A 72,089-nucleotide genomic window follows, 5' to 3' on the forward strand; every position below is an offset into this window, starting at 1 on the left:
CATTTTGATATATCTTATGTATAAGATTTGTTGACCGAAAACTTCAAGGTTAATTAATAACAAATTTTGTAAAATGCATTTGATTGATATATAAATAATGTTTTTTTTAAGTACGGGTTCCATATGATATTAGTCTTTGTCCGGACGAACTAACTATCGGGTATTGCTTTGTCGGGTTGAAAATCCTAGAGTTATATCCGATAGGAGCGTTGGTGTTCTTTGGTTGTTGGTCTAAGGCGATCGGAAGTATTCTGAGAACCTCAGATCGACAATCGAGGAACATCAACCGTGTCATTTCCGGTTATCTACGATCGGGGGTGTCACAGGGGTTACCTATAAACAAGGATTCTTATGGTTCAAAATTAAACTATCTGACTTTTTGTGAATTTCGTATAGATTTCCCAATTTATTTGGAAGACATGCACCGAGTTCTTTATTCTCTCAAAACACATTCTTATAAACATATGAGACTGGTTTCGCATTTCAAAATGAACTATGGGGCCTTATTTTCAGAGATGAATTACATCACTCAGACAAGTGTCATCAAATAAACAAAAATAGCCCCAAATCAGTTGAAGTGAGAACAGTTAACTTGATGTCGGCATAAGTTTGGACCGAATTAAGGGAGAAATTGGAAAGATGACTTGTATATAAGGAGATGGCTGAATACCGAGAAGATCATTCACAAATACAGACACTTATCGGCACATAATTAAGGTTTATATCATTCTTTTTTTTTCTTGCTGATTAAACCTAAATCTCATAAAGTGTTACTGTTCTCTTGTGATAGTCTTCTTGATCATTAATAAACGTCTTTCAAACAATCCACCATCAAATTCGTGCATACTTCTTGTACATGCCGAATTCAAATTAAACAATCAATAACAACATCAAATTCATCGTCTATGAAATCCCATTCCATATATATTGGTTTCCCTCGATATTAAACCTAAAATTTGGTAATCAATTATGGCAATTTGGACTATATGTACCTTCGAGTTTGAGATTTTTTTTGGTCAAGAGTTCGAGATCCTATAAAGTTTTTCTCTGTTTTTAATTATTTAACAAAATTAATTTTAATGGGAATGTTGTAATAATTTTTTTGGTGTAAAATGATGTAATAATTGTTAACTATGAAGGTTATTTAGTTTTTTTCCCACTCATTTTACAATTTATAGATGACACAAAGTCAGTGTAGTAATCAATTAAAAAATAATAGTCAATCTAAATAATTTCTTTTACGACAAACTTATAATTTTATTAACTTGAAAGTTGTAAGTCAGAATACAATGATAGTGTTAACCATATAGGAAGATGCATACAATCATTATAAAATAATCCATTAGGTGGACCATATTTAGCTAATACATGTGCTACATTATTAAACATGCGACGAACAAAGTTGAAAGTACAGTCAGTAAAGTTGTTTGACCAGAACTGGATATCATTAATTAGATGCTGAGGAAATATGTCAGAGTGAAGATCCTGAAGTATATAAACCAAGGACTGAGGAACACTATCAAAAATAACATATTTATATCCTAAACTCCAACACAATTGAGTTACACAAAGAAGAGCTTTTCCTTCTGCCTCCAAGCTTGTGGAAGAAAGTGACAAGACCGCTGCTCCCCAATATTTTGCATTACCTTGATCATCACATATAATCCATCCCGCCTTTCTTTCTTGTGTTTGCATATTAAAAGCTGCATCAAAATTACATTTAACACAAGCCAAGGGGGATCGAGTTCAATGTTTTGCTTCCAATTGTTTTCGTAGATCTGGAATGGTTCAAGAGACGTTCGGTGTAAATGAAGTATTTGATAACCATTTTTGTGTTTCTGCGCTTGCCAAAGTAACCAAAGAAGCCGCAAGTGTATTCTTTCGTCGAAAAAATAATTTATTGCGAAAAGTCTAGATGTTCCAAAGGATCCCAAATGGTAAAAGTTTTTGAAAGATATCTCCACCAGATAGACGTAAAGCTTTAGTTAGTACACGGAAATGCATACCATGATTCTTCTGTCTATCAATAACAGCTTTAAGTGAATTATAATGTTGAATTTCAAGGAGTCGTTGAATATTTAGTTCAAGATCTGAATTCGGATGAGAAAAAAAAGGAAATGGTAAAATTGTTCGATGACAAATTGTTATTGATATCGGGCACTGGTAAAAAAAAATGTTTACTGTTTCATCAGCTAAACCACATCGTTGGCATAAGGGATCAACATTCATACCACGAAAATGGAGTCTGGTCGATGTGGCAATTGCTTTAGAGACTATTCTCCACAGAAAGTGTTTTAATTTTGGCATAATTGGAAGCTTTCATATTTTGTCTTTGAGCACCTTCCCTGGAGGCATTGGTGGTGTTTTCCAAAGTTCTTCCGGAGTTTGTCGATGAAACCAATATCCTGATGAAACCGAGTATTGTCCATTAGGAGGAGTATGGTTCCAGAATATCCTATCTTGAGTAGGAACCCTTCCAAGATAGAGCTTATTTAATAATTCATGATCCTCCGTAGTTAGGGATGTCAAATGGGCATGCTGTCCATGGATAGCCCATGTCCAAACCAATATGGACATGTCCATATTTGACCATAATTTTGTTTTGTGCAAATGGGCGAGGCCCAAATACACCCATATCCAAATGGACAAAACCAAATGGACATGGCGGCCCAAAATTTTAAAATATCTAGGGTTAATGTATTTGAGTAAAAATCATATTTTCCCGCTAAAACCGTGAAATAACGTTTTCTCGCCAAAACCGTAAAATTACATTTTCACGTTAAACCCGTAAAATCTTGTTTTCCGCTAAAACCGTAATATCGAAATTTTCCGCCAAAACTGTAAATTTAGTTTTCCACCAAAACCGTAAAATCGAATTTTCAAGTTTTTTTCGCCAAAACCGTAAATCGAGTTTTCCCGCCAAATCCATAAATCGAGATTTTCCCGCCAAAACCGTAAAATCGAGATTTTCCGCCAAAACCGTAGATCTAGTTTTCTATCAAAACCGTAAAATCAAGTTTTTCCGCCAAAACCGTAAAATCAAGATTTCCCACCGAAACTATAAAATCGAGATTTCCGGCCAAAACCGTAAAATCGAGATTTTTCTCCAAAACCGTAAATCGAGATTTCCCGCCAAAATCGTATCTATGCTTTTGAATTCTACAACACATAATAATATATTAAATATGAATTTTTGTATGTTAACACTGGTTCTTTAATTGGACTCTGCGGAAGGCCCATTTGGAATGGTCCAATTTGGTATGGACAATTTGGACTTGGTATAATTTGGACTTAAAAAAAATAATGTCCAATAAACTGCTTTGTCCATTTGGACATGCCCATTGGACATGGACAGCCCATTTGACATCTCTATCCGTAGTTAATAACTCTTTAGCTCGTTTTAAATCCAAACACCGGTGACCATTTAAAATTTTGAGTAAATCTAAATAACATTTTTTGAACGACTTCTAAATAACTTTCTCTAAATAACAATCTAAATTTATGGAATGAACTATTTACATTGTTTGAGTTCCCGCAAATAGGTGTAACCACCATTCTGTTCACAAAAAAAAAAAATATTAATTCTTAAAAATAACAATTTTTTTGTGTGGAAGCTTCTTTGGTCTTGTTGTTTGAGCAAAGAGTTCATTAATACTTTTACACTAAGAGATCTGAGTTTCAATTTCCAAAAAAAAAACAGAATTACGCAAATTAAAGGAGAATCAACATACAAGAGATCTACAACATGATGCAAGGAGTACCATTGAGCACGGATATCATAGAAGACCAGGTGATGCAGTTAGGCATGAATCTTCTTAGAGCAAATATTTCTCATAGTAATAGCATAATTATCCAATGTTACAAAAATAACAATCTAAATAACTTTCTTATTTTTAATGGTTAAATCTAAGGGCAATTGTCAATAATAGCATCTTTTGAAGTTTATATCTCAAAAATAGCACTAGAAGGAGAAAGTCACAAAAATGACATTCATTAAAGGTTAAAATATCCTTAATACCATTGGTTTAAAATTAAATAAACAAACAAAAATAAATAAAATAAAATAAAAATAAAAAAATAAAAAAATAAAAAAAAAAGTTATTTTTTATAGTTTCAGATTATGTGTTTTCAGATTCGAAATTTTTATAATTTTTTTTTGAAATTTTTTTTTTCGAAATTTTTTTTATTTTTTTTTCAAATTTTCTTTTTATAATTTAAAAATACTTTTTGAAACTGTTTTTAAAATTTTTATTTTTATTTTAGTATTTATTTTTTATAAAATTTTAAACCCTAATTCCAAAACCCCAGCTCTTAACTCTAAATCCTATGGTTTGTATTAATTAACCCAAGGGGTATAAGTGTATATTTACCTCTTTAATGAAACCTATTTTTGTGACTTTGAGCTTTGAGTGGTACTTTGGGAAAAAAAATTTGGTTTGGTGCTATTCTAATAGTTTAATCTAAAGTCTTTTTTCCCGTAACATTTTTAGAAGAGAGACAAATAGAAAAAGACAAAAGAGAACAAAAGAGATCAATTCTGTGTGTCTGAAGAGGCTACTGAGTACTGAATACTAACAAGTAACAATTAGCGAGAGAATCTGAGGAAAATGGGAGGGGGAGAAGATGTGGGTTCGCCAGTCGTAGTCGGTGCTCTGATTCTGGATGTTCACGCAAAGCCTTCTTCAACCGCACCAATCTCCGGAACCACCGTCCCAGGCCAGGTTGGGTTCTCATAACTCTCTCTCTCTCTCTCTTTTGATTCATTTCTCGTGTGCAATCAAATCTCGTCTATACTTGATCCAATCATAAGATTGAATCTAAAGGAAGAAAAACAAATCATAAGTCAATGATCTTGCGAACCTCATGTGTGTGACGTGACTATAGTTGTTTTATATATGCTTCTTATGTTTTGTAAAAGGTGTTGTTTGCACCTGGTGGGGTAGGCAGAAATGTAGCTGAATGCATCTTCAAGCTTGGAATAAGACCCTTCATGATTGGTGCTTTGGGGATCGATGGCCCAGGTCTGTTTCAACACTCTTCTCTTCATTGAACTCTTTCTTCTGAGAGCTTAATATGGCTTCTTTTCACAGCCAGTGTATTGTTGAAAGACTGGAAGCTCTCTACTGAAGGTTAGATTAAATAAGCAAATCGATTGATGCGTGATTTAGTTGAAAAGTCTTTTGAGCTATCCAGGAATCTTGAGACGTGAAGACATCACTACTCCCATTGTATCTCTTGTATATGACATTCACGGAGAAGTTGCTGCTGGCGTTGCCCGTGTGGATGCTGTTGTACGTATCTTCTCATTCTCAGCCAGTTATGACTTTATCGTTCGTTTTACAATGTTTCCTCTGGCAGGAGAAGTTTCTGACACCTGAGTGGATCCAGCGGTTTGAACCAAACATAAGCTCCGCTCCTGTCCTTGTGATTGATGCCAATCTTAGCGCTCTTGCTTTGGAAGCATCTTGCAAATGTACTTCTTAATACTTCCTCCGTTTGATTGTCTCTCTTCCTAACGATGATTTTTTTTTCTTGAAGTGGCTGCAGAGTTCAATGTTCCTGTCTGGTTTGAGCCCGTGTCTGTCACAAAGTCCCAGAGAATCGCCTCAATCGCCAAGTATGTGAGTGTTATGTCTCCACACTCGTCAATGTTTACGTGAAATCAAAAAAGGATTTATGTTTTGTTTTCTGAATAGGTAACTGTAGTATCACCAAACCAACACGAGCTCATAGCAATGGCCAACACTCTCTGCGCAAGGAACATGTTCAAAACCCTTGAACCAGAAGTCAACAAGCTTTTACCACAAGATGTTTTCTGTGCGTTGAAGCCAGCTATTTTGGTTCTTCTTGAAACTGGTATTAAAGTTGTTATTGTAACACTTGGCTCCAATGGAGCTCTCCTATGCTCAAAGGGTAATCCCAATAAGGCTCTCAACATAAACAGAAAGTTTAGTGGAGAGATTTTCAGAAGGGTACAACTTATATGTTCACCGAACCGGTTTTCTGAACCGGGATTGAGTCACGGCTCGAGTCTTTTTGCAATGCATTTCCCAACCGTCCCAGCCAAAGTCAAGAAGCTTACTGGTGCAGGGGATTGCCTAGTAGGCGGTACCGTTGCGTCGCTGAGCGATGGTTTAGATCTGTTCCAGAGTTTAGCGGTTGGCATTGCTTCTGCTAAAGCTGCGGTTGAGTCGGATGATAATGTGCCTCCTGAGTTCAACCTCGATCTTCTTACTGGTATGGACTAACAATTCTTGTCTGAATTATGTTTTGAAGTTTCGGTTTAGCTCACCATATATTTAGGGTTGTGTTGGGTCTGAGCCGGTTTACACTTTTGGATACAGATGATGCGGAGTTGGTTTACAGTGGCGCCAGGATGTTGTTGGCTCATCAGTCAATGCTGTGAAGAATGATCTTGTTTCTTCTTTATTTGGCTTGGTTTTTGTTTATTGTTTGTGTACTATTCCATCTAATAGATAAACTTGGACCATTTGTTTAGTAGGACTGCACCAGGTAATAACAGAGAAACCGCTCTGTTTCTCGTTAGTATATATTATTACTAAAATCAGTTTATATTTTTTCATGTCTTTGTAGTAACACTAACACGTTAAGTAATTCTGTTCTCACATCCAACCATTGATGGTTATAAAAATAGTCATATTAGAAAACGGGTGTTAAATAAAAACCAGAATGATGTTAAAAAAAAAAAAAAGACCAGAATTTAAACGGTTTTGAATATGGTATATTTAACCTAGTACAGTTTTAATATCAAAGTGGCACATCGGAAGAAACAGTTTTTTACGTCATTGTTGGACCCAAATCCATTACAAAGGAGTTGGGAATATTTATCGGCCTAAGTCACGGATATCTGGAACGCGAGGAGGAAGAGCATAAGATGACCGTGGGACCTCGGCTTCAGAGAAGACCGATGTTTATGCGCCGGCACTGGTCATTCTTCTATTATGACAGACAGACTTTTGTTTTTGCTCTGCTTATTAGTCTCTCCGTTTCAGAAAGATATATATATATATGTTTTAGGTTTTTCACACTTATTAAAAAAAATATCAAATTTTAGTTTCCAATACAATATTTTACATTATCAACTATTTCCCACAACTTTTGATCAATAAAATATTTATAAACATTATTATGTTTTTTTTGAAATTTACAATTTTCAATTAATTTATGTATTGAAAATATAAAACATATATCTTTTTGAAACAATTTTTTTTCTCTAAAATATAGATCTTTGTGAAACGGATGAAATACTAAACATAGTTAAATTATGAAGGTCTCATAGTCTCACTCTTTAATGGTTGTTTTGTAAAGAGAAGTCAATCTCTTCTCTCATCAAACTGTCATTTGTAGTGTTTTGAAAACCGGACCGACCCGATGGTTACAAATGTGGAGAAAGTAATGGCAAGCCGGAGCTCGTGAGAGCTTAAACCGAAAAAGTACAAATAGCAGAGAGATGATTGTACGGACAATAAACCCTAATCTCGCCGCTAAGTTTGTGTAGCTAAGTGTCGATGCCTTTCTCCTTTGCTTTCCTCTCCTTTTATAGTCTATTCGTGATCGACTTAACCTAATCTTCTTTTAATCGATTGGGCCTTATCGGCCTTTCGGTTCTGGCTGGTAAATGCTCGCCCCGAGCCGCTAAGTCGATCGCGCTCTGTCCGCTCTCTGTTTCGACTAAAAGCAGTCCTTAGCTAAGTCGAAACCCCGAATATCGGCTTCCGAGCCGATGACTATTCGGCTTATCGGATTGGGCCTTTTGTTCGATGGGCTTTGTGGATGGGTTCAATCCATCCCCAACAGGATTCACATTTTTGAGCCTTATGGGAATCTTAAATGACCTAAAACATTCTCGAATGCATAATAAATACTCTTAAACATGGTATATATGGCCTAAAAATGGTAAAATCTAGGGTCTATCAATATTTATATCCAACATAACAATTAGAAGAGTAGGTCCACATTTGGACAATGTACAAAGATCAGGAAAACTGTGGGACATAAATACAAATTCAAGGACACAAAACATGTGATGGTCAACTTAAATTGGCAGAATCTGAGTACGCTACTAAGAAGAAGAATGGCAGGTATTATAAATGTGATGAATGTGGTCCAAAACTCAACTTTGCAAGAACAAAGAGTTGAAAGCGTTTCTGGTTCTTACCGAGGGTGATATGGAGTTTGAAGACTAGGAGTTTCATGATTTATTAGAAGATATTAATCATGTGGTAGCAGAAGTGATTAAACTATCCTTATACAGTTTTATGGGATGAGACAACCAAGCTGTGGGATTTGATTGGGAGAACCATGGTGTTGGTAATGATAGACAATATGGGCAACCAACAATTTTATTTCACCATTAGTGGTTCAGAAAGCTCATCACAAACACAACACATAATAAACAATGAAGGTACTGGTGGGTATTGGGGTTACATTTCATAGTCAGGGATTTGTAAGTAAATGTCATTAATATTGCAATCTGCGGTAATTGTGACTGATTTTTTGATACTGAAACCAGGAAGTGTGGGCGTCATTTTGGGAGTGCAGTGGTTAAGAACACTTGGAAGGTGTGAACTTGATTGGGAAAGACACAAATTTCCTTTATGAATAGGCATGAGAAGAAGACATTAAAATGATATTTGTCAATCGAGTGTAAAAAATGTTATCTTGTAAAAAATGATAATTGCAAATGCTGAAGTTATGAGTTCAAGAACTGATGTTATATTGTCTCCTATCAGTTGTATCTTGGAATAATTTGTACATGTTTTTGTATAACCGACTCAGTTACCTCCTAGACGAGGACATGAGCATACTAGTAGACTATTTCCTAACATTGGTATGCATCCATATTGTTATCCTCATTTCCACATGGGTGCAATGGGGAATATGGTGGGTCAGATCATACAGTCTGGTGTTATGCACCATAGTAGGAGTCCCTTTGCGAGTCCAGTTCTATTTGTAAAAAAGAAAGACTCATCTTGGGTATTTCTTTAGGATTATAGGGTGTGAATAAGTAGTAATTACGGACAAGTTCCCTAATCCTGTTATTGATCAGTTGTTGGACAAAATTAGAATTAAGGTGAAAAAGTATTATCTAAACTGTCTTTAAGATCAAGATATCACCAAATCAGGATAGAGAAATCTGATATAGAAAAACGGGTTTCAGAACTCATAGTGTCCAGCATGAGTTCACATGGATGCATTTTGGATTATGCAATGCTCCATCAATGTTTCAATCTCTTTTGAATGAGATTTTTCTACGTCTATTGCTTAAGTTTGTATTAGTATTCTTTGATGATATACTAATATGCTCAAATTATCCTTGAGCAACACTCTAAAATGAGAGATCGTAGGGATCGAATCCACTTTGGTTTTCTAGTTAAGCTAGACAGTAGTGATATAATACAATAAACAAAAATAATAAATAGTTCGGTTGTAAGTGATCAGAATGAGGGGTGCTAGACTTAGGGAAACTCGCATGTACATCAGAAATACAAACTAATGGATTATCAAGGATTATTAAAGAACCGTTCTCAAACTCAAACTCATATAAGAACCATTCAACTCTCGCTACAACGATTATCTAATGTCTTAACTTAGAATCTCAAATCTTGGTGCGAATTCAATTACTTCGGACAAGCATTAAACTCAAGTTTGATATGCTCACTAAACACTTAGATCAACTCTCGCTGTGTATAATAGTTTAGTTCATCTAAGCTTCGTTCAGGTAATTGACCATGCTCTCGCATGTCTCAATTATCCTAAGATCTTGGTCTAAGATTATCAATCCTAAACTAAGTGTTTAGATCAGCCAGATGAAGAACTAATTGATTTTCCTAGAAATTCTATCACTTTAACAATCTATTTGATGACCCTTGAAGGACCCTAAATCTATCAAAATGGATTACTTAGACATATTCATAAAGAACATCATATATATATATATAGATCTGAACTCATTTAGAGAGAAGATTTTTAACTCTCTTGTTACACAATTCTATTTATGCAATTTATTCAGATATATATATATATATACACTACAAGAAAACATCGGGATACTGAGGGAAAAAATCGTCGGTATGTCATCGGAATAACGCTATTCCGAGGACATACCGACGAAAAAAGTCCTCGGAAATATCTCCTCGGAAATTCATACTTTCTCGGAATTCCGTCAGAAATTTCCGACGGAATTCCGAGGAAACAAAATTCCGAGGAAATTCCGAGGACACAAAGTTCGTCGGAAGGTTCCTCGGAATATACCGAGGGAATTCCGATGGTCCAATCCTCGGAAGTTTCGACGAAATATTCCTCGGAATGTTTATCGGAAAATTCCGAGGAACATATGTTCCTCGGAATTTTCCGAGGAACGCCGATCCGTCGGAAAATTCCGAGGGACTACACTCCCTCGGAAAATTCCGACGAACGTTAAGTTCCTCGGAATTTTCCGAGGGAAGAAAGTTCCTCGGAATTTTCCGAGGAACTCCATTCCCTCGGAATTTCGAAAAAAATTATTTTTTAAAAAAATTTATTTTTTTTTAAAAATTAAAATTTTTTAAATTTAAATTCAAAAATTTAAAATTAAAATTGAACAAAACATAAAATAAAACATAGTAGATAATATTCAAAGTTAAATAAAACATTCCGAGTTTTTGGTAAAAAAAAAAAAAAACTACGGGTCTTGAATGTTCGGGAACACCTCGTTCGGGTACATCCTCTTCATCATCTCCATCATCTGCTCGTTCAGCCTCTTCTGGGTCTCATAACCCGCCTGTTGAGCTGCCATCTGGGTCTCCAACGCAGATATCCGATCATCCTTGTCCTTCAGCTGAGCCGTAAGAACTTATGGATCAACATATGGCGGAGGTGCAGAAGAAGGAGCAGCCGACCGGGAGCGACGACCCAAACCGACCAAACGTCCCTTCTTCTTTGGAACCGACTGAAATATAAATAACCAAATTTAGATAATATAAATTGATGATAAAATAAAAATCAAGAAATAAATAAATTGAACTTTAAAAAAAAAAAACTTACCGATTCAACGATTTCGTTGATTCGAACCCGGGACAAGTTGGTCGAAGCCGTCGAATCGTCATCATCGGTTTGAAGCTGAGACACTTCGTCGTACACCTGAGTTTGGACCAGGTTGACCACGTCCCTCACAAGACCATCATCAATCTGACCGGTCTTCTTGTTGGTATACGCCCTTTTCATTAGGGCGAGATCATCAACCGGGTCGCCCTCATTTTCTTCCGCCTTGAAAAAAAAAATAAATTAAACAAACATTAGAAATTTGAAAAAATGCATAAAAAATAAAATTCTGAAACTTAAATATTTGAAGAAAAAGCGGTTGAACATAAAACGTTTTATTACCACAAAAAAATGATTTTAAATATTATATATATGATTTTTAATCACAAAAAAGTTTTATAGATTTTAAAAATCATTAATAAATATATAAATGATTTTAAAATGCAAAAAATAGATCTTATATACAAAAACGTTTTGAATATATATATATAATTACAAATTCGATTTTTATAACCACAAAATCAATAAAAACCAAAAAAAAATCCAAATCAAGTGAAGTACATAATCAAACTCGATTTTACACAATCCTACCATTCAACCTAACAAAAATCTATAAATCTCATTCCAAAATCATCAAATCTACTTAAAAACCATACAAATCTACCCTAAGAGAGTGGGATAGGGTTCTTACATGATTATGGGGGAGGATTAGGGGAGATTCGCCGGAAATCGCGAGAGAGAACGGTGGAGTCGCCGGAAATCGCGAGAGGGAGAGACTGTGCGGCGCGGAGAGAAAGAGAGAAATGGGGAAGAAGATCGGGCTCGCCCTAATATTATGAGGCGTCCGACGGAAACTATCCGTCGGAATTTCCTCGGAAATATTTTATATTTCCGTCGGAATTTCCTCGGAATTCTTTGATTCAATTTTCGCGAAATATTTGGCGGCTTGGTTTACCCGGTTAAATGAAATTATTCCGAGGAACCAGGATTCCTCGGAATACCCTCGGTAATTACCGAGGAAATTCTGAGGAACCAGGGTTTGGGGTTTTAAAACATCGATTATTTTCGCCGTATTTCATTTCTTATACAATTATAATGCATACCATTGAGGATTATTTGTATAGATGATCATAAACCATGAAATAACACAATTTCAAAAATAATTGTAAGTATTCCCTTTACCGTTTATTAAAGTGTATAAGTGTTTCTCTTATGTTGTGTGGTTTTCGTTCATGCAATCGTAAAAGTGTTTTTTTATTGGATAAAACACCAAAGTTCCTAGTTCCAAACATCATAATCTGGTTAAGACACTTAATGAAGGTTATATACGTGTTATTCAATCCGTAAAACGTTGTTTTCGGTTTAAAACCCCAAGTTCCTCGGAATTTCCTCGGAATTTTCCGAGGGAATTCCGAGGAAATCCTTATCTTCGTCGGAATTTCCTCGGAAAATTTCGAGGAAATTCCGAGGAAAAGGAATCTATAATCAAATCCCTAAATCGAGAAGATATATTCCGAGGAAATTCCGAGGAAAACCTATCTGTCCTCGGAATTTCCTCGGTATTTATATTTAAAAAAAAAAAAAAAATGTCGACGCTAGTCTGTTTCCGAGTCGTCATCACCAGATGAATCTGAATCTGGATCTTGGTGAAACTCTCCAATCACTGGTTCATCCTCTACGTGAACGGCGGCTTCCTCTCCGAAGTCGGTTAAATCGACTACAAGGCCAACTCCACCTAAATCTTCTGCTGCACTTAAGTTGTCGGATGTGCTTGGTTGTAGTGGGTCTTCCAGCTCAGAACTTCCCTGAACTCGGCCTCTCGGGTTGAGTCTTGTAACAGTAACCCATGGATCATCTCTGTTCCTTACCCGGGGGTACTTGATATAACAAACCTGATCGGCCTGAGAAGCAAGAATGAAAGGATCATAATATTGCAGCTTTCGTCTTGAATTTACTGATGTAACACCAAATGCATCTGTTCTCACACCTCGATCTGGAGTGTTGTCGTGCCAATCACAATAGAAAACAGTACAGCGCAATCCAACCATGCCCAAATACTTGATTTCCAAAATCTCATTTATGTGTCCGTAGTATACATCATCTCCTGATGCAGAACAAACACCAGCATCGTAAGTCGTACTCGAACGTCTCCTCTTCTGAGTTGTGAATGCATATCCTCGAGTACAAAATCTCGGATATGACTTCACAACAAAGTTTGGTCCAACGACCATCTCGCGTATCCAATCGTCAAATGTTTCACCTCTGGCCAAACCATCACTCACATAAGTAAACATCCATCCACCAAATTCTCTCTGCTTCATTTCTTCTAGTTCGTCCTCTGTGGCGTATCTATATTCGAACCGCTTTTCTGCCATGAAAATACTTTCATATTGAAGAACATCTTCGCAGTTGGTGAGTAAATATGTTTGCAAATGACTGCGCTCCTGATCAGTAAGTCGACGGTCCTTTGGTTTTCCGCTAAGTCGTCCAACGTCTGTGAAAATGTCTGGAACCTTCCAATGATATGTTGCCCGTTCGCCTCTATCATCATGCCGAGCAGGTCTTCTGTTTTTGGTCTGAACTTCTGCTGGAAAGTAGTACTCGGCAAAGTTTAAAGTTTCTTCATTGATCATCTGTGCGACTATAGACCCTTCCACCCTACTTAAATTTTTCACCATCTTCTTCAAATGGAACATATAGGAAAAGGAGCCCTACCACTCTCATCAACATGAAGTTCTGAACGAGCACATATATCGACTAAATCCAGTCTTGACTTCAAATTATCCTTTGTTTTACCTTGAACATTAAGGATCGTGTTCATGAGATTGTCAAAAAAGTTCTTCTCAATATGCATGACATCTAAATTATGCCTTAGTAGATGATCCTCCCAGTATGGCAGATCCCAAAAAATACTTTTTTTGTGCCAGTTATGTAGGTTTCCAACACCATCTACCGGAAAATGCTCATGTCCACCGACGTCTGGCGTCCTTTCTGCACCAAAATCTCTAAGTTGTGTCTTCAAATCTTTCCCACGAATTTCCGGAGGTGGACTGTCAAACACCCTCTTGTTCTTCGTAAACAAATTCGTACTTCTACGATATGGATGATCTGGTGGTAGAAATCTCCTGTGACAGTCAAACCAACACATTTTCCTTCCTTGTTTTAGTTGGAAAGCATCAGTGTTATCTTGACAATATGGACATGATAGCCTTCCATGCGTTGTCCATCCAGATAACATACCATATACTGGAAAATCACTTATTGTCCACATTAGTACTGCCCGCATTTGAAAGTTTTCTTTATACGAAACATCGTATGTTTCAGCACCTTGAGCCCATAGTTGTTGCAACTCATATATTAGTGGCTGAAGAAACACATCAAGTGATCTCTTAGGATGCTCTGGTCCGGGAACGAAAATCGAGAGAAACAAAAACTCTCGTCGCAAGCACAAGTTTGGGGGTAGGTTGTATGGTGTAAGAATGACTGGCCATATAGAATATTGTCTTCCACTCTTGCCAAACGGGCTGAAACCATCAGTACATAATCCAAGGTAGACATTTCTTCTCTCATACGCAAAGTCGGGATACTTTGATTGGAAATACTTCCACGCTTTTGCATCTGAAGGATGTCTGATCTCACCATCTGTTGAGTGCTCCGCATGCCATCTCATTGGTTGCGCTGTGCGTTCAGACAGATACAGCCTCTGCAACCTTTCCGTCAAAGGCAAATACCACATCCTTTTATATGGTACTGGAACTCTTCCACTCGTATCTTTATAACGAGGCTTCCCACAAAATTTGCATGAAACCCGCTGTTCATCCGCCCTCCAATAAATCATGCAGTTGTCTCTGCATACATCTATTACCTGATACGATAAACCAAGACCAGCTACGAGTTTCTGAACCTCGTAGTATGAGCCAGGAGCTACATTATCTTCGGGTAGAATACCTTTTACATAATCAGCAATCGCATCCACACAGTCTTCAGCCAAATTATAATCCGCCTTAATGCCCATCAATCTTGTAGCAGATGATAAAGCTGAATGACCATCTCTGCAACCTTCGTACAATGGTTGCTTTCCAGCATCCAACATATCATAAAATCTCCTAGCTTCGGCATTGGGTAAATCTTCCCCTCTAAAATGATCATTTACCATCTGCTCAGTACCTACACCGTAATCTACATCCGTTCTAATTGGATCTTCTAATCTAACCGCTGGCTGAGGTTCGCTAGTACTACCATAATCATAATCAGTTTTCCCATGATGATACCAAATTTTGTAACTTCGTGTAAACCCACTCAAATATAGATGAGTCCAAACATCCCACTGTTTAATAACTTTTTTTTTTTTACAATTAGAGCAAGGACATCTTAACATACCTGTTTTTGCTTCCGGTTGTCGGTGAACTAACCCCATGAATTCGGTTATACCTTGTTGGTATTCTTCCGTAAGCAATCTCGTGTTCGGATCCAAATGAGGTCGATCGATCCAAGAACGAAAATAATTTGAAGAAGACATGTTTTTTATGAATCAAATTCGTGTGTAAAGAGAGTGAGAGGGAGGATGAAGATATGGAGTGAATGAAGAGGAAGAGGGGTACTTGTATTTATAGTTGAAATCCTGCCGACAGACCGAGGAAATTCCGACGGAATTCCGATGCAAACGGCTAGTTCGTCGGAATTTCCTCGGAATTTTTAAAATCCCCCAACGGCTCTCTAACGTCTATAATATTTCCTCGGAATTCATCGGTTTTTTCCGAGGAATACAATTTTCCTCGGTATTCCGTCGAAATATTCCGACGGAATGAATTTTCCTCGGAATTTCCTCGGAAACTCCTCGGTATATTCCGAGGAATTCATTTTCCGTCGGAACGTCCGTCAGAATACCGCTGTTTTCTTGTAGTGATATATATATATATATATATATATATATATATATATATATCTGAATAAATTGCATAAATAGAATTGTGTAACAAGAGAGTTAAAAATCTTCTCTCTCAATGAGTTCAGATCTCCATCTCCAATCCTAATATCTGCTATCCAAAAATGAAGAGTAGCCTAAACAATGACCGGAAAATAAACTAATATAGGTTAAACACGTCCAAGGCTTTCTTTGAAAATAAGGAGACTTATGGGCAAAAGTGAAATTTCATAAAGTTGGTCAGCTTTCCTAGTTCTCAACAACATCGATCCACACCAAGGTGGCATCATTTGACGCTTACATCAAGTCATGTCTCCACTTTCTGGACAACTATGGCTTGTCATCACTTTAACCTCTAGTTTTCTCCATAATCTCCAAAGTGTTCCAAAATGTACTTAGACCTGAAAGCGATGTAAAAAATATTTGAAATGGATAATAAAGCTCAAAAATGACCTATACCATGGCTTAAAAATGGTAAATTCCATGGTATATTATATAATAATGTGCAATGGTTCACTGAAGAACATGTTATTCACTTAAGACTGGTTATGGAGTTTCTGGTCAAGCTTCAACTGTTCGCTAACAGGAAGATATATTCATTGGGTCAGCAAATGGTTGATTATTTGGGGTATATCATCTCTGCAGAAGGAGTAGAAACAGATTTCGAGAAGAAAAATACTTTATATATTAAAGGAGAAGCACTGTAATAAATGCGTTCACACTAAATTGGACACATGTCACGTATAGAAGCATTGTAATAAATGTGTTCACACTAAAATGGACACATGTCACATGTAGAGAGCTTCTCAGCTAAACTCTACATAAATATGTTCACACTATTTATTTTACTTTTTTAAATATAAAACTCATATGCATGGTTCTTCTTTATGTTATTTTTACTTTTTACGAATAGAGCTGGAAAAATTATTCATAAATTTTGATTCGATTTGTTATCCGTTTTGATTCGAACCAAAAAATCCGGATATTTGTTACTCTACGCAGCAAATCAAATACTAAAATGCAATATCCGTAAAAAAAAAAATCCCAAATATCAATATTTATAGGAACGGATTTCCAATTTGATCTGTTATATGCATATATATACATATATTTTAAAGAATTATATATAAGTTATATATTATAGTTCATATAAATTTTAAAATATTTTTTTGTTTTTAAATAATTTCATTTTAAGAATTTTATTTTTCATGTATTATTTTGAAAAAATGTCATTTAATATTAATTAACAGTATTTTTATATATTTATCAACCATCTTTATATACTTTTACATACACATATATGTGCACATTGACGTGAACACCTTATAACTAAGTATTTACGACAACTGAAATATCTGTTTTTTTTTGAAGTTAAAATATTCTTTTTCTTAATGTTTCTTTCACTATCGACGAAATTATTCGTAAAATGATTTGTCTTAATAATTTTTTTTCTTTTTTTAACTATTATCCATTTAGAAACTATAATATGAAACCATTGGTTAGACATCACGACTATCTAACATTCATAACATGAAAACAAACAAATAATAGTAATTTTTGATTATCACAGAAAAAAAAAAACATCAAACATTTTAACCGAACAAACGAAATAAATATTGATTTAAAATGATAGGTATATTTTAGGAGATTAAAAACCAAAAACAACCTAAAACCAAACCGATATCCAGATTAAACAGATTAATGTCTCATTATTAAAAAAATAACGAAACTAATAATCACATTCCGCGCGGGTTATTACCTAGTGTTATTAGTAATTTGCCAGTTCCAAAAATAGTGAAATTGAAAAAGTGTTTTTGGGCCTCACATATTACTATAGACTATTTATCAAGTCTTATGGGGTAATACAACACAAATGGCTTTTCCAGAATTGAAACAATACATGATCACTTTCTTTGTATTGGACTTGCCAAATTTCACCAAAGAGTTTGTGGTTGAATCAGATGCTCTGGGGGGTACATGTTTGGAGTTTTTTTAACGCAAGACCAATGTCTTATTTCATATTTTAGTCGAGGAATGGCAAACAGAGAACATATCAAACTGGTATATGAATGGGAGATGATGGATATTGTTATGGCTGTGGAGAAGTGGAAACACTATCTGATGGGACACAGATTTACCATTTATACAAATCAAAAAAGTCCAAAAATAATGTTGGATCAGAGAGATGTGTCTATGGATTACTAGAATTGACTCACCAAATTATTGGGATATGACTTCGAGATTCTTTATACGGTTAGAGTGGAGAATAAAGTAGCAGACAGATTGTCAAGAATCATGTCTGATAAGCAGTTTACGTCTGTGGAGCTTTTTAGTGAGTTGACAGTGGCATCTAATATGAAAATGCAAGAGTTTTTTGAGGATATTGATGCAGATGAAAATATCATGAAGACGTTAAAGGAAATGTTTTATAGAAGTTTTGAAAAGGCGGGCTATAAGATGAAGGGTGGTAGGTTGTTTTATAGACATGCTAGTATTTTCACACCCGCTAGTAGTTGACATTAAATGACACGATCGTTGTTTCCCGAAATCAGACCTAAGGTTCTCAGAATACTTTTGATCGCCTTGCACTAGCAACCCGAGAACACCAACGCTCTTATCAGATATCACTCTAGGATTTTCAACCCGACCAAGTAATACCCGATAGTTAGTTCGTCCCGTACAAGGACTAATATCATATGAAAACTCTTCATTTACAAACATTGTTTACACATTATATATTTATTTAAACCATGTTACAAACCGGTTATAATTTTAACCTAAGGCATATTTCCCAACAACGTTTCACCTTAAATAGACAAAAAATCGACTTTGCAAGGATAACAAAATACGACCGCTGGTTTCACTGTTCCTTCAAGCCCAATGAAAAGGTTTCCCGACTAATGGCACACGAATGAATCATGAGTAACAAGTTACTCAGTGAATGTAGAACCACTACCAGTCAATCAATCATACACATGTGCAATCATAACAATGCATAATCATTCTCAAACAAGTACTAGTACCACACATTGATTATACTCCATCCTTATGAAATCACATCTTAAAAATAACTTCCATATTACCCGTCTTTTACAACTCATTCATATATATATTCTAATCCAGAAACCACCAAGGCTAAGATCTTAGTAGGTAAAGAAACATCATCAACACCATCGCCTTTGGATGATCACTTTATAAACATCCTACACTGGGTCATCACCCATTACACATCCCTAGGCTGCAATCCGTAAGTTTGTGTCTTCATACATCTTGGTCCATCACGCGCCACCATGTAATGACCAAGCAACGGTACTTCATTCATATGGGGATACTAATTTAAATTTTATTTTAATTTCTTGATGTTTTAATGTATTTAGAATTTTCATATCTTCTTTTGAGAATATGCAAAAATGCTTTAAGATTAGAGATAAATTGACAAAGAAACAAGTATTAAAATCTACAACCAATTAACAGAGAAATAATTACATTTATTTAATCAATATTATTTGAGATGAATTAAATTATTTATAAAATAAATGCTTTTGTAATTAATATTAAATTTAATATATATATATATAAATTATATTTGCTTATGAAACATAGAGGGTACTTATTTATAGCCATTTTGAGTCTAATTTTTCATCATACGCTATATTTTTAACTCAAACTTTAACAATTTTCTCTTTGTAAATTTATTGAGAATTTTTTTCGAACCTTCTTCGGGAAAATTTAGTGAATATTTCTAAACTCTCTCATTTGTAAATATGTATTTGTTCTCATTTGTAAATATGTATTTTTTCTTTGTAATTATGTTTAAGTAATTTCATTTTAGTTTTTAGGGGTTCAATAGAATTCATCACTTGATATTTATGATTTTTGAGAAAAGGGAAACATCTATTCCTATGTTTTAAATTTTATTGTTGTATCTTGACCTATAGTGTTCAAATTGTTAATGCAAGAAAATATTGATGAACAAATTGTCCTTCGCCAACAAAAACTGATACTAAGATAAATTTGTCAACTTATCAAACTTGGACATAAATGTGTGTTTAGACATCTACAACCAAGCGACAGTTTAGTATCATAGATTGTTAAACATGGTTGTTGGTGCCATGACAATGTGTTAACCAGAAATAAGTGTTTGAGTTTAAAAAATATTGCTTAATGCATTCATGTCTAATTGTCATCTTATCATGCATGTTTCCAGTAAATTACTTTGAATGGCGCCAATAACTCACAGTGTTAAATATTTTTCTGTATATATTACAAAAAAAACAAACAAAAATTTATCTTAGTTTTACTTTAATCTTTCAGATTTATTGTATTTTCTATGCTAATGTGATTTTTCTGTATTGGCACTATCTTATTTAGGATTGCAACAATATTAATATTAGAATAAGATAATTATATTTAACAAATAAAACAAATTTCACTCCATTAATTATTTTTAAATTTTCTTATATTTATTGACTATCAACATCTGTGATTCTTAAAACCGGAAATTTGTTTCCTTAGACACAATTTAACCTATTTTCACACAGAAAAATCTAGTGTCCAGGAAAGTTTTAGAAGCTAAACAAACAGTAAATCAACTTGTAATGTCTAGAAAGCCTAACTAAAACTCTACATTATTATAAGAGGTTTAAGCATCTAAAATTAATTTTATTAAATAATAAAGTATAATATATGGAATGTTATTATTTATAAGTAATAACACATTCATATTATTTTTATTATCATATGGTATTATAAAATAATATATAAATTAACATAATTTTAAAAAATTTATTGTTCAATATTATAATTTTAGTTTGTTTAGAAAAAAATGATTTTCAAGTTTTCATGTGGATGAGATCGGTCGAGTGGTCTCAGTTGGGCGGTGTGATCTTGTTGTAGGGTCACAGCTGCACCTTTAATAACTAAATATTACAGGAAATTTTAATGGTCACAGGTTATCAAATTAAAACATTTCCATATTCTACACTCAAATTATTGATTCCCATCAAACTTTTAAACAACGAATATTCAAAGAGAATATTTATTGATTTCGTTGATGACCCAATAATCCCTCAAAGAAAATACAAAGTTAATGAAATCACCAATATGAGAAAATTACCGAATTATGATATTAAATGTAATGTTATAGATAGATAACAAAATATGCAAGTGAATCCAAGATGAGAAAGTAATATATGAGAAAAGTGTGAGATGTAACATTGTTATTTTTTGTGGTGAAAATATGTTGTTAATGAGATGTAGCATGCTGCATCATTCGATGTACTAACGCTTTGAGACAGACTGAAAAGATGTAACAGCAATGGTGGGAGACCCTGAGTCATGGTCGAGCTATTTGAAAGAGTCGAAGGAGATTTAAGAACTCAAGAGCAGATTTCAAAACTTTGAGATCACCTATATTCCTAGATGACAGAATGGAACTGCAGATCATTTAGCTAGGACAAAATGGAACTGCAGATCATATAGCTAGGACCGCGAGATCCTTTCATGGAGACATTTGTTTTGTTGGTTATTCTATTCCGGTATGGTTACCTATACCACCTCAAGCATGAATATTAGAATGACATTTTGTTGTAAAAAAAAAGACATGTATGACAAAAAATAAAGAGTGTAAAAGACACATGTAAAAAGACTATCGACATATTAGCTTGATAAAAAAGAGTTCGATATCAAACTTTTTCTTAATAAAATGACAATGGTAAACTTGTTCATAACCTCTGTGTTTTAAACATCAAGGCTCGTCTTTTTTTCTGAAGTTATTATCTTTCTGTGTATGTTGTTTTCCTCTAAAGATTCTATTATGATAACTGGGCAAAACATAGATGGAATACAGATGGGAATGAGATCATAAGTAGATGGACAACACTATGTCTTTTGAAACCACAGCAGAAATATTTCGTTCCACTAGAATTCACACTATTAATAGTAAATTATTTTTTGTCTGACTCTGTTAACAAAACAGAAGATTCAGTGTCAATAAAGACTAAATGGGACAGTTGTTTGTTAGTAATACGTGTAAGATTATCTACTTTTATGTTTTAATTCCTAGGAACGTGCGTAGTTACAAAAGTATTGAAACTTTCCTTCATCCGCTGAATTTCTTTTAGGTAGGTTGCAAATGAAGGCTATTTTTATGGTTCTAAAATCATCTTTATCAACTATGAACAATATGTCGCAAACGTCACATGAAATTGTCGGAGATTCTTCTTGCATTCTATCGCCCAAATAATGCTTCGAAATCCACGTGTAGAGTGGATGAGCTACTCTAAGTATTTCTTGCTCCCATTAATCCATTGAAACCTTCTAAAGTACTATACTAGTCATTGCCAAAAAACAAAAATCTCTTTTCCAAGATCAATTTGTAAAATACCATCTTCCTATTCGTCGAGTCAAATTTGAATTTCCACTTCTCCATACTGAATAGATTGTTTCGGAGTTCCATTTTGCAGAAAAGGTACTTGAGCCTCCTTCCATAGTATATATTTTATCTCTGCCGATTTTAGAGTTTAGTGTAATTCTATTAAAAAAATTTATTATTTTGCTTTTTCAAAATATACCATAAAATCTAAGTAAATTGATCATTTTATATATGTCATGAAATCTTCCAGAATAAATAATCCATATTCGCGAACACTGATTGCGTGGAAATTGTAGTTGGACTAGTTGGAATTTATGATAAAGCCATACATGAATAGGCGAAAGACATTCAAATAAAACATGATTTATTGACTCTACTTATATGCCGCATCTTTCACATTACATACCACATTTTATACCTCGACCTTTAATGTTTTTTTCACCAATAAACATTCTGAAAGAGTAAATTGTTATATCGGGTACATATCTAATTGTTCAAGCATTTTGTTGTGAAAACCTAACCTTTTTTTTCTTGTAAAAAAAAAGCAAGTGGTTTCCGAATGTTACCTTAAGGGCAGGTGGAAAAGATCACAACCCACTTAAGGTATGACTGGTGTAAACGCATCGGTTACAGTTGCAGTTGCATTAGTTTGTGGATGCAAATATCTACAGTTTTAAGCGTTTAAATGATTTGTATGACTGGTAAGCACTTATATATTTCTGCATTTACATGATAATAATGACTGGTTGGCTACCAAATGAAGCAACATATAATAATAAATTAACAAAATTAACATTTTATATAAATATTAAAATCATATTCTTATAACTAATGTAAAATTATATTTATAAAATTGTAGTATTAATTTTCATAAATTATTTTTGGGATATATATATATATATATATATTAATGTCTAAAAATTATAGCACATTTTTGTTTTAAAGTTTTATAAAATAAATAAAAATATCATATACATATAAGTATTTATATTATCTCAGTGTAAATTCAAACTAAATTTTTTTGATTATCTATTTATACAGTTTTTCTATAAGAATTATTTTTATTTATTTTTCTGCAATTACCCTCAACTGAAAACGGCAAAAATTGTTACCACTCGCATCCAGTCAAGCCCTTACACAGATTCCAACCTAAATGAAATCGCTACGAGAGATAAAGAAACTGAGAGCAGCTCCAAGCCTCCAATAGCAGGTTTATGGAGAGTTTTTATCTTTTAAAATAAATGAAAAATAGTTAAAATAGGAGAGAGAAGAGCATAAAATTTCTTTACAAATATGTTTTAAGAACCCGTTGATAATGAAAATACACAGATGTCACTCTAGGAATATTTCATTGGTGTAATAAAATCCAAACATAAATAAAATAATTATAATAGCAATATCTTTTTTTTTAAAGAAAGTTGTATGGGTTCAAACCGATAATGGTGCTCTGAGGCAAATATATACCATTTTTTTCTAGGATTTCATTATCATTTAATCATCTGAATGATATTATATTTAAGCTTCAAAATCCAGTAGATTTAATAAACTATAAGAAAATATCTATAACTTTAATTACGTGCATCTGATCTATGGCATTCTATTTGTTCTCTTTAACTAAATTCCCTATAATGGAATTAACTCACGCGCATCTTACTGATTTTAAATTGGAAACAAGTTATTTATTAAAAAAACAGAATTATCCATAAAACAACAAATTTATATAAGAAAAATGAAATACATTGAGACGGTTTTGAAATGAGTTCCATAGAATATAATTACTAACTAATCTTCTTGCGATTCACAAAACAAGTCACATGCATGCTCTCGTTCTTCCCTTCCTTTTCTTCATGTCACTGATGATTCTCTCACAAATCATAACACTTCCAAGAAACCAAATAATCTCCTACGCATGATTAGTAATTAAAGAAACAGCCAAATTACTGATTATAATTATAGAACTCGTTTGGGTCATACGGTAAACTTGGATAAGTCCCCCCAACGCCCGTTACACCATTGCTGGAAGGTAGTTCCGGTTCATTGTTACTCATCACGTTATTCCATTGATGAGAAAGCTGATGTTGTTGTTCATGCTGGAGATGGTTCCCATGGCCAAGATTATAGGGCAAACGAGGCATAGTATACGCCAGTCCGAGATCCTCCGGTATATCGATGCTGGAAGCTTTTTCAGGCTTCTGCTTCTGCAAATAGTGATCATGGTCAAAATCATAAGGCATAGTATTGGTCATGACCTGGTTGTTGTTCACTCCCAAGTAGCCATTTTGATACTGATTATCCTGGACCGGGTAAGTAGCTCGACCATTCATAAGGGTCGATGATGCAGCGTGGTTGTTGTTCACTTCCATGTAGCCATTTTGATACTGATTCTCCTGGACCGGGTAAGAAGCTCCACCATTTATAAGGGACGATGTTGCAGTGTGAACATTGTTCAAACCTAAGAGAGGTGAAGTTGTACATGCACTGGACCAACCAAACTCTTGCATCTGTTGAGTGATTTCTTTTCCCTCAAGACTAAGACGATATTTCTGTACAACAACATAATTAATGTAGAATTTCCGTTACTAATATTCGCAAAACCCTATATTTAATTGTAGAATCGATAAAGTTTTGGCTTTTACCTGAAGATGACTACACACATGTCTTCTAGTGAGCCCTTTGATATTCATGTCTTCCAGCATTTTGAGAAGTGGCTTGGGATTAGCTTCTGTATTTGCATTCAAAATATCATTAGAACCAAATAAAAGAAGGTAATAATAAGAAGATAAATAAATTGATAGAACACAGATTAAGACTAGTTATATTACTTCTTGCACCACCAAGAATATCGACGGCTTTGAGAAATTTCTCTTGAAGATCATTAGTCCACACCACCCGTGTCTTCGGTTGCTTTCTTTCTTCTCCATCCATGTTTTGTTCACTGTTGTATGGGCTTTTGGTCCATGAATCGTTGTTGTCTTGGTCTGAACCGTTATTCTGAACCGAATCTGATTGGATTGGTAGATTTTCTCCAATTTGCGGTTTCTTTTCTGCCTTTTCTCCTATCATATTGATGTTTTGTTCACTATTACCTTGGTCCACGGGCATGGAGTCATCTTTGTTTTCCTTGAAACCATCGTGATTCTGAACCGCATCTAATTGAACCGGTGGAATTAAACCTGATTTAGACATCATCCTCTTGCGTACAATGTGTTGCCATATGGTGGCTATGATCTCCTTTCTAATCGGTTTCATAACATAGTAGCATGCACCATGAACCGTTGCTTGCATCACCGATGTTTTTCGGTCATCATCAGACATAACTACACAAAGACGAAATATATAATTATTTTTTTAATCTAATGAATAGAAATTTGGTTTAATTAATATAATTTGAAAAAAAAATCTTCGATTTACATACTTACGACAGGCAGATCCATCTTTGTACAAATGATTTTGAGAGCTTGGATTCCATTAATTCTAGGCATATGAAAATCCCAGATCACGAGATTAATCCCATGTTCACAGTTTCTCAGAAACGCGAGAGCTGCTTCTGCATCCGCATAAACCGTCACTAGATAACAAAAAAAAGATATCAGTATAAACCCTAACCCTAATAATAACACAATCTATCGATCAAAATGAGAGACGGAGAAATAGAGACCTTGATAGCCGTATTTGATCATGAGGTTTTTCATCTTACGTAAAGTTACAAAATTGGGTTCGACAACAAGAACATTAGCACTCGCCGGAAATTCGTTGAGAAAAGAGCTGATTTGAGAAGTTTCTCGCTGCTTAAACAGAGTTCTATCGCCATCATCGGTTCTACTTGCCTCCGACATTACAAATTTTACTTTTGTAGATTTAGACTGAAAGAGAGAGATTATATTTAATGGCAGAAGATGTCTATATCTTATACAAGAAGTGTGCTTTTTATATTACAAGAAATGTTTTCATCATCATAAATTTTTGACACTTGTCCAATAAATCTTTGAGATATTGGGTTTCTATTCAATAGGTCTACATATAATGGGATAACCATTGACTACAATGTAAGGAAATAGGTTAATTAAAAAGAAAGAATAGGAATAGTAGTCAAGCCTTTGACTTTCATTGAAAGGAAAAAAACAACTATGTTTTGGTTGTTTTGACTGTATTTCTTTTCTTATATAATTTATATAGAAATGTAATAAAATTGTAAGAATGTTCATGAATTTAAGATGATTTTTATTTTGAATACTTAATATGAATTTTGTTATTACCTTATTTGAGTTTCATTCCAATATTCGACTTCCAATTCGGACGTTCTTTGAAAACAATTTCTGACTATTTACGAAAAATATTAGATGTCTATTACATGGACAAATGTTAATATTATTATCATTATAAATATATATACATTAGTTGAGTACTAATCTTGATCTTTTAATTATTTACAATAAACATATCTCTTATATATTAATTGAGAAACATTACAACATTGTTTTGTAGCCACTTGTCACCACGAGGATGAAATTCATAATTCTTTGAAAAATTGGTTGGTCTATCTTAACTTATATTATATTTTTTATTAAACTAACTATTAAATTGACAAATAGTATACAAAAGAATATTCTCGCACTTTCCTTAAATAAAAGCTACGGAATTGTCTAATATAACTAACATATATATGACAATTAATAATTATGAATAATAAATATTTGATAACAATTTTTATATCTTAGCTCTTTTTAATTTTATATTATTAAAAGATATTAAACAACCACATTAACCATATAATAAGAAAATTAATTTTTTTCTTATATGATATATTTTGAATCATTAAAATGACTATAAATTACTAAAATCGTTAAATGTCTCACACTAAAATTTTGTAATCAATGGTTTAAATTTCTTGGTAATAACAAGATACAAATAATCATAAATCATATGAATATGAAATCTCATTTACTAGACATTCATATTATATATTAATACAATTTAAAATTAAACTATATAACATAGGAAAATACTTAAATATGATATTTTCCAAATTTTATTGAAAAAGTATTGTAACCTTAATATTTTAATTTTAAATTTTGCTTTAAAAAATCTCAAATTTGAAATTTTGTGTTTATCATATAAGTATGAATTTTTAATAATAAATATTTATATCAAAATATACTATATATTTATGTTCATGTCATTGAAATTTAGCTATATACCATATAAAATAAATAAAATGATTGTTTTGATTTATTTACCCAAAAAATATCTTTAATAAACAAAATGTGTTGTTTTTTTTTTGTCATCGCAAAAAAAAATGTGTTGTTTAGATATATGTGTTTACTCTACTTTAATTATGTAGATAATACGTAAATAAATACAAATACATAATAATATATAAAAAATATTTATATATATAATATTCATCCTGTGCAATTGTGAGGGTATTAAGCTAGTCTATTAGTAAAAGAATTAGCGCTTAAACTATGTCCTTGTTATGATTATATTAATTATACAATGATAAAGTAATCCTTAAATTCTTGTAGTAATGGTGAAATTAATATGTCAATTGATAACATGTCATGTTGCAGTAACGAGGAATTTAATACGAAGTAATATGAGGTGTGATCGATAACTATTGCCCACGATGTGGAGAACCAGAAGAATCTGTCACTCATGCCATATTTGAATGCCCGCCATCTTTACAAGCATGGTCCCTATCAGCGACTCCAATAAGTTCACATAACTTTCCGGTGCCGAGTATTTACGCTAATATAAACTATCTCTTCTGGAGAAAGAACATCATTGTCGTGCCAGAACTAGACATGGATCCTTATCCTTGGATATTCTGGTATATTTGGAAGGCCCGAAATGAAAAACTCTTTAAGGGATAGACATGGAACCATTGGAATTAGTTCATTATGCAGAGAGTGAATGCCAAGCCTAGTTTAGTGCAAACAAGATGGTGCCACCAATGCTACATGATCACAGTGATAAGGAACCCCAAGTCTTAAGCTTCGTTAATATATGCATGTTAGATGGGTCATGGACATCCACATCACAGTTCAACGGGTGTGGATGGGTTTGGATGGATAGTTTTGGGAAAATTCAACTTATGGGGACACGAAATTACATTCAACGCGAATGTGCCTTGCATTCAGAAGTAGAAGCACTGCGATCAGCAATGGAGAATATGCTTCAACACTCGACATGCCAGACCTTTGGGACAAATTGTAAGGAGCTGATCGCTATGATTAAGGAGCCTCATGCTTGGCCAAGTTTTGCAACATAATTGGAGAGGATAGAGACTCTGGAGATATGCTTCTCGGACTTCAAGATCACTTATATTCCACGATCGCAAAATCAGATTTCTGACTCTTTAGCTAAGACTGCAAGGTATTTCTATAGAGAGGTTTGTTTTATTGGTTGTTCTATTCCGGTCTGGTTACCCAGACCACCTCAAGTTTGAGTAATAGAATAGCCGTTCGTTGTAAAAAAAATCTCTTTATAAACTACGTAAAACTTGTTTCTTTATAAACATATTCATTAGTTATCATCATATGTAAACCAGTATAATTAGTTATCATAATATTTTAACCAGTATGTGATGTTATCCTAGATACATCAACATACAATTAGCCATGTAAAAATACATATTGTAAAAAAAAAATATAATTTTTTTAACATCTATTCCTGACTTTTTCTTCATTTTATTGTAGAAGTAAGGAGTAAAATACTCGAAGTTCAAGCTTGCACCGGAGAGAAGAGAAGTATGCATCCCCGTCCCCACCAATTAATATTATTACAATCACAGAGAGTAGGACTTTCCCAATACGAGATGGAGTAACCAGTCTTTCCATTGAACCCAGAGCAGAAGGGACTCCAATGCACAGTGCCAGCCCTGACCTAAAGCGGGGGAAGCTGTGACTTTTAGGGCCAAATTAGATTAAGTATTTAGGGGCAACAATTTTGCAAAAGGTTGTTTATAGTCTAGCGGTTGTGTTTTACTTTCTTCGGTCACGGGTGATGGGTTGGAGACTTGGAGCCAACAAATATTTATTTTTCTTTAGGCTGTACTTTGTAGTGGGTCGGGCCTGCCTATGCACAATCAAATTAGCTATGCTCCAGTGGATTAGTATACAAAGATGTCAGTAAAGGAACAAAAGTTCGCTCTGGATATACTTGAAGATTGTCGAGAAATCGATTCGAAGAGTCGCTACAACGGGTCATGGGAAAGGGATTTGATTTTGCTGTGGAAACAACATGTAAAACTGAAAGTTCTGAACTCGAATGCTAATGTTATTGATGCTTATACTGAGTCTGAAGAAAACTCTTTTCAGCCTCTTTTGTGTATGTAGATAAGGACAAGCCTGCTCTTAAACTTTTATGGAACCATCTTATTGTGTTGAATGGGAATCATGATGGACTTTGGTTTGTAATACGGGACTTTAACAACCTCATAAAATAATAAAGAAAAAGCAAGGGATCCTACACGCCTAGAAAGATCTTTCTTGGATCTCTGGACCTTCTTCTCGGAGGTTCAACTACAACATTCGGGTGACCCTCTTTCTTGGAAGGGGCAACAAGGTGATCATTTTGTACGCTGCAGACTTGATAGAGCGGTTGCTAATACTTCTGAGCTGATAATTATCCTATGGATCAATTTCACTACATATCTTGTGAAGGGCCTGACCATAAGCTGTTTATCTTGATTTTTGAGCCAAGACAGTGAAAGAGACGCGGTCTATTTCGTTATGACAGATGCTTAAAAGATAATTTGGAGGTGAAAGCGTTGATTAGGTTGATGTGGAAGAATATCCAGTCCAAGTCGGTGAGCTAAAGGATCACCCTAAGTCGCATCACGATTTCAGAATGGACTAAAGTCTAGCAGATAAATATCAAACTCTCAATTGGCCAGAAGAAATCAGACCTTGAGAATGTGCTATCAAGACTTTTGAATGATACTGAGCTGATTCAAAGGATCTCCTCTGAATTAAAGGATGCATACTTGGCTGAGAAAGCCTATTGGAAGCAATGAAGTCATCTCTAATTATGGTTAAAACTGGGAGATATAAACTCATGTTACTTTCATGCCATAGAAAAAAGAGACGCCGGAGAACGAATGCTCGTACAGTGATTAAGGTTGCAGAAGGAGCCACCGTCTTCAAGGAAAACAAAATAGTGAAAGTCATTTTTTCACTCTTTAAAAATTTGTTCACATGAACAGAAGAAAATAGAGAAGAAACTGACAGCTATGCCCTCTCTCCAGCGATCTCAGATGCATAAAATAAAAAGCTGACCCTTGCGGACTGTAATGTTTTTTACATAAAGGCTAATAACGATAGCATCAAGGCTTTAAATGATTTCTACAAAGATATGAAGAAGCCTCCAGGCAGGTAATTATCTATGCAAAGTCTATTGTGAAGGACATTCACCACATTCAAAGATAAGGGGTATAAAAAATCTTGGATTACCAGAACACTTTGGTCATAGAAAGAGGATATCTTCACCTCAATAGTTTACAGAATAAAACAAAAAGTCAGCAGGTAATCTACAAAGATTTTGTATACATCGGAAAAATGTTGATGCTCAAATCATCTTATCCCCTATTATGTCTAATGCTTTGACTTGCTTCAAGTTACCTATCACACTGTGCAATTGCATTCAATCCGCTATTATTCGTTTTTGGTGGAACACAAATTTGGAATACCAAAAATGACATGGCTGTATTGGTCCAAACTCTCCAGATCAAGTTTAAACGGATAACTCGTATTCATGGACTTTCTGTACTTCAATGATGTTTTCCTTGCAAATCATAGTTGGTGGTTACACAATAATCATTCAAGTCTCTTAGGCAAGGTTTTGCTAGAAAAGTACATTCAATAAAATAGCTTTTTCCATGTGGTTGAAAGAGACTGAATCTAACGGTTGGAGGAGAATATTGGTGGGTTAAGACCTGCTACTGAAAAACATGGGATGAGTAGTGGGTAACAAAATATCTATCAAAGCCTGGAAAGATTCTTGGCTTAACTTATCGCAGAAATCATATCCAATGAGATCAGCACCAGAGGATCAATGTGATGATGTTGTGGTGGACCTATTTTTCCAGATTATGTCTTCTTGAACAAGGACAAAGTTCACAAATGTTTCTCAAAGAAGCAAACACAATATTAAACATTAAACCTAGTCAATCTGTGGATCCAAATAGATCTTTTTGGCATGGTACAAAATCAAGAGACTAGACTGCTAAGTATGGCTATATGGTGGCAGTCAATTCTAGCTTTGATCATAACAATAACCAGCAACTCCCATCTTCTTACTGGTCCAAGAGTGTTTGGAATTTTATATGGTGTCCAAAGTTAAACTTTCGTACGATGAAATGATGTCAATCAAAACTGCAAATGCTGTGGTAATCTTGAATTTATAACTCATCTATTTTTTCAATATCTGTTTGCGCAACATGTTTGGGAGGCACCCCTTTTTTGCATGGAGTTGAGACTGGACATTTTTATATTTAAGCTCTATATTGATGAATCTTTATGATAAAAATTGTCTCCCACCTTCTAGGATTGTGTCGGGACAATTGGTTCCATGGATTCTTTGGTTGATTTAGACAGCTCTCAATAGCGTGGTGTTTAATGTGAAAATAAGTGGAGTAGAGGAGGTATTGTTCAAAAACGTTTGAGCAGCAAGAGAGTGGTTGGGAGGAAAACTGATGGAAACTCATTTGACTAGAATAATAGAAATCTTGAGACAATTGTGCCTAGATACTACCACGATCAAATCAGATGCCGCCTGGCACAGAGATTCACAACTTGCATGTTTAGATGGACTTTGAAAAAGCATAGTTCTCAGCTCAAGTTCTCAACAAGCTTCCCATATTTCGTACGCCGTTAGTCACAGAGGGATTGGCACTTTGTGAGGTGGTGGACAAGGCCAAGGAGCTGGGTCAACAACTTTCAATGAGAATCAGACTCTCAATAAATAATCAGTTCGATTAACACAAATAGTGTATCCTTGAAATTGTATGATATTGTGGTGGACATTATACCATTTTTTTAGTTGTTTCGAATCAATCTCGTTTAATTGGATCCCCCAAGAAAACAATAGAGTGGCCTACTTTTTTGAAAAGTAGGTCTTATCCTTGCTTCAGCTACATTACATGTGTAACTGTTTTTAGATTTTACAAGTTCTGTTTTTAAAAGAACTACTTAAATGTATAAATGCATGTGGATTACAAAAATCTTACAAGAAGAAAATGTTGTATATCTAAGTCAAATGAAATTGTCAAAAGGATAATGTGATAATTGCACATATAAATTGACATAAACTTGTGTAAGAGATAATTTTCAAGTATTTTACTTCTCAAAATATATGCATATAAATTCAATCACATAATATATATGTTGCTGATTTAAAAATCTAGATAAATTAAATAAACTAGTACAAAATAAGCTTTTTAAGAATAATTTTAAATAAAATAGTAAGAAATACTAAGTACTTTATACATTTTAAATCTAGATAAATTAAATAAATTACGTTCGTTTAAAAACATTTTTTGAGAGTTATTTTTACATATATTTTATAATATAAAGTTCATGTCCAATCATAGTAATATTTTAAAAACCTCTTTTGACTTAGATACATAACACTTATTATTATAAAGTTCATGTTGAATCTTCATAACTTGTAAACATTATTGCCTTTTATGATTTATCAATGATATTTCAAGAATTACAAGTTCTTTTCACATTGTATGTGCTTGATCATGTTATATCACAAGTCTCTTTATCTTAGATTCACATCACTTTTCCATTATAAATTTTTATTTTATCATAACAGTTTGAAAATTACAATATCATATGTTTTATCAAGTGAATATTTCATCGCAATCTTTAGACTCACATTTTTTATTTTTGAAATTATCCTTGATAATTATCTTATCCATGACATCACCAATATTGGATAATCTTCTTTTATATGATTATGTATTATACTTATATTCCCTAAATTGAAATCAACAAACTCTAATTTCATCGATGGGTTTCCTTGAAATAATCATCATGTTATTTTCGTATTCTCTTTCATACAATAAATAAATGTAGAGAGTATTTATCTTTTCCTATTTTGTTTTATTACCTTACTTTCAAGGGTAATTTAGTGGATTACCCACAAATGAGGCCCAAATTGGAGATTTACACTCTGAGTGACAGCCGAGGCCCAAAACACAAATTTTTTTTTGACATTGGACGAGTGCACCCTACTTCGTCTGACACACAACGTTCGGTTCGTTGCAGAGTTGTAGAGAAGTCTGAGTGCTATTATTTCCTTCCTCTGACACTTTCTTCCCTGGATTATTTTTCTTCTTTTGATATTCTCTTTCCTCCAACCTCACTATTTTTCTTTTACTTCTTCTTTTTTGTTTTGCATGTTGCTTCTTTTTCATTTTACACAAAAGCAAACATGTAGCTTCTTTTTCAGTTTTTCTTTCTCCATTATTTTTCACATGCATTTTTCTACTGTAAAAAACACTTAATTTCTTTCTTCTTCTTAATGATACAATTTTGATTTTCAAATTTATTCAGTTTGATTGACAAATTGAAACTTCCATATAAACTCATCCTGAAAGTCTAACCCTCTTTTAACTCTAATTTTAGAGAAATGGTGGCCAAAACGATTCATCAAAAGTTTAGGGCTCAAAAAATATTCTTAAAAGATCCAAATATTTAGAAATAAAAGATCTAAATCTCAAAAGATGGTGGCCAAAAACGAGATAAAGAAGAGAAGATCATCAAAAATTTGGAGCTCTAAAATTAGAGTTAAAAGATAATATACATAATAGTAAATGTTCAATTTTGGCATCAAAATCATATATCAGATAACAACTTAAGTATCAGATAACAACTACCTTATCAACTTACAAACCATGTACTCAAAACAATGTATTATATAACAGGTCATGCATCCAAACCATGTAACATCTAAGAAACCATGTAACAATTACATGTGTTGTTAACAAGTTATAATTATTTTTCTAATGTTAAAAGAATCAATAACATACATACTAGTGCATAATAGATCTTTAGTCATAGTTTGTCAACAAACAAAATATGTATCAGATAATAACTAACTTATCAATTAACAAACTGTGTACCCAAAATAATGTATCATCTAACAGGTCATCTATCCAAACCATGTAACGTCTAAGAAACCATGTAACAGCTACATGTTTTGTTAACAAATTAATTATTTGTTTGATGTGAAAAGAATCAATAGCATACATACTAGCAAATAATAAATCTTTACTCTTACGTTGTGTATTAGCTAACAAAATATGTATCAAATAATAAATCAAATATCATCTAAAAAACATGTACCTAACAATGTATCAGCTAACAAATTATGTATATAACCATTTAAAAACTTGCTAACCATTTACAATTTGGGGTATATGTTTGTAACAACTATAAAACATGTATCCCCAATATTGAAATAAGATACAAATTTTGTTGATATCTAAATAATATCAGATAATCGATATAATAAAGACTAACATAGAAGTTATCCACATCGGAAAAGAACTTCAAGAACTCAGTCGTTAAAACTATTCTTCTTCGTCATTCTCGTTTCACATAGCGCTTTGAACAAAAAATAACATCACGAACTCACTCGCCTCCTCTATGTCTTCAGCTTCACTCTTTAACAGCTTCCCAATATTAAGAAGAGACTTCATCAATTGCTTCGACCCTAGATCTGGCACAGCTTTCACCTAGTTCTAATCAAGTTTGATAAAAATCATTTTCACGGTGGGTAGATCAATAACATAATATGAAAAAGTAGTGCAAGAAAGATTTCAAACAAATCTGAGATGTCATTCTCCTCCATTTATTTCGACTATAAAGATGTTTTAATTTAAAAAAAAAAAACAAAAACAAAAGAAATTAAAATCGCCAGAAAACGCCGACTAAGGAAACGAAAACAAAACAATATTGTACCTTGTATTTTAATTTCACCACCGACTAAATAAATCAACATTGCAGTGTCTTTAAAATCGCCAAAAAACGCCAATTGGTAAGGAGATTTAAAGCTACATATTATATAGATGGTGAAAAATAAAAGTGAAATGGATGTAGAACGCTAGAGTTTTGTATAATAATTAGAGATCGAAGTTAAAAACAGAGAGGATGTTTTTCGTAAGTGAAGGGAAAATAAATAAAAGCAGAAGAGAAGATGATAAACAAGTAGGAGAGATGATGAGAGAGCGGTCTAGTAGAGAATATGTAGGAGAGAGAACTGATACAGCTACATGCATGCTGCAATGAACAGTAAAATAATGTGGAATTTCACAGAGTCTAACAAAGTTACAGACAAGCTCGAGATATAGGAGCATGGGCAAAATCGGAATAGAAATTAGTTTTTAAAAGTGGAGGTAGTCTATTAATTATGATGGCGCGTTGAGGTAAAGAAGCCAATAATCAATACTTTCAAACTCGTTTTCTATCTCTTCTTTCTCATTCTTTACATCAATTACAGACTTCTTTGCAATCAATTCTTTGTGCATTTCGTGGTTTTTTTAAAGCTTTTTGAGGGCATTGGGGCTGGTTTCATATTTTAAATTCTGTTTTTTTTTTTGTGAAATATCTTTAGTATACTTTTATATAACTTGTGGGTTTTTTCCATTTTATTTCTTGAGCAATGATTTTTCTATGAATGCTTTATTATTTCAACTATTCTTCTTAATTAACCTTGTATTATTATTCAGTTATTATCATTTTTTGTTAAACAAGTGTATCTTACTTCAATGTTATCTATTTTCTCCATCAAACACTTAATCCCTTGTGCTTTCACCTTTATTTGGCGAGTTAAAATCTACATCTTCTTTTCGAAATATAAAATCTCATATTCTCGAGATTAATAAACATATTTTTCCTAGTAAATGTATTAGAAATTAAATTATATTCATTAGTTCTTATGAATTTTTTAAAATTTAAAAATTAGTAATCTGAGTACAAGCTTTGAGATGGCGTAATCCAATATAACAATATAACTTCTTCTCATAAGTACACCACTCGAGATCTTTGAGATGACAGTACAACAAAATGATCTAACTGCTCGAAATAGTAACCAGAAAATCCTTGGTAAATGTGTATGTGAAATCTTCACTAAGATAAATTTGTAGAACACTTAGATTATCATTCTTCTAAATATTTTCTCATAATTAATAATAATCATTCTCTTTTCTTTTTGATGTCATTATTGTATGAAAATGGCTTTAGAATGGTGATACACTGTTTATTTTATAGTTATAATACCGCAGTAGTTGTTTATAATTTGCATGTTCGTTATCTTCTTAAAAATTTTAAAAACCTAGTGGTATAGACATCATAGAAAAGAAAGAGAGTACAATCACACAAATTATCATATTTCTCTCCATGAAAGCAAAATTTTCATATTATGCATTCCAATCATGTGTGTCATCTATAGAAGTTGAGTGCAGTCGTAAAAAATAATCTTGTTTAGTTTTTTATAATATTTAGGGTTAGTGTACTTTTGGTTCGTTGTTCCTTTTTGACATAAAATAATATTTTTTTTGTTTATTTTGACTTGAGACCAAATCTCTTCACGTAAAGTTTTCTAAACATATGTACTATGCATACATGTTTTTTTTTTGTAACACTTACTATGCATACATGTACATATGACTTACTGATGTCTCTTCATTGTCACATGTACGTGAATTTTTTTCTTTGTCATGTTTAATATTTTCTTTTACAGATCATTCAAAATCCTTTGTTTATTAAGTTTGGCCACCTTTTCATTTACGAAGATTCTTATATACTTGGAACTAACATAGCAATCATAGTTAATGTGTGCCTTAGACTAATTAGCAATTTGATGTAGTCATTCGGAGACAATCAATTTTTATTGGAGCATTTATAACTAGTCTATAACTTTATCACTAGATTTGGGGTCCATAAATGCAATGAGTTATTCTTTATTAAGTTATGTAAATGAATGCCTAATTTTACATTGTTTTTAGACTCAGGATCAACGATAATTGATTCCTTTTTTTTCGGCTGATCATTTTATCTTCCTAATGTTGGAAAAATAACTCATTAAAATATTAGTCTATAAATCGAGTCTTAATTAAATATCTTTTGGATGGCTCTAGGTATTTATTTAATCATATCAAAGATTTATATCCAATAAAAAACCTCATTTGTCGACCCATCTTACAGCTATGTGGTGAAGAAACCTATACATTGCAGATAAAAACAAATCTAACAATAACATTCTGTCTTGACCCAAAACCAAATATGATTGAGGATATGATAACTACTAGTTACTCATTGGTCTGAGGAATAGTAATTATGTTGCAATCCGTGGATGAACATAATTTACAAGTTGTTCAACATTTATCATAACGAAAATGAAATAATTGAAAAGACGTGAATTCATCGGGATTGAAAATAAAATAATTAAAAAGACGTGAATTCATCGGGATTGAAAATGAAATAATTAAAATAACTGAAATAATTGAAAAGACGTGATAAGTCCACCAGCATCTCTTTGTAACAATGCCAATAAATTTTAAATATTTTTTTACAGGTGAAAACTATATTATCAACGTATCTTCTAAGCAAACAACATTTTGAAAAATTAACCAGATGAAACTTCACTAGGACTATACCGACTTGAAATTCTTTGGCTCTGTTGTAAACAAGTTTGTTGATCAATCCATTTGACACCAAGAACCACTTGCATATTCCTTTCTCTGTTTCTACCATCCAGTTCAATATAATGCTTTGATAAACTGCGAGAGGTGAAACACTTAAAGAGATTTAGAAGCTTAGTAAGCAGAACATCATAAATTTTTCTTATATGGAAAAACTCCAATCTGACAACTTTTGAGCAGGAGATAAACAAAGTTAAACCCAAAATCTCAGTTAAATAAAACCTAAAAAGATATTTTAAAAATGGTAACCTTCCTTTTGCTTGAACAACCAAGTATAATCAATGAAAAATAGAACACGTATGAACCAGACGGATAAAAACAGATTGGGAAACATTAGAATAGTCAGAGATGATAAGAAGAAGAAAGGTAAGGATACCAAATTTTGATCGAAAAGTAGTCTAAGGTCGAAAGTGAAATCTGAACTACTCACAAGTTTATTATCCGTAGCGAAAAATGAGATACTCAGAAAATCAAAAGTTGAAAATACAACTTTCTCTCTCTATCTCAAGGATTGAAGTGTGTTAAAAAAAATGTTTTTTTAGAAACATACGCGAGATATACCTTTAAAAGAATTAATAATGTTGATGCTTATAGTTATGATCAAAGATCAAGAAAGAAATAAATGTTATAAAAATAATGATTCCGTTGTCAAATCCAAAGCCCAATGGACCTTCTAAAAGCCTATGAAATAAAAAAAATAACAAGATTCCACCGATTAAGAAAGGAAGCCTCCTTCGCCGGATAAAAAAACATGGCTCCGACGAAGAGAGGAAAGAAGAGCAATTCGGCCGCATCAACGACGGAAAAACCCACCGCCGATAACACTTCGAGCTTTCCGGCATGTTTGCGCCTCCTTACGCCTTCCTCCGTCGCCATCACCATCCACGCGAAGCCTGGTTCCAAATCTGCCTCCATCACCGGTAATTTTGCTTTCTTTATATTTCTCTTTTGTGCAAAGCGATTTCGAGACATTTACTGATTTGATTAACTCGGTTTGGTCTGGAGATGTGAGCGACGAAGCGGTGGGCGTTCAGATCGATGCTCCGGCAAGGGATGGTGAGGCTAACGCTGCACTTCTCGAGTACATGAGCTCTGTAAATCTCTCTCTCTCTCTCTCTCTCTCTCTCTCTCTTCGCATAAAAAGTTTCTCAGTCACATTCTTATTCTGACATGTTATGTGAAACAGGTGTTGGGTGTGAAAAAAAGACAAGTTTCATTGGGTTCAGGATCCAAGTCTCGAGATAAAGTTGTGATTGTCGAGGATATGACCCAACAAAGAGTCTTCCAAGCTCTGTCCGAAGCATCAAAACCTACTTAAAAGTCTCCCCAAGACTGTAACTTTGTGGAGGAAACGAAGCACTAGAAGATTAAGTGGTTGATGAAGATTTTTTCAGACTTGTGATCATTGGTCAGGTATACTATGGTTATATCTTTAGACTATTGCTTGTTATTACCAAGTTGTGTTTAGTCTATACTCCTAATTGATCTGAAGCCATAGAGTGAACTTTTTAACTTGGGATTTAGTATTGCTTCTCTATGTCTTTGTTCATCCTTACTTTTCTTTACTTCATTGAAGTGAAAGTTGTGTACACTAGTAGGCTATCTGCTATTTTGTTGAATACAAAGAAAGCTATTAGCTTTAAGAATACTAAAAACAACGTTTTTGGCAATTACCAAGTACGATTACATTTTTATTTAACCAAAACGAAGTCAGTCGAGTACGGAAGATTGAAGAAAATGATTTGACTTGCTTGACAAAAGTGTCTTTCTGCGGTGGTTTACCTTCGGAAATGATAGCAAAATTCTTGTAGATGAAAAAACCATTTAAACACACACATACATAAAATAACTTATACATTAAAAGCTTCATAAATAAATAAACATAATAAATTAATAGTTTCGTCTGTTCCAAACCTGATTCAAAATATGATATAATTCAATAAGGTAATGAGATCATAATTCTTTTTTAGAAAATTTCTTGTAAATATATAATCCCTTTAAAATCATAAATTAATAATTTATATATACATAGTTTATATAAGTATAAATAAAGTATTGTGTTGTTTTTTAATATTCACAGTAAATTTCATTTTTACCTTTTCTTAAAATTTCATAATATTTGATAATATTTAATAAAATTATCTCTCAAACACACATTTAAATTGTATGATATATATATCATATATATATTAATAATATAATAAAACTGATATGAAAGATAAATTTATACAATTTAATGAACATAAAAGGTGAAATCAACCATTTTCTTATCATAAAAATGTATTCCAAAAATAGAATATAAAAAGAAACTTTTTATAAATTAATAACTCTAAAAATTAATAAAATACTACAGTAAAAGTAATGTTACATAAATATATACAATTTTAAACTAGTTAGTTGAAATCTAATACTTAAAGAAAAATAGCTACAAAATATAAAAAATTTGGTTGCTAAAAAACAATTGATGACAAAAATAGTTTAATCAATATATATGTATAAATGAGTCATATTAAAATGGTGAAATATGCTTGAAATAATTGTTAATTAGTTTATTTTGACTAAAAAAATATTTAGCACAAGAATTTTGATCAATGTATTATCAAAATTTTAAGAATAAATATGTTATAATATTTACAGCATCTACAATTAAATAATATATTACTTGTAAATCTAACTTTCTAGAGACTTTTAACTAAAAGGAGAAAATCAAATAAAAATTTATATTGATACATTTTTGAAATTTAACATTTTGCATTAATCATATTTTAGCATGCATATACTATTCAGTGTATGATCATAAAAATTATAAAAGAAATTGGAGAAATATATATTAATTTTAACAGAAAATAATATATATTATAGTTTTATAATATGTTTTAAATATAATACTCTTACCTATTGATTAACATATTCTCGAATAATAAATAAATTATGTGTTGTGCCCGCATATACGGGTATAACCACCTTAAAAAATTTAGACATACATTATTTATTCGAAATCATCACATATTTCAATTATATTGCCTCCAACTATATGTTAGGTGAAATCTCCCAAAAATCTTCATGATGACGTTAATTTTATCACCAATTTCTTTTTGTCACATGTAAGTATATCTTTTGTAGAAACAAATTTTACTCATAATGAAAGTATATGATAAAATATATATTTTGTCTAAACATTTTTATACTAAAAATGATAATGATTATTGTTAACAACTACAATTGGTTAATAATTCTATTTTATTTATATTAACTTGATAAATATATAAATATATATACATATATCCATTTTTATTAATTTTGGATAATAAGATATTAATTAATATTTTAGATAATGATAATGAATAGTATTAGTCTGTATTGTTGATGACAAAAAAAAAAGATAATGAATAGTTAAATTTTCTTTTACTTGATTATTATTTATGCAAGTTTACCTTTTATTTTTAAGTGAATTTTATTATTGTATATAAATAAATATAGTTATTTAATTATTAAATAGAATAAATAAATATAATATCTATACTCTTATTTGCGAAATGATTTTTCGCATTCGTGCTCTCATGTTAATAGTTAGATCGTTTATACCCTTAATGAATAAAATATATAAATTAGTCACAAAATAAAAAAAATTAACTATTTCTTAGATAAATGTTTTAAAATAACAATTATAAGAATTATCCAAAATCTAAAATATATTTTAAAATAAAAAGATAATTCACATATATACCGTGTTGTTGTCTGAAATTTAAAAATTAAAAAAAAAATACATATCTAAATATTAATCAAGTAAAATTATTAATTTTATAATTGAAAAGAGAATATTGAGTGATTTCTAATTTTTATTTCTATATCATGAATATAGTATACAAAGAAATTTCAAAGTTTATAATACATAAGAATTATCGAATGAAAACATAAATAATAATTTATCACTAAGTGATAACATGCACCTTGTGCAGAATGAATTTATAAAAACAGTTATATTTGGTGAATATAAATTCTACTATACATTTTTCTGTATTCTAATAATAGTTAACAAATAAATACATGCCGAATAATAACCATTTATATGTATCTCGTGCGGAATGAACGTTGTATATACAATATACAAATTATTTTATAAACTATTACTTATTTTACGTTCTTTTACATTATGTAATAACAAATGATAAATATATTTTTGAATAATTGAGAAACATTAATTATAAAGTATATAATTAAATTGGTGCAAACACATAAATCCGACAAATCACTTTTATTTATTTACTATCATTTTATGGTAAGTAAATCTAAATAATCACCTTTATTTATTTTTTATATAATTTAATTTAAATTCTAACATAGATATATAATATATTTTTAATATGGCTATCTATTAAATGAGACTTCATAGTAATACGTTTTATGATGATTCATATATTTTTATAACAAAATTTTTAAATCATTGATAACAAATTTTTCAATGTGGGATTTTTAATAAGTTTATAATTTATCAATTTTCTTGAAAATTCATTGCAAATTTTGAAATTAAAATATTTATGTATTTTTTGTATAATAGAAAAGTTAAACCATTGATCATAAATTTTTTAACATTAGAATTTTAACACTTTTAGTAGTTTATAGTCATTTTTAAAATTAAAAATATAAACCATACAAAAAAATCTAAATTTATAATTTATATTTATTTTGATTATTTAATTTATCAAATATTTATTATCAAGATAATTAATTATTAGACAAAAAATAATGGAGGAAACACAAATTAATATCAAATCTTTATTACTAAAATCATTAATTGTCATATATATATATATATATATAATATTAGTCATATTTGGTAATTATATACCTTTTATTTAAGGAAATAAAGGAAAATAGTAATTTTACACTTTTAATTAATTTTATGATTAGTTTAATGAAAAGTATAATATATATTTAGGTGAACCAACATATTTTTCTAAGGATTCAGAAAATCATTATGGTGATGACACGTGGCTACATTCAAAGGTTATAATGCTCCTTAATTAATATATAAGAGATTATAGTCTTTTAATTAGTAATACACTTATTATTAAGTATTTTTCAAATTTAAACACCTAGTCTATACTAATAAAAATAACTATTTGAAGCTCTATGAAGTGTCTACATAAGCATAAAATCATTCTTCCAAAAGAAGCTACATGTCTCATTAAATCAAGAAAATTATAATAAGTAATAAAATATAAGAAATGGTAATATTACATTAAAGAAAAAAAACAAGAAAAATATAATAAGTAAATTTACAATATAAAAAATGTTAACACATTAAACATAATATTTGAAATAATGTATAGTTTTGTATTTTTATTATTTTCAAATATCAACCCAAATAATATTACATTTTTATATGAAGAGACGGCTTATTTCCTTCTCAGAATCATGGTTATAAAATCATTTTCCTAGCAATAGTGGGCTTACACTTCCCGTTATATCACAGGGAACACAAGAAAATAGTGATGGCATCAATAGGTCAATCATGTAGGAACCTTATTTTACTCGGGCAACTGATATTTGTAAAAAAATAATAAGAATATAAGTTAAAATTACAATACCAAAATATAAGAATAAAGAAGAATTATAGAATCGAGATGGTTAATCTCTTTCCTTTAATCTTTAAACGCCTCATAGTGTGTCAGTTTCATAGCGCTCAGATTTTCATGATACAACTGCAGCATTGTTTATGTTTACTATTCCCAAAAAGCAGAATCTACCGAACCTAATTTTTGTTGTACTCTCAGACTCAAAGTAAAAGAAAAAATACTAACATAAGTATTCTGAGTGGAAGAATTGTTTCTTGATTGTATGAATGTGTGTTCTTTTCTATAATGCTAGCAAGCCCTTTTATAGAAAAATAATGAGAATCACAAGTTTTATTTTTCAACACAAAAAATGAAACCTCCATGGTGCACTAATGCAGTTTTTAATTATTGTCAATAATTATGTGAATTTATTCCACATTTTGACCAAGAAATTAAAGAGTAAAATTATTATTGTTTGACCAATTCAAACTAAATAATATACTTTTAAATGGTTTTTTTATATATTTCATCAATATAAAAGATCAACATATATTTGGTTTATAAGATTAAGTTAATGAACATGAAGTCCAACTGACAAATAAAAAAAAAACCCAAATCCAAGATCAAATATCCAATGTGTGTATTTGCTATTTTATACAAGTTTTTTCAAATCACACACATTAGACCTCCATTTCTCATTCAAATAAAACTTCATTTTTGACATATGAATATACTATTCACAATGTTCAAAAAATAGTTCCAATAAACTTGACCTCCTAGACAAGACTCGACAAGACTCAACTAAGAACTTTTGAGAGTACAAACGAGAAATTCACTGCATGATGAGTTGGTAGCAATTTTTCAGCCTTGAACCAGTCATTGTTATTAGCTATCGGATTTACTCGGCCAGGAAGTGGCCATGATGTCTTGAACCTCCCGGGCTTTGGTGTAAACCTATACAATAGCTATAACACAGCTTCATTCTCTCACAGAACTAGGTTTCTCTATTGTGTTCATTTTGGCTGTGAACAGCCCTGGTTAATCATGAGTGAACTTGGAGAATATAACATTTCATTCTTTATCCTAGAAACGGTCCCATTTCACATTCACTAGGTGATTTGCCATTAGTTTTGTTTAGAGGAGTATCATGTACTACTCCATTCATATCTCAAAACAATGGACATAAATCATTAAAAGCTAATGCTTATCTTCTATTCCTTACATGTAGCATTGTTTAATCATCATAGGAACTAGGTATAGACCGAAGTCTTACAGTGCTTCGAAAATTATTTTAATTTTCTTAAAAAATATATTTTAATCTTAGAAATTCACATTTTACATACAACTATTTTCATAGTTTTCTCAAGTTGATTAATAAATCTAACTTGTATGTTTTGAATTTTTCCAAACACATACTTTGCTTTTTAACAAATATACATATCATTACAAGATATTATTTGTGCCATCAAAACCACCATTCTATATGATTATTCTAAGTTATATTGAGTTTAGAAACTACAATACACATTAATTTCAGTCAATATTGGTCTGGAATTTTGTATTTTTTTTCATGGGATCAAAATAACCGAGGTCATCGATTTTCTGTCATTAGTCCTATGCATATAGCACTAGGCACTAACATACAATCCGATAAACATCAGAATTTGGTACAATCAGACGTGGCAGACCACTACCAAAATAAATTTGGTGCGTCGACTCACTAGACTTGTAACCAATAACACTTATGTGTTAATAGAATATAGACATTTCAATAAACCAAAATTCCAATCTATATGACACGAGATTGTAAGTGGCAGACCATTCTCAAATTGAGATGTCGACTCACCATACATACCCGTTCTCTCAAATGTTCAACATATACATATGTTCAGTTTAGCCGTTAAGTACAAGCGATTGCATGCAGTCAATCTAAATTAATATTAACCAGCTCATATAAAATTAATAAATTAAATATGCAGTTAATAAAAATGACTAAAGAACCGAAAAAAAAAACCATATGAACCAGAACCTTAAAATCGGTAAAGCAAGTCAAAGCATTAACATGCACAATGACTAGTAACGTTTTCTTAATCACCTTCGAGAGATAGTATTATTTTTGCAAAAAAGGAATGCATTTTTTTTCAGAAAACATTTTTACGAGTTGAAAACAGTATAAACTAAACCAATGCTTTAAACAAGTCAAACCAAAATCAAATACTTAAACCGGCAGACTTGTTTTTTTTTTTTTATATTTTTGTTAAGTTCTGCAATTTAATAAAATCAAATTAAAACACTCAACAAACCCATAGTATGATTCGGATCAGAGCAGTCAACAACTAGCGATCCATGATCATAACTCTCTCTCCTTCTGAATACCTGTATTTTCATAGTACTTCTAACAAATATCAGAATTAGTAAGAGGAATTGATTTTAAAGTATTTTAACTCAAAAACAATTCTAAAAAATAAAGAATAATCTGATGGAATCAAATGATTTTCCATCATAACTATTTCTTCAATTCTGATCCAGCATCTTTTTGTTGATATTGATGGATATGTTCTTAAAAAAAAACTTTTAACAAATATCAATATTGTTAGTGAAAAAGCATAAACAATATTTAAAGATTTAAGAGTGTAAGAACTTTATTTTACTACCATAGTACAACTGATATTTGTAAAGAATAATTAAAACATAAATTAAAATTACAATACCGAAATATAAGAATAAAGAAAAATTGCAGAGTCGAGATGGTTAATCTCTTTCCTTAAATCTTTAAACACCCCGTAGTGTGACGGTTTCATAGCGCTCAGATTCATAGGATACAACTGCAGCATTGTTTCTGTTTACCATCACCGAAAAACAGAATTTATCGAACCTAATTTTGTGTTGTACTCTCAGACTCAAAATAAATAAATAAATAGCATAACTATTCTGAGTGGAAGAATTGTTTCTTGATTGTATGAATGTGTGTTCTTTTCTATAATGCTAGCAAGCCGTTTTATAGAAAAATAATGAGAAGCACAAAAAATGAAACCTCCATGGTGCACTAATGAAGTTTTTAATTCTTGTCAATTATTATGTGAATTTATTCCACATTTTGACTAAGAAATTAAAGAGTAAAATTATTATTGTTTGACCAATTCAAACTAAATAATATACTTTTAAATGAATTTTTTTAATATTTTATCAATATAAAAGATCAACATATATTTGGTTTATAAGATTAAGTTAATGAACATGAAGTCCAACTAACAAATCAAAAAACTCAAATCCAAGATCAAATGTCCAATCTGTGTATTTGCTACTTTATACAAGTTTTTTTTTAAATCACGCACATTAGACCTCCATTTCTCATTCAAATAAAACTTCATTTTTGACATATGAATACACTATTCATAATGTTCAAAAAAAGTTCCATCAAATCAGATTTGTGAAATGAATGCAATGTGTACGTCCTACATGAGAACATTCTACTATAATAGTCAGATTTTTTTTCTTTTGCAGAATAGTAAGTTTCGAATATGGAACTACACCAAAAAAATACAAACTTTATAGACAACGAAGACAACCAAGAGGAGATTGTGGCTGTTGAGAAATGCTTTATGATGCAGCCTGCCAGAAATCCACTCCATCAAATCGCAAAGGAAGCATATGTGTTGTATAATGGTTCCAAGACAAATGTCGACTATTTAACTGAAACAACAATCATCACACCCCGAAACGAAACAGTCGATGAGATAAATAAGTATATGTTATCTAAAGCCCTTGGATAATCTAAAGAATACTTTAGCTACAACAGCATAGCAAATGCATATTCAATCGGGCTTCACTATTAAACAATGTATCCCCCAGAGTACTTGAACTGCTTAGAATTTCAAGGCTTGCCCAAACATAAGCTTGTCTTAAAAGTAGGCATCCTAGTTATGCTACTGAGAAACATCAACGAAAAAGAAGGTCTATGCAATGGGACAAGAATAATCGTGACTTATAACAGAATGAACTATCGAAGGTGAAATAGTCACATGTACACATGTTGGTAAAACGGTTTTACTCCCAGGATAACTTCCAATAAGAGTATGCTAGGCAGTGACCAAAAGCTAAAGACAAAACTTGAAATCAGTTATTCTATATTTGCCTAAACCAGTTTTCATTCATGGCCAGCTATATGTTGCTCTCTCAAGAGCAACATCACCTGAAGGCTTAACATTTTCAATAAGAAAAAGACTCAGCGACTAGACTGAATAACATTGTGTATTAAGAAATCTTCAACAATATTCCCCAATAGTAAGGTTCGCAAATCATAAACAAATCTATTTGTATATATATATAAACATTATATATGTCTATTCACTATACATGTTCTTAAATATGACGAGTAAAGAGAAAATCACACAGACATACATCTACATGTAATAGTTTAAAAAAAATACAAGCAGTTGAATACATATTTTCTTCATATTCGAGAAGAAACTTTGTTATTCAAAAAACAAGGCATGATTCACTCACAAACTTACTATTTACTCCCAAATAATACAAGGAACATAATACCACACAACTGGATGATCGCGGTGGAACACATAACTCGGCATATTGAGATTTCTGAATGATATATGAACACCTCTGTTTTACGGATATATTACAGATGAATTGGAATTTCAGAAAACTTCATATTTTTAAAATTAAAATTATAATTATGAAAAATGTATTACATATAAAAAAAATTAAATATCAAATTTATTTGAAAAATAAGTATCGACAGTGTCGGTGGGTGAGGGCTCCAGCTCGATGGTCTCCGCGTAGGGTGAAGCACAACAAAAGTGTAGGTGTAAGGTGTGATGGTGGAGTGAACGGAAACATCGTGAAGGAGTAGTGATGGTTATGGTGTGAGGAGGTGCTAGGTGGTTGTTTAGGAGTGGCGGCTGCGGCGGTAAAAAAGAACTGCGGTGGTCGAGATAGTGTTGGCCGTTCAAGAATTTGAAGTGGTGGTGAATTTTTAAAAATATCTAAAAGAAACATACAGAAAGAGAGGAAATAATGAAGAAAAGATGAGAAAAAAAAGAATGAAATAATTATGAAAATTAGGGTGTTTTTCAAAACCAACCCATTTTTTCAAGTCAAACCTAAAACCAACCCCTTTTTTTTGTCATTACTATTCATCAATGAATTTTCCATACTATCCTTATGTTTTTAAATTATTTACAAAATTGCCATTATAATTTATTTTTTTATTAATTTCGAAATTAACAAAAAACCAAATACATCCTAACAATTTCTTCTTATTTACAATAATGCCATCATCATCAATTTTTTCAACCACCATGAACCACTATTTTTGAACTCTTAAAGCTCTAAAATTTAATTTTCAACCACTTATCTCTCATTCTAAACCAATAAATCTTCATTTTCTTTCATTTCCTCTACATTTCCATCTAAAAATCTCTCATAACTTTCATTTTCATAATCACAAACTTCATATTTTTGAGTTTCTTCATCAGTAAATCGTCAAAAGTGCTTTTTTTGCTTATGTTTGGAGTTTGGACGGTTGAAAAGGTTGGAAATGAGCTTTATACCGGAAAAATGTAACTATTTACATGGTTTTCGTCATTTTTCAGATCTGTGTCGCGATAGTAGACTGTTTTGTATGTCTACGCCTATGTGTAGACTTACAATGCAGTCTACTTGTCAACGCACAAGTCAGTTTTGCAATTGACCAAAAGAAATTTTTTGGTAACAGAGACTTTCTTAGCAGTCTACGTCTTTTACCTTTGGCAACAAAAACAAAAATTTAGGTAGACTTACTAAAACGTCTACGCAAAAGAGGTTAATTTTGCATTTGACCGAACTTTTGACTTTTCAAAGTAGACTTCACCGGATGTCTACAAAATGTAGACTGCCCGAGAAGTCTACAAAAGGTCAGTTTTGCATTTGACCAAAACTTTGATTTCGTTGAATAGGTTCGTTTTGTGTTTGACAAAAAAGTTTAAAAATATTTCAAAAATTTATTAAATTGTAGACTTCATATGCAGTCTTCTAATATTAGAAAAAAAAATGTAGACTGCATGTAAAGTCTACTTTTTTATTTTGGTCAAATGCAAAACTAACCCATCGGATTTGAAAGAGACTTCATGCGAAGTCTTCACACTTGTAGATGTTCATTTCAATCTACTCGTTGAAAGTCAAACATGGTCAATTGCAAAACTAACCTCTTTCAAAAAAATTCAAACATGCAGACTGCATATGAAGTCTAATTCTGAAAGTCAAATCCTAAGTGAATTTTGGTCAATAGCAAAAACTAACCTGTTTAAAGTGTAGACTGAAAATGAAGTCTACTTTTATGAAATCACAATTTTTTTTCAAATATAAAAAGTAACTCGTAAAATTTGCAATTGCAAAAACTAACCCAAAAAGCAGACCTATTTGACAGTCCACACTAGTAAACTGAAAAGAACGTCTACATCTCCTTAGACTGAATATGGAGTCTACATAGAAAAATATATTAAAAGTGAATTTGTGTATTATTCATAAAGTTTTTTTTAAGATTTTTTTGTTTGACCGTGTGTGTTAAATAATCCTAATGGGTTTGAGTGATTTTGAAAAAAAAATATGTTATAATCATGAAAGTATAATATATTTGATTTGACTATTTTGTTAGCTAATAATTGTAGACGTATTTGTAAGTCTACGTTTATAATTTTATCAAGCATGAAATATTTGTTCGCTAATTATGTAAACCGTATTTTTTACAGAAAATAGTTCAGTTACGGAGAATAGCTGGTGAAAGACTATTTGTGAGAGTTTGGGTAACTGTGTTGAACTTATGAGATGTCTTATTGCTTTGGAGTTGTCTTATGTGTTAAAGTTGTGTTGATACTCCTATGAGTGCCACAAATGATTGCAATGCAAGAACTTGATCAAGTTATCCAAGACATAATGATATATTAATTTTTGAATTTGTGTATGTTGAAAATGTCAATGACAAATACAAAACATCAAGTGTATTAACCAAGTCTACTTTATGCTGAGTAGACTTCAATATTAGTCTTCTTTTAGATAAAATTATAAGAGAAATCTCCTAGAAGCAAACTACACAAATTTGTTACACGAACAATACATCATTCTGATACAAAATAGTTTACTCAAATCTTTTTTGAGCTTTTCTGATTAAGTAAAACAAGACAACTCAGTTTTCATCAATAACAAACTCTACTGCTTAGAAGACGATATAAAGACAACTCTACTGCTGATCTCCCAGTGTCTCGGTTACTTGTACTGATATCAACATGATCATCTGTTACATACACGATTGTATTTGACCCATGAGCTGTTAAAACCCTGGAAATTTTTGAGAGAACCATTAGTTCAACCATCATACTGAAACCAAAGAGACAAATCCTTATAGAGTAAGATGATTGCAGAGCTTACCTACAGTTTTCATGAATTGGGAGACATGCTTCATGAGTATTGTTTGTGAGACGATCATTTTGAATCTCTTCGGTTACTCTATATTCAAACTTTCCTACAACACAAAAAGGACAAGGAGTTAAACCCATGCCATACTCCATGTTCTTTGGCTGTAACAATCACAAAATTAAAAAGATGAAAATAATTTACTTTTATGTTCCTAACATCGATGAACCCATTCTCTTTGATTCTCTTAAAGTAATCCTTAACATGTTCAATTAGCATAAACTCTAGATTTAATCTTTGACAGACAGAGACTTTATGTGAATCAAACATGTGAATTAGTTTGCATAAGAAGTCACCTTCACAGTCAATAAAATCTGAAACACTTCTGACCAAAATATATAAAGAAACCAACTGAGATACAATCATTAAGAAACCAGAGTCCAGACACAACAAAATAACAATAGATCGAGACAATTGATACACTTACAATGTCGTCCTCAGCTGGTTTGTGGCAGTTATTCATCAATGCCCAAGCCTTAACGTACCTGCAAACAGAAATGTACAAGGCACAGTCATTAATAAAATCATATTACACGAACCAAGGAGCAAAAGACAGTAGAAAACTATAGAATAGAAGGTATTTAATCATGTTACACGAAGAAGAAGTTTTTACAGTTTTGGAAAATGTGGTTCAGCAGCTATATTCACTCAGGACACTTCAAGCTCATGGACACGACCCCACCCTCCGTCGCAACGCGTCTTCGTTTCCTCCATAATCAATTACAATGAATCAGAAATGAAACTGAATCTCAGAAAGAGGGTAAGAGACTTACCTTTGAATCCAACTCAATCTCATCCCTCGAGTTCGAACACACGGAAGAACTCCATGGAAGTCGAAGTTAAGCTCTGTCTCCTCACCGCCGCTACTCATCTCCGGCTCACCACTGTCCTCACTCCCGAGACTCTTGCTGAAAAGTAATCGGACAAGAGGTGCTTACATTGGATTGTAAGGAAATACCCAAGCAAATAGAGAGAGAGAGAGAGAGAGAGAGAGAGAGAGAGAGAGAGAGAGAGAGAGAGAGAGAGAGAGAGAGAGAGAGAGAGAGAGAGAGAGAGAGAGAGAGAGAGAGAGAGAGAGAGAGAGAGAGAGAGAGAGAGAGAGAGAGGGTAAAGAAAGAGATATTACAACAGGAGTAGAGGAACGGTAGTGACGAGGTGGAGATGGCTGAGAGATGAACAAGGACGGTGGTGATGGTGATTCGGAGAGGACGGCGAGTGGGAGAAGAAGGAAGAGAGAGCCGCAACGGCGCTAGGTTTTGTGTTTTTACCAAATTTCACAAAATAAAATGTATTTATATGTTGGGTACTACATCCGGTTAGGTTAAACTTTTATGGTTTAATTTTGGTTAAGTTAAATTATTTTGGTTAAAATCTGGTTAGGTTAAAATATTTACGGTTTGGTAGACATATTTATAAGTCTACTAGAATTTTATTTTTCTTATCTTTATTATTTAAAATATAATATGTAACCTTTTATGATTTTTTTCTTCATTCCTTTAATAAGTTATTGTTTTATTAATTTTAATATATAATTTATTAAATTTATTTCTTTATTTTAATAGTTAAAATATAAAATGACATATTTTTATCTTAAAGAACAAAATTTAATTTTAAAATATTTTTTTTTTGTAATACCGACTAAAGTAGACTGAAAAAGCCGTCTATAGTGAAGTAGACTTTATTGTAAGTCTACTAAACCCTAAACCACAAATCACAAACCCTAAATGTTTGCTTGGTAATAAAAAAATCTCAATTATTGGTTCGAATATCCAAATATACAAAATATAAACAACTAATCATTAATATATAAATTTAAGTAATAAAACAAAAAAAATCTCAATCTAAAATCTAACCCTTAGAAATCTAATGAAACATAACATGTTAGAACCTTTTGTTTCTAAACTATGAACATTGTCTAACACTTGGTAACCAAATTAGTATATATTCTTTAAAATTGTTCAATTATATGAAAATTTAATTTATTTACTTCGTATTATCCATTATATTGATGATTAGTTAAAAATATCACAATAATTATTTTTATACATTTTAAAAATTAAATTATTTGATCAAATTAGAGTGTAGACTACAAAATAAGTCTATAAGGTAGACTTCGTATGAAGTCTATATATATGTAGACTTCTTTTATTATGTGTAGACTTCCGAAGGATATAAACGTAAAATACATTCTGTTTTTTTGTTTGGTCACAAGGGTTAAATAGTATTTTCAATACCTCTTTAGGTTGGTTTTGCATTTGATTGAAAGTGGAGTACACTTTTAGATTTGACTTGAATATTTGGGTTGTTTTTAGCAAATGTCCCTGAAAATTAATAGGAAGAGAAGAAATGGATCTTTTAGTTGAAGGCGATATGTGAAAGATAAAGAATGAGTAAAAGCAAAATAAGGATAATAAAAAATATATATACATATCAAATAAAATATTAATTCTATACATATTTCTCTAGGCATGCAACAAATGTAGACACCATGAAGATTGAAAATTCAAACATCGCAAAAAAAAATGCTTACATCAACATTAATCTAAAAACAATATCAAAACTCTCTATTACGCATACCATAAATATAAATTACTCATCTTTATATATAAAAGAGACTTTCAATCTCTCCTGGTGATGCCAACAAGGACGACACGTCATCAATTCGTTCAAGGAGAGCGCGACACCTGTCCTCATTAAACAAAACGCAGCGCTCCATCCTAATTCTCGCCTTTGTTCATGCGAGTCTGATTTCGGCGAGAATGACGATCGATAGTTCTCGCTGTCTGTAACGGAACTCGACTTTAATGGCATTAATACAGACGCAGTACGAGCCCTTCGATGCGTCGTTTCCGTCGGCGAGTCTCTGCTATAAATTTGCTCTAAGACTGCGATGTTTGGCCTCACCCTAACGCATTCAGAGAAGCTCAACTCTGTCAGCGACAATCTGTACCAATAGATCGGAGAAGTTGCGAATCCATATAAGAAGGTAATCTTTGTAATTGGCCAAACCTTGGCTCCTTTTGTTGAAGACAACTGCATCCCCTGTTTCGGGTTTGGCCGCTGTGAGTTTGTTTCCCTATAAAAATCTTATCTTCGATCTATACTACTCACTATGTTTTCTTCCATCATTATTCAGCAACGAACCATGACGAGAAAGTCTTCAGCTTCCACTGTGACATGTAAAGTTTAAAGCTTTTTAAAAGAAAGAAAAAACAGATTTTGGATACTTAATGTGAAGGTCACGTTCTGAATGTGAAGGTGACAAGAGGTTTGGCTATGACCTAGGAAGAATTCAGTCAACAATGGAAATCAACTATGGAAGCCATTGTTGACGAGAGGTAAAAGAACGTGCAATATTTTCTTCTTAAATTCAGCAACTTTGTTTTTCCACAAGCTAATTTTCTGGAGTTCCTTTAACATTGCAGCTCATATGCTTTGTCGATTGTTATAGTCAGTGTTGAAGACGTCCCATGGGCAGACATGAGGAAGTTCGATGACATGATCCCTAAGCGTGAATTCAATAACTTTCTTCTCCGATTTGAAGTCCGCCAAGAATTTTTTTTCCGATTTGAAGTCAGGTAACACCAGTTTTGGCTCCCAATACTGCAAAATTTTGTTCCTTTTCTAGAGTAACAGTGTTTTGATTCCCTTGGATTGCAGGCTAAACTTGCTCTAGAGGCTCTTGAATTTCCTGTGGGGGTATCTAATTTTTTTTACTTTTCTTATCCCAGTTGCTCTTTCTCGATACTATTATCAATTAAATTATTATCTTTCTGTTTGTCTGGATCAGATGTGTCATTCTTGAGGAGGGTAACATCGTTGCTTCAGGGCTTAACCGAACTAATGAGACAGGCAATGTAATCTTTTATAAACTTTTACCTATTTCTCTGTATGAGTAACTCTGAAACATAAAACAATGCGATGACATAGAGTGTTTATTGATTGTCATGTTGGTTGCTTCGTCTATGCTACTTACTAAGTCGTTTGTTATAATTTTGTTCAGAGAGGCCACAAGACATGCAGAGATGAAGCAATCGATGAACTTATTGGACAATGGCAAAAAGATAGACTTTCACCTTCACAAGTCGCTGAGAAATTCTCGAAATGCGTTCTTTACGTAACATGTGAACCTTGCATAATGTGTGCATCGACCCTATCCTTCCTCGGTATGATTCCTTAACATGAACTTGAAATGTTTTTTCTGTTTGTTTGTTTGTTCCTGATATGATATTTTCTTTAATCGAAGGTATAAAGGAAGTATATTATGCATGCGGAAATGATAAATTTGGGGGTTGTGGTTCCATATTTTTGCTTCACTTAGAGAGTTCTTAGACATAAGATATCCTTTGTAGACCCTAAATATCACACTACAAACTTATTAGAAAAAAATCGGCCTTATTAATTGAAGTCTGTGATCTCTGTTTTTTTTATAGTGAAGAAGCTCAAAGAGGAAAAGTGCAGAGGAATAATGGCAGACGCAGCTGTATCTCTTTTCAACTCTGTTCTTTGATGAAACATCTTAAACACAGTTTTTTTTTTTTTTTGTAGTTTTAGCCCCAAAGCCACACCGCCCTGTAGTTCAAAGAGAGAGGACTTAGCCTCTTAGACGCGGACATGGTTTGAAAATTGGAGTTTCTGATTAAAATATGAAGAAGTTGAGGTGGAGGTTGTCAAATGATGATTCTATGTTTGTTTTTGCTACATTTGGCACATGAAACGTTATCAATTACATCCAAAACAATTGTATATCCGCCTAAGTTGGAGCTCTCAATCTCAAGCTACTAAGTTGGTTTTCTAACTTAAGGAATTAGTTGTATGTGACTGTAAAGTTTTATTTTTGTACGGGTAGATGATAGACATGACCATCACTAGAAGAATAAAAGATTAACTCAGTTTTTATTTTTTCCTTGGATCAAATCTCTGTTTCTATCTCTTTCCTTTAACCCTGACAAGCAACACTCTTAACATACTTATTTTTTCTACCCATATGGGTTGGTTTTATGGTTAATTTGTCAAGTAAACATACAAGTGTTTAAAAGGCATGTATAGTTGATATTTATAACGAAAAGAAAGATGGCAAGTTAAATAAAGGTGTGTAGAGAAGCTGAACTATGCGCTGCTGCTGAGTGAAATGCAACTTGGACAGGAAACAAAGGTGGGAGAATACATATTGAAGCCAAAGACAATTGAAAGAGAGAAGACTTTCGTTATTCTGGACATCCCGCAATGTTTTTTAAAAAAATGCTTCATAATGTAAATTTATATAAAATAACTTTTTTTTTCTAACTTCCCGCCCGTAGGGCGGGCCGACCCTAGTGTATTCATATAATTAACTCCTAGTTATTCATTAAATGCAGAATGACTCTAAATACTCTAGAAAAAAACATAACAAAACACCACAGCAAAATAATACGGGCACACACCAAAACAAAACTATCAACTACGTACGAACAACTCAATTAGGTAAAAAGCACACAAAATATCTGAACAAACATAAATCAAAGTAACGACAACGAAACAAACAGAATTTAGATTTTATGAATAATAACCTAACAAAATAGTACACATACTAGTTACAAAAAAAAAAATAGTACACATACTACAACAAAACCTGATTAAAGTGGAATACTATACATCACTTTAATCACTCAACCTTCTCGTGATTGGAGCAAGTTTGCTTGACGAGATTGGACGACCTCTTCTACGTCTTTACGCTCCTTAATTTAATAATTTGGGATCTTCTTTCTTCCTATTCTTGTTCCTGGACAAACCGAATCCCTAAGTCCAAAATTCAAATAACAAAATAGTAATGCTACAAACTAAAGGAAACTCAGTCAAAAAACATAAGAGAAAACAATTATATTTATCTATGACAATAGAATCCCTCTTTTATCTCTATAGCCACTGAAAAATAACAGGATATAAGGTTCAATATGAACAAAACCAGAAAGAATCACATAAGATAACATAAGCAATAGGACGAACCTGATCATGCAATGTATCAAGACAGTTTCCTACTCATTTCTGATAAACGGTTCTGCGCAAGGAAGAGTAAAACCAAACCAAGGAATCAGACAAGGAGACCTCCTATGTCCCTATATCTTCATCCTCTGTAGCGAGTTACTGTCTGGTCTTTGTAAAATTGCCCATGAGGACAAGACGCTGCAAGGGATCAAAGTTGCTACCAATAGCCCTAGGATAAACTATTTGCTCTTCGCTGATGACACACTCTTCTTCAGCAAGACAAATCCTCGAAGTGTGTCTACATTGCTGGGAATTCTATCTCTATACGAACAAGCTTCTGGACAACGCATCTGGCGTTACCTTCTCAAACAAAATGCCCCAAGAATTAAAGGATAAAGTGAAATCAGATTTGGGCATTGAGAAAGAGGGAGAAGTGGAGAAATATCTAGGACTACCAGGGCACTTTGGAAATTCACCCCTATTGTAGATAGAATCAGACACAAGGTGACTAGCTGGTCCACTAGACAGCTCTCTATGGCCGGGAAAATGGTTCTGCTCAAAGCTGTGCTCTCTGCAATACCCAACCATTCAATGCAATGCTTTAAATTACCACAATCCTTATGCAAAAGGATCCAATCAGCCCTAACCCAGTTCTGGTGGGACTCAAAGGAGGGTAAGCGTGGAATGTCCTTAGTGGCTTGGAATACTATGATCAAATAGAAAAGAAACGGTGGCCTGGGCTTCAGAGACATTCAAAGTTTCAATGACGCCCCCTTGGCAAAGATCAGTTGTCGCATCCTATCGTCACCATCTTCCCTCCTAGCTCGCGTCCTTGCTGGCAAGTACTTTCACAACCAAGAGTTTCTCCATGTGAAAGCTCCATCTGCATGTTCCCACGGCTGGAGAGACATTCTCATTGGGCGCGACCTGATAAATGATCAACTGGGATGGGCCATTGGAAATGGGGAAAGTGTTTCGGTTTGGAACGACCAGTGGCCCTATGCTGATAGAAAATGGAGCCCTATGGGACCTGCCCCTGAAAGCTCTAAGGACCTAAAAGTTGCGAAGCTCTTCAGAGAACAGACAGGAGAATGGGATGCCCAAAAGATCGATAACCTGCTCCCTCTCCTTCAAGGTACAATCATGTCGATCAAACCCAGCAAATGTGGAAGAGAATATGGCTGAACCAAAGCTCGGGACAGTACACTGCTAAATCAGGTTACTTTGTTGCTCTGCGAAAGAACTGCCCTATGCTGGCTGAACCTCAGGTTCACCACCAAGACTGGATACAAGACCTCTGGAAAATCCCTATGACACCTAAAATAAAACTCTTAATTTGGAAGATCAAGCATGGCGCATTACCAGTGGGAGAAGTTCTAATGACAAGACAGATTATCCCTAACTCAAAGTGTGCGATTGTTCTGAAACTATCATCCACCTATTCTATCAATGCGAATTTGCTCGTAAAGTTTGGGAATTAATACCTGTAACTGGAGGTTTTAACTGTGATCAAGTGGTGACTTTCGACGCGGCCTGGAAGTCAGCCCTTCAGTCTACTGTTCTCCCCCCAATATATCTAGCTGATTGCCCTCTCGCCCCGTGGATAATCTCCTCAATCTGGACAGCGAGTAACCTCTTGATTTTCCAAAAAAGGCAATTCTCAGCTAAGGAAACTATGGCAAAGGCCATTTGCAATGCCAAGGAATGGAAATCAGCACAATCAACCCTCTCCCCTCCAATTCTCAAATCGATCAACCCGCCCATTAGACACGACTCTGAATTTACCTGCAGATCTGACGCGGAGTGGAAGAAAGAGCTCAATACTGGAGGCTTGGCGTGGAGTTTCTACAACTCTTCTGGTGAGAGAATCAACTCTCATAGTGAACCTGTTGCGTTTGTGATCTCGTCTCTTGTGGCGGAGGGACTAGCAATACGCTCGACGATGGTGTATGCAATTGCTCTGCAGTTGGGATCAGTGGTCTTCGAATCAGACTCTCTACTGGTGGCAGCAATTGTAGGTGATTCAAGCTTCTCTGAGATTCATGGAATCCTCTCTGATATTCACCTCCTATCTATCTCGTTTGTTTCAATTTCATTTCGCTTTAGCCATCGAGAAAACCTTAAGTTTGAAGACTCTATGGCTAAACAAGCTCTAAGAAGCTCTGTAGTGAACCCGGTTTAACCAAGCCATCTAATGAAATTTCTCGTGTTACAAAAAAAAACATAAGCAATAGGAAGTCAGCCAATATGATATAAACTAAACTAAAATCTAAACAGATGAGAGATGAATAGGGTTTATAATAAAATGAACCTTAGCCTTTCAAATAACCTAAATATAAAAATATTTAGACGATGGAGAAGCTTCAAACTGGTGTGAGCAAAAGATAATAATTGGTTAAATATATATTATAACCTAGCAACATTATTGAACATATGTTTTTAAAATTTCTTGAACTTGTTAGTTGATATATTATATATTATGTTGTTAATATGAAATTCCTTTAAAATTATATATGAATTATATATAACTATTTATTAAGAATACCATAGACTTTAACCGCTCTAACTTTTAACGTGAGAACTCGAATGCGAAAAATCATTTCTCAAATAATAGTATAGATGATAGATAAATTTTGTAAACTTACAAATACAAATTAATCGATCTATACTCTTGTTTGCGAAGTAATTTTTTGCAACAGAGCTCTCACATTAAAAATTAGACCAGCTAAAGTCTCTACAACCCTTTATAAGATAATTCTTATATATTGTGTTGTTATCTTGAAATAATATTGGAGGGATTTCATGTTTACCACTTCCATGGTACTATCATTCATCTTTATCACCACTAAAGAAATATTTTCAAAAATATTTTCTTCATTAAGTGGCAAAAGACTTTTATACACATGTTCTATATATATACAATTAATAATTATTTAAATAAAAATAAGAAAAAATAATTCATTTTTATGTTTCTGAATTATACTTTTTCAAAAAAAAATTCTTTCAAAATTTCTTTTTAAAAATTGAAAATTATGTTTGAAATTATTTTTTAATTTTTTTTAAAAAAAAATCATATTCCAAAAAATAATTATTTAATTAATAAAATAAATAAAAGCTAAATAAAAGTTTAGAAAATTAAATAAAAATCGAAAATTTAATAAAAATTCAGGAAAATCAAAACAAAAATCATAAAATTAAATAAAAATTTCAGAAATAAAATAAATATATAAAAATTAAATTAAGTTAAATAATAATTTCTGATTTTTGATTTTTGATTTTGTTTATTTTTATATATACAAAAATTAAATAAAAACTCATAAATTAAAAAAATCCGAAATTAATTAAAATTAGAATTTAATTAAATATCAGGAAATTAAAAATTAAAAAAATAAATGAGATCAAATTAAAATACAGAAAAAAGTAAAAAAAAATCATAAATTTCAAAAAAAAATTGAAATTTCAAAAGTTCGAAAAAAGTTTTTTTTTTCATTTTCAATGATGATATCGGAAACTATCATTGGAGATATGCAAAAAATCGACATTGTTAATGGTTATGTTAGAAATCATCATCATCACTAGTGATATATTTAAAAGGAAAAATGATTGCTACCTACATGAAGTATTGGTCACCACATGGCTAACCATGCAAACTAAATTAATATATACATAGCCACACGAAGTATATGTTATGCATGACAACATCCCTCAACTTTATGATATTATGTAGTTAACATCACGAGTTTAATTTCATTTATCCAAAAACTGATGTGGATGTTAGAGATCGTTTAAATATTTTGTTTCAACAATTAAAATATGACTGATCCGACTATAATTTAACTAAAATTAGATTTTGACCCACATTTAAAAAGCGTAAGAATATTTTTAACAAAATCTAATTTAAAAAATCAATATGTTTTAACATTTTTTGATAAGTAGTGTTTTAACATTTTTATTTTAGTGTACTTTAAAACTATATAATTGTATTATTTTTATTTATATTAATCTGTTTTGTTATGAACTTTTAATAAGTAATGTTTTAACATTTTTATTTTAGCGTCTTTCAAAACTATATAATTCTATTATTTTTATTTTTATTACTCTGTTTTGTTTTATTAATTATTTTAAAATGTTTTGTTATGAACTTTTACTAAAAAATTTGTAATTCGTTTGAATAATTGTGTGATATATAATTCTTTGATAAATTTTTTAATTATAAAACTTATTTGCTGTCAATTTACTAACTCAAAAATTCTATTTGTTTAAAACTTATTTGATGTCAACTTAAACCAAACATAATCTTGTGTATATAATTATTAATTATATACTTTAAAGAATACAAATAATCAAAGAATAAACTTATTATATACACTAAAATAAAAATGTAAAAACACTACTTATAAAAAATTATAAAACATATTGATTTTGTAAATTAGATTTTGTTAAAAATATTTTTACGATTTTAAAACACGGGTCAAAATTTAATTAGGTAAATTACCGTCAGGTACGTCACATTTTAGTTGATGTAACGAGAGATTTAAACGGTCTCTAACATACACATCATTTTTTAGATATGAAATTAAACTCGTGATGCTAATTACATAACATCATAAAGTTTAGGGATGTTGACATGCATAATATATACTTCGTGTAGCTAAGTATACATTTGTTTAGTTTGCATGGTTAGCCATGTGATGGCCAATACTTCATGTAGTCAGCAATTATTTTTCCTATTTAAAATTATTATTATCAACGATGATATGATATACTTTAAAAAATCTTGTAACTAAAAAAGTATTTTCTGAATTTTCTAAATTTTTTTGGAAATTTATGAATTTTTATTTAGTTCTTCTGTATTTGAATTTAATCTTATTTATTATTGAATTTTTAGTTCTTTTTTATTTTTATTTAATTTTTACAATATTTATTTAATTTTTGAAATTCTTAATTAATTTTCTGATTTTATTTTTGATTTTGCTGAATTTTTATTAAATTTTCGATTTTTGTTTAATTGTCTAAATTTTTCTTTTGATTTTTATTTATTTTATTAATTAAATAATTATTTTTTGAAAAAAAACTGACATATCATTTTTTAACCTTTTTAACAGGTCAACTTTTTACTTTGGAGGTTTTTTATGATACAAATGTCAATTTGAAGGTTAAAAGTGTTAGTGAAAAAACTTCAAGGTTTAAAGTGCTACTAAGTGACACTTTAAAGGTTTTTTATGCGATTTTCCCTAAGAATAAGGGCAAAATAACTAATTTAAGATTAAATCACTAAAATTATAGGAAAAGGTATAAAACATATTAAAAATTATTGTAAAAACCAAGAAACTATATTTTATTTATTTATAGTTCCACATAACGTACATATTATTTTCTGTTAGTATATTTTTAATATCTAAAGTGGAATAGGAGTACTCACAGTAGACAAAATTTCTAGGATAATATTTTTAAGTTTTTGTCACAAAAATAGCATTTAGTGAGGAAAATAACCAAAAAAAATTTACCAAAGGATAAAAATACATTTATACCATAGGGTTAACTAATATAGACTTAGGGATTAGAGTTAATAGATGGGGTTTTGAGGATAGTGTTTTAAATTTTAAAAAATAAAAAATATATATTAAAATTTTCAAAATAAAAAAAAATATTTTAATCATTTTCGTTATTGATGGTTAATTTTGTGACAAAAACTTAAAAATAGTCCATGACTATTTCAGAGAATTGTCCAACTCAGTATAATACTTCAGTTTGTAATACATCACAAATTAGCCCATACTATATCATCAAAACTCCAAATTGTTTCCCTAATCTTTTGTTGGGAAGTTTAATATCGGCCGAGTATAATGTAGAGAAATAAAGCCTAACTGAATTCAAATCATTAACTCAAACAATGGGAAGGAGAAGGGATTGCCGGAGTTGGAAGAGAAGGCGGCAGATCAGATGCCTTCGATCCGGGGAAAACCGTACAAAGATCCAGTGGAATGATGGAGATGAGAGAACACATTGTACGTCAGAGTGTATTTATATCGAGAAGGCTAAGATCATGCGCGAGAAGGTCAAACAATGAAGGCGTTAAGCACTACCAAAATTGTCGCCATGTTGTCAAGAAGTATCTCGACGCTACTCTGGGCGTCATATGGGGCAAAGATCACCGTCCTTTTTCTCTTCATAGTAAGTTTTTTTCATGACGTTCTTTGTCGGGTGAATGAAATATATATGTAACAACTAAAATATAGTGTAACCAAAGTTGACAAAAGTCAAGATGGCCGAGTTGGTCAAAGTAGCAAGCTGAACAGGTGCTGGTCCGAAAGGTCGTGGGTTCAAAGCCCATTCTTGAAAATACATTTTAGTGTTTTTCTTTTAATCTTCTTACCACCTTTTATTATAGACACTTTTCACATTTTTTTGTTTTGTATCCACCTTTTATCATAAACTAGTAATAATTGAGTTGAATTCTTCTGTAAACCAGGTCCCAAGCCAGAGGCTGTTGTCAAAGTTATGGTTTGTATCGCTGTTAGCAGTTAATCAAATAGCTTATTGATGTCAATCTGCTTGGCATCAGAGAGCTTAAACTTTATTCTGAATTTTCATATTGGTGATTTAAAAGATGGGACATGTTTAAACATGAAGTGATAGATCTTGTTGTGACTCAGTGGTAGAACCTATTCGGGACAGACGGTTGATGTTGGAAAGTGCCTTAGTCAAAGATGTGGCAAGGTGGTCAAGTGATTACGTAATCTATTTTGGTATAACTTGCATGTGAAAAGCAAGTGACTAGTTTTGGACATCTGTAATATTACGTGGGTTTTGTTCTGAGAAACCTTTGTTTCTAGGAAACCTTTAGATTATATATGTAGTAAAATGTTGTAAAGTTACAGACGAGGTGTGAAATATCATAAATCAAGTTTATATTACTACAGTTGATTTACAGATACCAATCTGCTTTGCAGTCGTGTCTTTTTCTACTTTGCAACAAGAGTTAAACCTAGTCACGGATTATCATTGATGAGGTAAAGAGATGGGACATGTTTTGGACTGGATTGGGTATATAAGTATTTAGGTTTTGATTAGTGAGATAGAAAACAAAATTTTCACTATGGTTATGGCTTATACGTAGATCTCTCAGTTCAATTTTTATTTTTTTTTGTTTCTCTAAGTTCATTTTTAATTTGGATATTGATGATGTTATTTGGTTTTAAAAGGTTTCTTCTTGCTCCAATGGAATAGGTGAGGTGACTGAGAGCTTTGAGGCTAATGGCTCCTAGAAGGTCGTTAGATGAATTGTTCTTTATTTTCATAAGTCATCTTTACTAATCTCGGACTAACTTCTTCGAATTACTTAAGTTATGCCTCATTATCAAATAAATTTCATGTTTTTTTTCTGTTGTACATTTGAGTCCCTGTGTTCTCCAAAATAATGATTCTCAAAGTACCTTTTAGTAAGCAGTATCTTCTTTTTCCTACTTTGATTTATGTGACATGATAGTTACAAGTCTTTACGTTTGCAGTTTTATCTTATTGTGACCTGTACTTACTAAGAGTCAATTACTTTCACAAAGAGTAATTGTAATAATTAGTCCACAAAACATCTTTTGTATTGCCTTCAATCGAAAAGCTTTAAAACAAGTCATTAGAGTTTTTCTCCTTATTCTCTTAGTTAAGCTTTAAAACAATTCATTAAAACTTCCTCAATATCTTAGTAGTACAAAAACTTTGATGATATATGTTATCATATGTTAAATGGTGATAAAGACCTGTACAGGACCACAGACAATGAGTCAGAAAACAAAAGACAAACAAACAAAAAGATAAAACTTAAGGAATGGGTAAGAATAAAGAACCCATAAAACACCCAAGAACATAATCCAAGTCTGACCAATAAGATCGCACATATGTGGATCAACTTCGGCATGTGAAGCCAAGTCATCAGTACAGTGTCTTTTCCCTTTGTACAACCCAACAAAAATAGGTATGGCCACACACTTCAATAATACACCAAGTCTTTACCTCCTCAATCACACTAACTTTAACCATAACCCCTCTATATATTAACTACTTTCAAGATTAACCTACTCAGTATAAGTATGTTAATTAAGATTCAAAAATATTAAGATGTATTAGAACAAGACCTAAGAAAGCCATGTCTCTTTTACTGACATAAGTAAGTGCAAAGATGTAGTTAAGCTAAAAGTCATGTCTCCTTACTGACATAAGAAAAAAGCTGTCAAAAAAGAAAAATCTTTCCTAAAGGAGATGTCTTTGTCTATTCCCAGCGAAAATATTATTATATAAACTTAAGAAGACTCCTTTGTCAGTGCCCATTATTCTTCATGCTTCTTAGCCTTTGTCTTCATCACTGTCCCCTTTTTCTTGCTTTTAAGATCTTTTCGTTGTTCGGTCTTGACAAGTCACACGAATATAAGTATGAAACAGCTACTGTGTGTCTTTTCACTCTATAAAGCGTAGCGCATTTTTTTGTCAAGTCTATACTTCTGATCTGATTTCTTCTCTTAACTCTTTGTCACGTCTTGCGCAAAAATTATGATTCCAGAGCGTCAAGAAGATGTCAAGCGGCCACGAGACTGTGAATTGTGTCTCAACAAACACGCGGTTTGGTATTGTGCATCCGATGATGCTTTCTTGTGCCATGTTTGTGATGAATCAGTGCATCGTGCAAACCAAGTGGCGACAAAACACGACAGAGTTTGCCTTAAAACAAATGAGATATCTAATGGCGTGCTTCAAGGAACGGCACGAAAGCCGGTTTGGCACAGCTGGTTCAGAAGAAAACCAAGAACACCTAGAGTCCGTTGCGAGAGAAAGCCACAAGGGAAGGTAGATGATGAGAGAAGAAGAGAAGGCCCTCGTGTTCCCGAGATTGGAGGCGAAACCAATGAAGAAGATGAGAATCTAACTTCTCTTGTGCCAGAGTTTCAGGGATTTATAGAGATGGAATTCTTCTTGAACAACCATGATGGTTCTGAAGAAACAATGAGACAATTCAACGTTGACCATGAAACTGATGAAATGGAAGATCTATGTTACAATGAAGAAGAAGGTAAAACCAATGGAGATGAAGCATGTCATGAACAATCTTTGACGAGCTGCAAGAATGAGTACGACATTAATCCCACCCTGGTTACAACAAAGACAGAAGAAAATGCAAAGCAGAGGAACTTGTTACTTAGACTTAACTACGAAAATGTTATAGCGGCATGGGATAAACAAGAATCCCCAACAACAGCAACATGGAACCAAAATGAGTTTAGCAACACAAGTAACTTCCAGCTAGTTCCTCCAGTAAGCTTTTTCTAATCTCATTTTGCTTTGTTATGAGAAAAAATGTTATCATAGTTTCAAAATATCAAATCCACCCCCAAAACTACAAAATGAACATATAAATATTTTGATGGCAGGGGATAGAGGAGGAGAAAGTAAGCAACAGAAGTGAGAGAGAAGCAAGAGTATGGAGGTACAGAGATAAACGCAAGAATCGTTTGTTTGAGAAGAAGATAAGGTACGAAGTTAGAAAGGTTAACGCAGACAAAAGGCCGAGGATAAAAGGTCGATTTGTCCGGAGATCTTTAACCAACGACTTCTAGGAATGGATTCTCAGATTCTTCTTTGACCGAGTTCTTGTCACATAATATCAAAGTAGAATAACACAAGAATTCGGATACTAACGAATTCTAGTCACATATTATCAAAGTAAAATAAACAAGTAATTATCTACTAATTTTCGAGAATTATTTGACAAGAAAGGATTCAAAGGTAAATTTTAACTAGTAAAAGGATTTCTTGTAGGCAAAATTAAACACATTTTCAAGGGATATATTTTCATCTCATTTTTAGCCAAGAATGACTAATGCAATAATAAACTGATAATAGGCCTGGTCGTTTAATAAACGCCTGCTACAGCGGCAGCGGTTCAAAATAAAATCTCTGATCACGGCAAATACATCACAGTCGCGGCAAAAGAGATTTTTTTTTTTTTCAGTCGCTACAGACAATAATAACCGGCAGATGCAACACTAGAAATAACAGCAGCAGCAACTCCGATTTCCTGTCTCTAATCGATCTTTGGCGACTGACGCGACGGCTGATATAATGTAAAATTACTTCCGTCGTAACTTTATTTATTGTCACTGACGTCAGTTGCTGCTGCTTTAAGACGAACATGCCTAATATCGCCAATATACTCAGAATATCATATATATTATAAATACTAGGTGGCTCTCATGTACACATATAATATTTACAAAATATATAAACGATCATAATTGTTTGATATTTCATTTTCAATTTTATAATTTTTAATTCATTTTAATGTAATTTATTTTTATAAAGTTAAAGAAGATATTTTATATATATATATATATATATGTATAATTTGTATAAAGTTAAAGAAGACATTTTATATATATGCAATTAGATCATTCTTGTTTCATGATTCTAAATAGGCTAAAATCAGATTAATGTTTTACCTTTCATTTAGTTTGATTTTGTATTTTGATTTATAATGTATTTTCGTTAGATTATGTATAGTTTGCTATATGTTAATTTCGAAAACATAGTGAACATAACTGGGAATATTTTAAAATTTCATGTACGTATATAAATATTAAAATATAACTAAATAGTAATAGATTATTAATATATGGTTTTCACTTATTCATTAGTTTTGAGTTATTTGTAATTTATATGCATGAAAGTAAATACAAATATTCTAAATAATAATATGTTACTAATTTAACTAGACCTCTGTTTTTACTTTTTAGTATAAGAATTTGGATTCATTCAGTTACTCATTATTTGGGATATTTTAATTTAAGATATATTCATTTGAAATGAAATGAACCATAACTATTTTTGTTCTAGTTTAACTATAAACTGATTATTTTGTCATTTTGTTTGGTTCTTGTTTGTAGATTTGAAAATATCTCTCTTTTTTTTTTAATTTCTTACAATTTGATAAATGCTATTTTGTAAAAAAAAATACTTGAAAAGTTATATTGGATATCTGCAAGAAAATCTCAGTTGTATGGTACACTTTTTGATTTAGGGTTTCAAGACATATCTTTAAGATTAATCATCTGCCTGATATAATATTCTTCATCAAATCCAACCCTCATAGATGCTCCAACTTAATGGAAATACTGCATAAGTATGAGTCAGCCTAATGACAAATAATCAATGCTTCAACTATATATTTCTTAGCCAAAACACCTGCTGAGGTGAGAGCTCGGGTAAATATTCATCTTGGAATTGAGAAAGAAGGAGATGTATGTAAATATCTATGTTTACCTGAACATTTTGACAGAAAGAAGAAAGACTTGTTTGCATATACAGTGGATAGAATAAAGCAAAGATCCATCAATTGGTACATGGCATGGAAGGCTAATATGTTGCAATCTTTGTCATGTTTTCAACTACATGTATGTCTGTGCAAGAAAATACAGTCAATACTCACTAGTTTCTGGTGAAACTCAAAAGAAGGAACTAAAAATATTTGATGGGTCTCTTGGGACCCTCTTACCAAACCCAAGATCTTAGGAGGTTTGTGATTTTGTGACATCCAGATTTTCAACCATGCCCTCGTGGCAAAGATTGTGCGGAGGTTAACTACAAGCTCTAATTGCTTACTTTCCTGCATCTTTTTAGAAAAATATTGCCACAGTCCCTCTTTTCTTAACATCTCCATAACCTCCTCCTTCTCACATGTCTGGAAAGACATATTCCTAGGACAAGAAATCATACTCAGCCATCTAGGAAAGCCATCGGAAATGGCAAATCTAAGAATGTCTAGACGGACACTTGGATTCTCCCAACCACCAATCTCAAACCTATTGGACCAATTCAAATCAAAGATCATGACATTATAGTCTCAGAAATTTTATCAAGAGAAACCAGAGAGTGGAGTTCACCTCGTATAAATAAACTGTTCCCGATACTGCCGGCCCAACACATTCTTCTGAGCATTTGTCGCAGTTTGTTAGGATCAGAGGAAGTTATAACATCCCGGTTTATGAAAAGGTTTAAAAAGATTTATTTGGCTACCTATGTCACTAAAGTACATTTATCTTTTCTCGCACACAATCGTTTAAAACTCTAGAGTTTAGCATGCTTGAGCCGAGATGTGATTCGCGATATCGTGCAAGTGAGGCCAAAAAATAGGGAAACGTCACGTGGTGATTGCAGGGTTAGTAAACAAGACTTTGAACCTTCGAAAAACTAACGCACCGTCTGTCGCACATAATGTGTCCCACGGCCGAGTGAGCGGGTGTGGGAGGCTCATTAGCTGTGGGCGATCGGAGCTTTAGAAATTGTATCAGAACCAAACCCAACCGAATGTGGAGTCCTGTGAGGGCTCACACTAACATGGGTAACAATCTTGAAGTGCAACGTAGACATTGCATTCTTTGAGAGGGGGTGAATTGTAACATCCTAGTTTGTGGAAAAGTTTAAAAAATTGATTTGGCTACCTATGGCACCAAAGTGCATTTATCTTTTTCCGGCACACATTCGTTTAGATCTCCATAGTTAAGCATGCTTGAGCTAGAGTAGTAGAAAAATAGGTGACCTATCGGGCAGTGAATCGCGATATCGTAAAAGTAATACCAAAACACGGGGAAATGCCATGTGGTGATTTCAAGGTTAGTAAACAAGACGTTTGAGCCTTCAAAACATTAACACACCATCCGTCGCACGGAATGTGGCCCACATGCCGAATGAACGGGTGTGGAAGGATCATTAGCCATGGATGGTCAGGGCTTTACAAAAGTATTTATATGGGTTCCGCAGAAATCATTCAAAATCTTATTACTACTCCCTCAACTTAGAAAAGACCCGACCAATGAGCTCACTCTCGGGAATGAAACCCACCAATGACCTCACTCTCGGGAATGCAACCCTTAGATTGGAAGAAACTATTCGGTCTCCTATCTCATGTCTAAGATAAATTATTCCAATGGAAAGTGACACAAGATTCTCTACCCACTGGTGATAGTCTACACATAGAGGTTTTCTCTCACTAATACGAACGATTGCAGATGTGGTGCACATGAAGCTCTGCTAGATCTCCTTGTTCAGTGTGCCTTTGCACAAGAGGTTTGGAACCTAGGTCAGTGGTCTTCACCGTTCCTTTTGAACCAGTGTCTCTCCTTCAGACTTCACTTCTAGCATCGCTCAGTCACATCGACTTGACACAGCTTAGACTGTCTACCAATATCTTTTACTGGGCCATTTAGTGTGCTCATAACCAACTTCTTCTCCAAGAAGAGCCTCTTCCCCTCGAGACATCTTCCCCAAAGAAGAACATGCAGCTAGAGAGTGGGAAAGGGTCCAACTCAATCAATCACAGCCTGTCATGCGATCAATTCCATCCCCACCATCTCAACATGATCCTTCGATCTCCATCATAGGCAACATGGATTCGGCCTGAAAGCGAATTCTTCTTCAGCAGGCATTCGATGGATCTTCTCTAATACCCATTCATCTGAGATAAATTGAGGTTCCATCTACCAGTTGCATGCATCGTCTCCCCTCGGCGGAGGCTCTCGCGGTTAGATGTGCCTTACTGCATGAACTGTCTCTCAACCTCACATGTAGCTGGTGCCAATCATATTCTCAAGTGCTCGTTTGTGTTATCAACCAGAACCAAGGATCATTGGAACCTTTTGGAGTTCTCTTGTACATCTTCTATTTAGTTTCATCCTTCTCGACTTATCGGGTTTTGTGTATTCCTAGATCTCTTAACGAGCCTGCAGATCAATTAGCAAGGCTTTCCTCTGTAATAAGACTATTTTTTAAAATTATTCTTCTTGAACCCTATCTAATTAAGAGAAATTGCAACTTATAACCTCTAAAATACTATAATGAGTAAATGGACATAGCAACTTAAATGATATGATATGTAATATAGTATATAGAAAATGGACATCATATATGACGCATCAGAAGATTGTACTAAACAAAATATGAGTAATTGAGAAGAAACTGAAGCGATGAAGGCTCAAACAATGGTGATGGTAGGCGGAGAGCGGCGGGGGTTTCGTTTATGTCGATCGCGTGAAGGTCAGTGGTAGATTCATTTATGTCGTTTGCATCCCCACAATGATCAATACATGAGGCTGATTATCAAACTGTTCATCTAGTTTGACTGATACTGGAATGTGAACATTTAGAGAAGATGAACACTTACATTATGATGTACTATTCTATTTTATTAGGAAAACATAGAATGAAAAATTAATTATGTTTCTTCTCTTTTGAATTTTTTTGGGTTCTATTCTATTAGCTAAACATTCTAATGGTTACAATTTGACGATTTATCAAGCTACAATGAAGATGTGATCCCGAATTTAGGAAATATGGACAATGATTTGCATGAAGTATGTTTTATTCAGTTTGGGAAACATATACTATAAATGAATCTATATACTCTCTCTCTCTCTCTCTCTCTCTCTCTCTCTCTCTCTCTCTCTCTCTCTCTCTCTCTCTCTCTCTCTCTCTCTCTCTCTCTCTCTCTCTCTCTCTCTCTCTCTAGTATAATATTTCACATTGTATTGATAAGCTCACGCACGGGAAAAGAGAAAGCTGTCCACTTTTATACCGAATGATCACACATATCAATATATAGCTTTTTTTTAATTTTTTTTATTCATGTACATTTCACTAACTCGTCCTATAACTAATAAAACCATTTGTGTTTCAAAAAAGAAAGGTCAAATTAAAAGTTAACTCCAAGTATATTAAAAACTTATTCAATCATGTTTTGGCAAAAACATTTGAATTGACTAACGTAAGAGCATCTCCAAAAAGACTCTATATTTTGAAGTTTGTTAAACTCTATATTTGAAGTTTCAAGGTGTTCTTCTCCAAAAGCAAAAGTTCAAACTGAACTTCAAAATTATTTATATTTTACACTATGTTATTTATATTTGTCAAAACTTCAAACTAAACTTCAGACTATTAGTGTTTTTGTAATATTTAAATTTGTGTAATAATTATATCTTTATGTATATTTTAAAAAAGTTCTTTTTA

At 32.5% G+C, this 72,089-nt stretch overlaps 4 protein-coding genes and 2 long non-coding RNA genes across 7 annotated transcripts; 4 read left to right on the top strand and 2 right to left on the bottom strand.

The window, feature by feature from the left end:
• Positions 1–4,479: 4,479 nt before the first annotated feature.
• LOC111213125 lies at positions 4,480–6,583 on the top strand. Its single transcript, XM_022714790.2, has 8 exons — positions 4,480–4,721; positions 4,919–5,021; positions 5,091–5,129; positions 5,194–5,291; positions 5,359–5,473; positions 5,539–5,621; positions 5,697–6,237; positions 6,345–6,583. The coding sequence occupies exons 1-8, from the start codon at positions 4,608–4,610 to the stop codon at positions 6,404–6,406; spliced, it is 1,155 nt and encodes a 384-aa protein (XP_022570511.2). The 5' UTR covers positions 4,480–4,607; the 3' UTR covers positions 6,407–6,583.
• Positions 6,584–23,933: 17,350 nt separating this feature from the next.
• LOC106422891 (putative two-component response regulator ARR19) lies at positions 23,934–26,976 on the bottom strand. The gene is made up of 5 exons (XM_022720321.2): positions 25,999–26,976; positions 25,756–25,908; positions 25,163–25,657; positions 24,977–25,062; positions 23,934–24,883 (listed from the first exon to the last, which is right to left on the bottom strand). The coding sequence occupies exons 1-5, from the start codon at positions 26,174–26,176 to the stop codon at positions 24,278–24,280; spliced, it is 1,518 nt and encodes a 505-aa protein (XP_022576042.2). The 5' UTR covers positions 26,177–26,976; the 3' UTR covers positions 23,934–24,277.
• An 11,754-nt stretch (positions 26,977–38,730) lies between these two features.
• On the top strand, positions 38,731–39,725 carry LOC125608934 (UPF0235 protein C15orf40 homolog). The gene is made up of 3 exons (XM_048779592.1): positions 38,731–38,975; positions 39,061–39,149; positions 39,242–39,725. Exons 1-3 carry the CDS (start codon positions 38,807–38,809, stop codon positions 39,371–39,373), a joined length of 390 nt encoding a protein of 129 aa, XP_048635549.1. The 5' UTR covers positions 38,731–38,806; the 3' UTR covers positions 39,374–39,725.
• A 10,861-nt stretch (positions 39,726–50,586) lies between these two features.
• On the bottom strand, positions 50,587–52,532 carry LOC106364641. 2 transcript variants are annotated; one of them, XR_007339495.1, is made up of 6 exons: positions 52,207–52,532; positions 51,854–51,988; positions 51,694–51,779; positions 51,508–51,565; positions 51,036–51,129; positions 50,587–50,945 (listed from the first exon to the last, which is right to left on the bottom strand). It is a non-coding gene; the product is annotated as an uncharacterized LOC106364641 (long non-coding RNA). The 2 variants fall into 2 exon arrangements; XR_007339494.1 differs by having other exon boundaries at positions 51,694–51,788.
• Positions 52,533–54,818: 2,286 nt separating this feature from the next.
• Positions 54,819–55,979, top strand: LOC125608935. The gene is made up of 2 exons (XR_007339496.1): positions 54,819–55,246; positions 55,327–55,979. It is a non-coding gene; the product is annotated as an uncharacterized LOC125608935 (long non-coding RNA).
• A 9,365-nt stretch (positions 55,980–65,344) lies between these two features.
• On the top strand, positions 65,345–66,796 carry LOC125574974 (zinc finger protein CONSTANS-LIKE 8-like). The gene is made up of 2 exons (XM_048779593.1): positions 65,345–66,347; positions 66,464–66,796. The coding sequence occupies exons 1-2, from the start codon at positions 65,589–65,591 to the stop codon at positions 66,647–66,649; spliced, it is 945 nt and encodes a 314-aa protein (XP_048635550.1). The 5' UTR covers positions 65,345–65,588; the 3' UTR covers positions 66,650–66,796.
• Positions 66,797–72,089: the final 5,293 nt, after the last annotated feature.

This window comes from Brassica napus, chromosome A5, assembly GCF_020379485.1.
Source record: "Brassica napus cultivar Da-Ae chromosome A5, Da-Ae, whole genome shotgun sequence".
In the NCBI taxonomy this organism is placed as follows: domain Eukaryota; kingdom Viridiplantae; phylum Streptophyta; class Magnoliopsida; order Brassicales; family Brassicaceae; genus Brassica; species Brassica napus.

Coding starts and splice junctions, on each gene's coding strand:
- LOC111213125 (XM_022714790.2), top strand. CDS start 4,608: ATGGGAGGGGGAGAAGATGTGGGTTCGCCAGTCGTAGTCGGTGCTCTG. Junction 5,292..5,358: donor TTGCCCGTGTGGATGCTGTT/GTACGTATCTTC, acceptor TTCCTCTGGCAG/GAGAAGTTTCTGACACCTGA. Junction 5,474..5,538: donor TTTGGAAGCATCTTGCAAAT/GTACTTCTTAAT, acceptor TTTTTCTTGAAG/TGGCTGCAGAGTTCAATGTT.
- LOC106422891 (XM_022720321.2), bottom strand. CDS start 26,176: ATGTCGGAGGCAAGTAGAACCGATGATGGCGATAGAACTCTGTTTAAG. Junction 25,658..25,755: donor GATGGATCTGCCTGTCGTAA/GTATGTAAATCG, acceptor GTCTTTGTGTAG/TTATGTCTGATGATGACCGA. Junction 24,884..24,976: donor ATGTGTGTAGTCATCTTCAG/GTAAAAGCCAAA, acceptor GTTGTTGTACAG/AAATATCGTCTTAGTCTTGA.
- LOC125608934 (XM_048779592.1), top strand. CDS start 38,807: ATGGCTCCGACGAAGAGAGGAAAGAAGAGCAATTCGGCCGCATCAACG. Junction 38,976..39,060: donor CAAATCTGCCTCCATCACCG/GTAATTTTGCTT, acceptor TTTGGTCTGGAG/ATGTGAGCGACGAAGCGGTG. Junction 39,150..39,241: donor TTCTCGAGTACATGAGCTCT/GTAAATCTCTCT, acceptor TATGTGAAACAG/GTGTTGGGTGTGAAAAAAAG.
- LOC125574974 (XM_048779593.1), top strand. CDS start 65,589: ATGATTCCAGAGCGTCAAGAAGATGTCAAGCGGCCACGAGACTGTGAA. Junction 66,348..66,463: donor ACTTCCAGCTAGTTCCTCCA/GTAAGCTTTTTC, acceptor TTTTGATGGCAG/GGGATAGAGGAGGAGAAAGT.